This window comes from Gorilla gorilla, chromosome 18 (assembly GCF_029281585.2).
Source record: "Gorilla gorilla gorilla isolate KB3781 chromosome 18, NHGRI_mGorGor1-v2.1_pri, whole genome shotgun sequence".
Classification (NCBI taxonomy): Eukaryota; Metazoa; Chordata; class Mammalia; order Primates; family Hominidae; genus Gorilla; species Gorilla gorilla.
This window is the reverse complement of record NC_073242.2, coordinates 118,418,249-118,470,345: the sequence shown is the minus strand read 5'-3', so window position 1 is coordinate 118,470,345 and position 52,097 is coordinate 118,418,249. Positions and strand designations below refer to the sequence as shown.

The 52,097-nt window shown below is 57.3% G+C and overlaps 1 protein-coding gene across 1 annotated transcript; it reads left to right on the top strand.

Moving 5' to 3' along the window:
• Positions 1 to 11,249: 11,249 nt before the first annotated feature.
• On the top strand, positions 11,250 to 51,045 carry SLC7A5 (solute carrier family 7 member 5). The gene is made up of 10 exons (XM_004058117.5): positions 11,250 to 11,908; positions 28,936 to 29,061; positions 39,834 to 39,939; positions 40,484 to 40,528; positions 41,132 to 41,255; positions 42,142 to 42,245; positions 43,017 to 43,113; positions 44,291 to 44,440; positions 46,479 to 46,656; positions 48,043 to 51,045. Exons 1-10 carry the CDS (start codon positions 11,371 to 11,373, stop codon positions 48,096 to 48,098), a joined length of 1,524 nt encoding a protein of 507 aa, XP_004058165.1. The 5' UTR covers positions 11,250 to 11,370; the 3' UTR covers positions 48,099 to 51,045.
• Positions 51,046 to 52,097: the final 1,052 nt, after the last annotated feature.

Here is a 52,097-nt window from a genome sequence, read left to right as displayed (position 1 = left end):
ACCCGCCCCATACCACCTGCTCAACACCTGCTCCTCCTGTTCCCTCAGCCTGAGCTGAGCCCCCAGATGGCACCTGGCACACAGAGGTGCCCAGCAGTAACGGAGTGTCTGCTCCGTTACTCCGTTAATAGAGCAGTAAGTGTCATTTTTTGACACTTGTCCCTCCTGCTGAAAGGTGGGCTGTCCGTGCACTGCTGCGTCCCCAACTCTGTGCCCACCAACCGCGTCTTGATAAATGGTTCCTCCATCCACCCGATGCCACAGGCAATCTCGGTAGCCCCCTTGGGCCCTCCTCTCCCCTCACTCCTTGCACCCAGGGCAGCAGCAGGCTCTGCTGGAGGACCCTCAAACTGCCGCCTATTCCAAGTCCGTCCACTTTTCTCTGTCCCTTCTGCTGCAGCCTGAGTGACAAGCTGGCCTTCCAGTTTAGCCACTTTCTTTCCAGCCTCTTCCCCTCTTCCCCCAAATCCATTTTTCTTTTAACAGTGGGTTTTTTGAGAAACTGACACTTGGCCATTCTGCTGCCCTGTTCAAAACTGAGGCTTTCCACTAGGCTTGGGAATGAGCACGAGCTTCTCCCGGCAAGATTCGCAGCCTGGCCCTCTTCCACGTCACCTTGTGTGTGTGGGCCTCTGGCTGGGGTTGCTGTCCCCACGGCTGCTTCACAGTCACTCCTTTCCATCCTCAACCAGCTCTCAGACACCTGCCCCAACCACGGTCTCCCTGTGTCCCCTCCCCAGCTGTTGGCATCAGGCATGTGTTGCTGCATGATGCTTGCATCCCCGTCTGGAATGTGAGCCCCCAGGGGCGGGATCCTCAACCGTTCTGCTTGCCCATGGCACAGAATAAACGCGGTCAGGCGCCATGGGCTGCAGTGCTCCCACTTGTAAGCTCAGGGACTGCTGTGCGCTGCCCCAGGGCCTCCGGGCGCTGCTCCCTCTCCTGGGCTCGTCCTCCCTGGTCTGCTAGGTGCACTTTCTCCTCTCTGCCAAGGCCCAGCCCAGCCCCTCCTCTCCACCACACCTTCCTCAGTGCCAGCCCCAGGCAGCAGCATCCCCTCCCCCCGCACCTGGGCTCCTGCACATCCCATGTTATCACAGGGGTGCACATGAAAGGGTCACCCGCAGGCTGGGGTGTCATACGGACACACATTCTCACAAAGCCAGGCGTATGTCTAGCTATCGTGAAATGTTTGCTGAGTCAATGAATGAATTGCAGGATACTAGATGGATCTGGCTACAAATATTTAGAAACTACCTTAAATCCGGGTAACTGGGGGCTGTCATCATTGAGAAGTCTAGACAAAATGAATGACAGGGAGCAGGTGTGATCAGACATGGAGCAGACATGGATCACACATGGAACAGACATGGCTCACACATGGAACATAACGGTTCACACATGGAACAGACACAGTTCACACATGGAGCAGCATGGATCTCACATGGAATAGACACAGTTCACATATGGAAGAGCATGGATCACACATGGAGCAGACATGGTTCACACATGGAAAAGACATGGTTCACATGTGGAGCAGCATGGATCACACATGGAATAGACATGGTTCACACATGGAACAGACATGGTTCCCACATGGAGCAGCATGGATCACACATGGAGCAGCATGAATCACACATGGAACAGACACGGTTCACACATGGAACAGATACAGTTCACACATGGAACAGACATGGTTCACACATGGAACAGCATGGAACACATATGGAGCAGCATGGATCACACATGGAAAAGACACAGTTCACACATGGAACAGACACAGTTCACACGTGGAGCAGCATGGTTCACACATGGAGCAGGCACCACTCACGCATGGTGTACCATACATCAGCCTGGTTTTCGGGCTCACACGATAGAAGTCATTGTTTTGGTGGTAAACAATATCCACCTGGATATTTTCCAAAATAGAGAATTGAATTATAACCTACAAATTTCCATCCTCACATGGAAATTTGACCTGGTTGAATGGCATCTGCCCTGCAGCCACTGTGCCCAAAACTGAGAGGCAGGACAAAGTAGCCGAAGAGAGCAGCGCTGAAGCTGGCAGCTGCAAAGAGTGCAGGGCCCTCCAGGCTCTACAAAATTCAACAGCTGCTTCCAGCCTCATGCTGGGACATGGGCTGAGCAATGAATTCTTCTTGTAATCCAGGGAAGAGTGGAAGACAGTTCAAGGTGAGTGTCAACTCATTCAATCACTTAACAATAGGCAGGTTTGGCTCATGGTGCAGAGGCCAAGCAGGAGAACCTGGCTCCCGTGTCTCTGGAAATGTTAAAATGCCTGTCAACAGGAAAAAAAAGATCTGTCTTTGCCATCCTGAAGGTAAGTTTGCCACCTACAGCACTAAAGATTAAGGCCATATTTTTTCAATGTTGAGATTATTCCCTTTGTCCGCAAACAGGGGCTTAAGACAACAGCCCTTTGTTCTCTCACAGTCCTGGAGGCCAGAGGCCAACATCAAGGTGGTGGCAGGGCCAGGCTCCCTCGGGAGGCTCCAGGACCCCTCCTGCCTCTTCCAGCTTCTGGGGGCTACAGGTGTCCCTTGACTCAGGGCCGCCCACTCCCATCCCTGCCTCCATCTTCACGCTCCAGCCACTGAGACCACGCCCGACACAGCAAGTGTGGGCTGCTGCGACCGCTGTCCCTCTGTGTTCCCTTCGCCCACATTGGAAAGAAAGTCTGAGGGTGGAAGCCAGGCATTTGGCCGGCCCTGGGAGCACAGTTCTGCAGTGACGGCAACACCAGCAGCTCAGGGTCCTCCACCTGCTGGCCCTGGGAGCACAGTTCTGCAGTGAGGATGACACCAGCGGCTCAGGGTCCTCCACCCGCCAGCCCTGGGAACACAGTTCTGCAGTGACGGGGACACAGCAGTAGCTCAGGGTCCTCCACCAGCTGGCCCTGGGAGCACAGTTCTGCAGTGATGGCAATGCCAGCGGCTCAGGGTCTTCTACCTGCTGGTCCCCAGGAGGCAGGCACAGGTGTCTCCCTGCTTCACAGAAGAGGAAACTGAGACTTCGAAAGCTGAGCCGAGTCACTCACCTGGTGCCACCAAGTGGTAGAGGTGAGATCTGAACCCAGGACCGTTCGATCCCAGGCCTGAACTGCTTTTATCTTTTGGATGTATAGTTCACATGTAACATAACATTAACCGTTAGCCATTTAAACACGTACAAATCCGTGGTGTTTAAGTCACTCCCAGTGTTGGGCAACCATCCCCATCATCTAGTTCCAAGACATTTTATCTTGGGGTCCCCAAAGAGAGACCCCATCCACTCAGCCCTCACTCTCCATCGCCCCTTCCCCCCGCCCTAAGCAGCCACGAATCTCGTCCATCTCTCTGGATCCGCCTGTCCTGGACATTCGTGCACTCGGAATCATACAACCCGTGGTCACTGACCCTTTCACGCAGCCCAGTGTTTTCAGGGGTCCTGCACGTTGCAGCGTGTCTTCCTGTGTGCGGCTGAATGACGCTCCAAGGGATGGCGGCCTACACTGGGTTTATCCATCATCCATGGATGGATGGCCCTGAACTCTGACCCCGTCTCCTACTGTTGCTTCCATGTCATCTTTTTTTTTTTTTTTTTTTCAAGACGAGTCTCGCCGGGAGTGGTGGCTCACGCCTGTAATCCCAGCACTTTGGGAGGCCGAGGCGGGTGGATCACGAGGTCAGGAGATCAAGACCATCCTGGCTAACACAGTGAAACCCCGTCTCTACTAAAAATACAAAGAATTAGCCAGGCATGGTGGCAGGCGCCTGTAGTCCCAGCTACTCAGGAGGCTGAGGCAGGAGAATGGCGTGAACCCGGGAGGCGGAGTTTGCAGTGAGCCGAGATCGTGCCACCGCACTCCAGCCTGGGTGATAGAGCGAGACTCCGTCTCGAAAAAAAAAAAAAAAAAAAAAAGACCGGTCTCGCCCTGTCGCCTAGGCTGGAGTGCAGTGGCATGATCTCGGCTCACTGCAGCCTCAACCTTCCCAATCTCAGGTGATCCTTCTACCTCAGCCTCCCCAGCAGCTGGAACTACAGGTGCACCACCACCACGCTGGGCTAGTTTTTGTATTTTTTGTAGAGACAGGGTCTCCCTATGTTGTCCAGGCTGGTCTTGAACTCCTGGGCTCAAGAAATTCTCCCACCTTGGTCTCCCAAAGGGCTGGCATTACAGGCATGAGCCACCGCGCCCAGCCTCCAAGTCATCTTTGACACGCAGAGCACGTCTGAGAGCAGCAACAAGATTAACGTTGGGGCCAAAGCTAAGAAGTGGGGCGGAGCCTCCCTGGTGGCCGGTCATCAGCCCAGTGCCTGAAATGCATGCAAAGTCTATTTTTATTTTACCTACTTGAACCTAAGCAAAAAATCTGGCCCTACAATCTCTAACCTTGCTCCTAGCTGTTACTGAGCAATCGCAGGGCTTCGGATTTCACTTGCAGGCAGGGACGCTGTTTACCGTTCCCCCATACGAACTTCAGGAAACGGGTGGGGGGGCTACCCAAGTGTTCAAAGAGAAGCTAGAAGGATTCGGTGAAGGAAAGTCATGAGTGTCTTTTCTTTAACAAGAATGGTGGATGTTTCCAGTGACAAGGCAATGAGGCTTTCAAGGTGCCACCAGGGGCAGCTGAAATGAAGTTCTTTTTTTTGTTGTTAGACGGATTCTCACTGTGTTGCCCATGCTGGAGTGCAGTGGCACAATCTTGGCTCACTGCAACCTCTGCCTGCTGGGTTCAAGCAATTCTCCTGCCTCAGCCTCCCGAGTAGCTGGGATTACAGGTGCCTGCCACTGTGCCAGGCTAATTTTTGTATTTTTGGTAGAGACAGAGTTTCACCATGTTGGCCAGGCTGGTCTTGAACTCTTGACCTCGTGATCTGCCCACCTCAGCCTCCCAAAGTGCTGGGATTACAGGCATGAGCCACCGCCCCCGGCCAAAATTGTCTTTTAACTGGGAGAATCCGCATGCTTATGAATCTGGTTGCCTGTGTAAGTGGCGCCATCAGCGTGTCTGTCAGCATTGCCACGAGGATTAAAGGCCTGTCCTGGGTCTGAAGCTGGGCTTGGCCACTTACTGAACTGCCCTTTTTCTCCAACCATAAATGAGGAGTAACTATAGTTGCTACAAAAATTAAATGGCATAGAGAGTGTGAAAGGAACATAAATCCTGGGACCCCACACTCGCTAACCAAAGGGAAAAGTGAAGCTGGTGACCGTGTCATGGGAACCAGCCTCCTGTTTTGGCTCATGATTATTTAAGAACAAATAGCTACAGAGATGAAAAGTTTGGCTGGGCTTGGTGGCTCAACCCTGTAATCCCAGCACTTTGGGAGGCCGAGGCGGGTGGATCACTTGAGGTTAGGAGTTCCAGACCCACCTGGCCAACATGATGAAACCCCGTCCCTACTAAAACTGCAAAACTTAGCCGGGCATGGTGGCAGGCGCCTGTAATCCCAGCTACTTGGGAGACTGAGGCAGGAGAATCAGTTGAACCCGGGAGGCAGAGGTTGCAGTGAGCTGAGATCGACCCACTACACTCCAGCCTGGTGACAGAGTGAGACTCCGTCTCAAAAAAAAAAAAAAAAAAAGATGAAAAGCGACACACCTCCCTCACATTTTGCCCATAAGGAAATTCCTTGTGGGCTCCAAGATCTTTACCCTAAGCGCTTCTGCTAAAGTTCATCCTGGCAATGTGAACCATTAGCTTATCTTCACAGGTGATGGGAGGAGGGGCAGAACTGAGTCATCCCTCCACCCACCTGAAGCAAATGCATATCTCATTATTTCCGCTGCCCTGTCGTCTACGGTATCTTACGTAAAACGGCAGTCACTAAACCAGACAAAAACTTGAATTTTCCCCTATCCCCTTCACATGAAAATTGTGTATTGCCCAATATCCTGCCCTTCCCCCTTTCAATATTGAAGCCCTCAAAATCATCTTCGGAGAAAGGCATAGACCAGTCTCTCAGGTGCGCGTCCCTAATGTTGGCATTTAAAGCTAAAATGACGGAGACTTGCCTCGGTCATCTTCCTTGACTGGCAAGAGTCTTTAAGGCCGAACACTCACTGAGTGGCTGCCCTACACACCTATCTGCCTGGAAACAGAACGGAATTTCTGATCGTACTCAGGGCAGCCCCACCTTGTCAAGCATGCAGACAGGAAAAGCTCACCTCTGAGCATAATAAAAGCATGGCTTTCAAAAACAACCTCCAGAAGAAGCAAGGAGCCTTGCTATGTTAAAAGATGCAGGCATTTCTCCCCTGTGACTGAGAACCAGCCCAGCAGGGGACTCACAGGGGAGAGGCGGCCCCAGGAAGCCCCACTTCAATTAAGGGTTGTGAAGCCAGCAAATCTGAGACAGGTCTCCTTTAATTTAGAAAGCGTATTTTGCCAAGGTTGAGGGCGCGCCCGTGACACAGCCTCGGGAGGTCCGGACCACATGTGCCCAAGGTGGTTGGGGTGCAGCTTGGTCTTATACATTTTAAGGAGACATGAGACATCAATCAAGTACATTTTAAAAATACATTGGTTTGGTTCAGAAAGGCGGGACAACTCAAAGCGGGAGGGGGGCTTCCAGGCTAGAGGTAAATGTAAACATTTTCTTTTTTTTTTTTTTTTGAGACAGAGTTTCGCCCTTCCACCCAGGCTGGAGTGCAGTGGCACGGTCTTTGTTCACTGCAACCTCTGCCTTCTGGTTTAAGCGATTCTCTTGCCTCAGCCTCCCATCACAGGCGCGCACCAACACGCCCAGCTGATGTTTATTTTATATATATATATATATATTTTTTTTTTTTTTTTTTTTTTTTTTTGAGATGGAGTCTCACTCTGTCGCCCAGGCTGGAGTGCAGTGGCGTGATCTCCCCTCACTGCATCCTCCACCTCCCACGTTCACGCCATTCTCCTGCCTCAGGCTCCCGAGTAGCTGGGACTACAGGTGCCCACCACCACGCCCAGCTAATTTTTTTGTATTTTTAGTAGAGACGGGGTTTCACCATGTTGGCCAGGCTGGTCTTAAACTCCTGACCTCAAGTGATCCGACTGCCTCGGCCTCCCAAAGTGCTGGGATTACAGGCATGAGCCACTGCACTTGCCCAGTGTTTATATTTTTAGTAGAGATGGGGTTTCACCATGTTGGCCAGGCTGGTCTTTAACTCATGACCTCGAGATCCGCCCGCCTTGGCCTCCCAAAGTTCCCAAATCGCTGGGATTACAAGTGTGAGCCACCGCGCCCAACCAATTTAAACATTTTCTGGTAGACAATTGGTTGAGTTTGTTGTCTAAAGACCTGGGATTGTTGCCAAGCGTGGTGGCTCACGCCTGTAATCCCAGCAATTTGGGAGGCCGAGGTGGGCAGATCACCAGGAGTTCGAGACCAGCGTGGTCAACATGGTGGAACCCAGCCTCTACTAAAAATACAAAAATTAGCCAGGTGTGGTGGCAGGCGCCTGTAGTCCCAGCTACTCTGGAGGCTGAGGCAGGAGAATCACTTGATCCCGGGAGGCAGAGGTTGCAGTGAGCCGAGATCATGCCATTGCACTCCAGCCAGGGCGACAGAGTGAGACTCTGTCTCAAAAAAAAAGAAAAACACAAAAGACCTGGGATCAGTAGAAAGCAATGTTTGGAGGCCGGGCACAGTGGCTCACACCTGTAATCCCAGCACTCTGGGAGGCCGAGGCGGGCGGATCACGAGGTCAGGAGATGGAGACCATCCTGACTAACACGGTGAAACCCCATCTCTACTAAAAATACAAAAAAATTAGCCGGGCGTGGTGGCAGGCGCCTGTAGTCCCAGCTACTCTGGAGGCTGAGGCAGGAGAATCACTTGAACCCAGGAGGCGGAGCTTGCAGTGAGCCGAGATCGCGCCACCACACTCTAGCCTGGGCGATAAGTGAGACTCTTGTCTCAAAGAAAGAAAGAAAGAAAGAAAGAAAGAAAGGAATGTTTGGGTTGTGGTGTGGCTGTGGAGATGAAAGCTGTATCATGCAGATGAAGCTTTTAGCTAGGAGGCTTCAAAGAGAACAGGCTGTAAAATGTTAATCTTTAAGTCTGATAGACTGCAAGTCTGTGTTGGTGTTGGTGCTGGAGAGGTCTGAAGAGGCCGTCCAACCCCCGCTTCCCTTCCTGGCCCAAACCAGTCTTTCAGGTTAAATTTTAAGAGCCCTGGCTGAGGAGGAAGTCTGTTTAGATGTCTGGGGTGGCCCTTAGAATTTTATTTTTGGTTTACAGGGTTTACCACGTAAGTCGTTTTCCTGGGAAAAAGAACGAGTTGAAAGGAAGAGCAAGGATCCGCTCAGGACCTCACTCCTGCGTTTGGCTGAGATGAAAACCACAATCCCTGCACTGCGAGACTCAGCTCATAATTAGAAAACAAAGGATTATCCACCGGGTTCTCTCCCCTCGCCCTGCGGCCTTGCTGCTCCCCTGCCGTTGCTCCAAATGACAAAATAATGACGGGTTCGCTTTGTGAGAGGGGTGGCCTGCTCAACTCCACACTGGCGCTCTGAGGGAGGCAGAAGATGCCTCGTCTCATTTATGCTGCAAACGGCCTTAAGAAGGACCTGCAGGGCGCTGGGCGCGGTGGCTCATGCCTGTAATCCCAGCACTTTGGGAGGCTGAGGTGGGCGGATCACGAGAGCAGGAGATTGGGACCACCCTGGCTAACCCCATCTCTACTAAAAATACAAAAAATAAAAAATTAGCCGAGCATGGTGGCGGGCGCCTGTAATCCCAGCTACTCCGGAGGCTGAGGCAGGAGGAGAATCGCTTGAACCCGGGAGGCGGAGGTTGCAGTGAGTCGAGATTGTGCCACTGCACTCCAGCCTGGGTGACAGAGTGAGACTCCGTTAGAAAAAAAAAAAAAGAAAAGAAAGTATTCTCTCAACCAGCTCAAGCGAGAGTGCCACAACTTTTTTTTTCTTTTCTTTCTTTCTTTCTTTTTTTTTAACCTCTGAAAATACACAACATGTGATAAATTACTGACCGGAGCTGAAAAGACCATTGTACTGCCTCTGTAAAAATCAAAACGCTGCCGAATCTTTCCAACAGATGGCACTCTTTGCTAAGATTCTAGAGTCATAGCTTTCAGGCGAAGGCGTTTCAGGACCGGCATCAGGGAAGTCTGAGATGAGTAGATTTGCTGGATAAATCTAGAATGTTGTCATATGAAAACCCAGTAAAAACCGACAGAGGTGGCGTAATAGCTGTGTGACTTGAACACGCTCATGGCTTGTTGTCACCCTTCCTGCTTAAGGGCTCCAGCACTTGCCAGGAGCCTGGCTCTGGGGGCACCAACCATGACTTGCACCAACTGTGCAGGGCCCCCTCTGTGCCCGTGGGGGCCCCTACACCTCCCTTATTAATTCTCACTCACCCTGGGCTCTCAGCTCCAGGTACCACCTCAGAAAAGTCTATCTGGACCTGCCTGGTCCCTGTCGCTGTCGCTGGCTCACCCTGTCATGTCCTTGGCTGTAATTTTATGCTTTGGGGTATGACTGTTGGTTGCCTTTCTTGTTACTCAGAGAAGAATGGCGGAATGATTAAAAGTACCATATAAGTTCAGAGTCAAAAGGACAGCTCCCAGGCTACTTGCTGGCCGGACAAGCGAGGTAACCCTACCAAGCCTCAGCTTCCTTATTTGCAAAATGACTCTAACTGGCACCTACCCTATTGCATAAGAAGCTGTCTAGGGGAGGACTCAGTGAGCACTCGGTGAGTTTGCCCAGCCATGGTGGTACTGTCTCCTTCCCTCTGCAGGCACAGCGGGAAGAATAGGGCAGATGGAGGGGTCTCTGCACCTTCCACAGCCAGCAATGTGGACGGCAGATTACAAGTTAGTATCTGTGTGACCTCCGCACTCCCCCGCCTGCGGCTGCCTAGGCTGCTGAGATTTCGCTTGGTTTTATCACTGCAGAGGAATGCCCGCCATACCGGGGGGCGAGCAAGGTCCAGAATGACAAGCCCTGGCATTCCTCAGCCGCCCCCTCCCTGGGGTGGGGCCTGGACATTCCTGGCTGTAGCTAGAGGTCCCAGCACGACAGGGACTCTGACCCCCCTCCACCACGGCTATTGTTCAGAATTCTGTGGATTCCAGAGGCATCTGCCCAGCAGACTGTCTTGCTGTGAACACCCAGCTCTGCAACCGGTGTTTGCGTGTTTGCCCTGGGAGGCTGAACGCTCACCCAGAACAAAGGCCTCCCCACATGCCTGCTGTGAGCTTCCAAGGACTCGTTTGGACACACGCCAAGGAACCCCGGGTTGGGGTGATACCGAGGAGCTTCCTCCCTGACCCACACACACCCTTTGAACAGGTCTTTGGCCGCTCACCAGTCTGGTCAATCTCGGGGCAGTATTTATATTCCTTCCCATTTCCAGGCCTAGGAGCCTTGGCATCCTGCTCTTGCCTCTAACTGAAATTACCTCTCAACCCTTTTTAGCTAAGATGTCTCTCGCATTCCCCAGGAATAACAAGCTTTAAAGCCCCTTCACACTGAAGCCTGCCTTTGAATTCCCCAGGTAGATTTGGGGGTGGGGGTCTTATGGCTCCCGGTGAACCCCCGGTTCTGTTGATTAAATTGAGCTCAGGCAGATTGCTGGCTTCCCAAAGTCTGTGTTATTACTGCTTCTCAAAGCTATGGGCACCGGATCGCCGTCTTTGGCAAGATTCTTTTGGGATACAATGGGAATTACTGGGTGGCCTCGGTTCGGTTCTTCCCTCGTCCCAGTTCGCGGCTCACCAGCCCCACTGATGCAGCCCCCAGGCTGGAAGGAGGCTGCAGGAGCTTCCCCTCAGGTCATCCTCTCATCCCTCCCCCGTGCCCCAGGAGCTGGTTGTGGGGGCGGTTCCATCGCCTCGGCCCATCCGGGACAGGAGCCTAGGTTCCCTTCGGGGGGTACCCCAAACTCCATCCTTGGCCTCAGGCCAGCCCTGGTGCACTGCCCGCTCCCAGGCTTGACGAGAGGCTGCGGGCCAGCGGGTGAAGGGGCGCGCCGTGACTGCCAGGCCCCGCCCAGGCGCACCCGGGAGGACGGGCTGGGATGACGCGGGCGCCGGTGGGGGAGGTCGCGAGGCCGGGGTCTCCATGGCGCAGGAGGACTGGGGCCTTCAAGGACCACGCGGGCCTGGGAATCGCCCGCCAGGCTGGGCCGGACGACGCACGTGCTCCGAGCTGGGTCGAGGGGGCGGGGCTGAGGGACGGGGCCGGGCCACGGGGCGGGGAGGAGCCGCGGACGGTGGGCGGGGCCGGCGGGCCGGGGCCTAAAAGGCGGCGCGGGCGGAGTTCCCGACGCAGCTGCGGGCGGCGGGCGGCGCGCACACTCCTCGCTGGGCTGCGGCTCCCGGGTGTCCCAGGCCCGGCCGGTGCGCAGAGCATGGCGGGTGCGGGCCCGAAGCGGCGCGCGCTAGCGGCGCCGGCGGCCGAGGAGAAGGAAGAGGCGCGGGAGAAGATGCTGGCTGCCAAGAGCGCGGACGGCTCGGCGTCGGCAGGCGAGGGCGAGGGCGTGACCCTGCAGCGGAACATCACGCTGCTCAACGGCGTGGCCATCATCGTGGGGACCATTATCGGCTCGGGCATCTTCGTGACGCCCACGGGCGTGCTCAAGGAGGCAGGCTCGCCGGGGCTGGCGCTGGTGGTGTGGGCCGCGTGCGGCGTCTTCTCCATCGTGGGCGCGCTCTGCTACGCGGAGCTCGGCACCACCATCTCCAAATCGGGCGGCGACTACGCCTACATGCTGGAGGTCTACGGCTCGCTGCCCGCCTTCCTCAAGCTCTGGATCGAGCTGCTCATCATCCGGCCTTCATCGCAGTACATCGTGGCCCTGGTCTTCGCCACCTACCTGCTCAAGCCGCTCTTCCCCACCTGCCCGGTGCCCGAGGAGGCAGCCAAGCTCGTGGCCTGCCTCTGCGTGCGTGAGTACGGGGCGCGGGCCGGGGGTTGGGAGGTCGTAGTCTCTGAGTCCCTGCCTCCTTGCATCACTACGCCCCTGACTCCCACATCTCTACATGTTTACGTTCCTGGACCATCCCGGCAGTTCTAGGCTAAGGTCATTGGTCCCAGAAACCACGTGCGTTTCTTTCATTCATTCTTTTACACTTCTCCCCACAGGCTGGGAATATCTTCAGTGACGGGACAGCAGGGTCCCTGCCCTGCCCTTCGGTGGGCATTCCATTCCCCCACTTAAGCGGTTCAGGCAAGTACCAGCCTCCCGTTGGCCCCGCTGAGCAATACTCCCAGCCTCTTGCGTGGCACCCACGTGGAGTAACTGAGCAATCGGTTTACTGTTAGAGCTCCGATTGCTGACTGGTTGGTGAGAAGGAAATTGCAGTTAAAAAAAAAAAATCATTCATTTCTGCTCTCCACACCAGCTCGTCAGGAATCAGTGACACGGGCTGACTCATAAGAAAACAGTAGTAATAAAATCGCGTGCGGGTAGTGACTGGTGCTGGTTTAGGCTAAGGGATCCCCCCTGAGGGTTCCCAGTAGTGAGAGAGCGGAGCTTGGCTGCAGATTCCAGTCTGTGTTGCAGTGAATGGACGTGCGGGTCCCAGGTTTCTCTGGGAAACAGCCATGGGGCTCCTGTTTTGGTGGGCATGGTGCTGGTGTGTTCTTCACCAGGCCAGAGATAACTGCTTTTCAAAATAGTTTTCTTTTTTTTTTTTTTTGACACGGAGTCTCGCTCAGTCGCCCAGGCTGGAGTACAGTGGCGCGATCTCGGCTCACTGAAAGCCCGCCTCCCGGGTTCATGCCATTCTCCTGCCTCAGCCTCCCGAGCAGCTGGGACTGACTACAGGCGCCCGCCACTAGGCCCGGCTAATTTTTTTTGTATTTTTAGTAGAGACGGGGTTTCACCGTGTTAGCCAGGATGGTCTCGATCTCCTGACCTTGTGATCTGCCCGCCTCGGCCTCCCAAAGTGCTGGGATTACAGGCGTGAGCCACCGTGCCCGGCCTCAAAATAGTTTTCTTGTGGGATTTCAGGGGGAAAATCCCTTGTACCAGATGCCACATGATTTGGTTGGGTGGCGTGGGAAGGTGGGTCTTGGCAATTCTCAGGTTCATCCCATGGCATGGATCGGCCTGGATCTCTATAGTGTGTGTACACATTCAAGGTGGGAAGGGCTAATTTATAGTTGGGGTGTTGAGCCATGAAATCAGGGGAGTGGCTGCTGACTGGCCGGACCTGTTGGCGCTGTTTTCTGCCACACCGTACTTTGGGGAGGAGGGGGAGGGGGAGGCATTTCTTCATAAATGTGAGAATGCCCCGAGGGCAAGACCCAGCAGGGCTCTGTGTGGTTTCTCTGAGGCTCTGAGCGGAGCAGCCGCACCACCATGCAGGTCAAAGCCGGGAAAAATCGTAGCAGGACAGCAGTGGGGAGAGCCTGTGCCTTCCAGCTGGGCGTTGGAGATGTGAATGTAGGGGATGACTCTGATTTCTTTTTTTGTCATTAGAATTTCACTGGTTCAGTCTCCCTCCCGCCTAGGTACATGTCGGCCCGGTATGTAACAACATGGATAATAGCTTACGCAGCCTGCACTCTTATCTTTAAAAAGTGAACCCCCGGTTGGCTGGGTGTGATGGCCCACACCTATAATCCCAGCACTTTGGAAGGCTGAGACGGGCGGATCTACCGAGGTCAGTAGTTCGAGACCAGCCTGACCAACATGGTGAAACCCCATCTCTACTAAAAATACAAAAATTAGCCGGGCAGAGTGGCTCACGCCTGTAATCCCAGCTACTTATGAGTCTGAGGCATGCTCCGGGACGTGGAGGTTGCAGTGAGTTGAGATCCCGCCACTGCACTCCAGCCTGGGTGACAGAGCAAGCCTGTCTCAAAAACAAAAAAGCAGCCCCTGGGTGCTGAGTCTCTGACTTCCTGCTGGTGCCAGGAGTGAGTCGTGGGAAATGCTTCATTGGCCACCAGTAAGGAGACATAGGATGAGGCGCTGCCAAGTTTTCTCTTTCTAATAAAAATCACATCAGTCATACGTGAATTCATCATCATTTAAAAATTCAAACCAGCCAGGCACTGTGGCTCACACCTGTAATCCCAGCACTTGGGAGGCCGAGGCAGGCGGATCACCTGAAGTCAGGAGTTCGAGACCAGCCTGGCCAACATGGTGAAACCCCCATTTCTACTAAAAATACAAAAAATTAGCTGGGTGTGGTGGCAGATGCCTGTAATGCCAGCTACTCGGGAGGCTGAGGCAGGAGAATCACTAGAACCCAGGAGGTGGAGGTTGCAGTGAGCTGAGATCGCACCACTGCACTCCAGCCTGGGCAACAAGGCAAAACTCCGTCTCAAAAAAAAAGCAAAAATCAGCTGGGCGTCATGACGCACACCTGTAGTCCCAGCTACTCGGAGGCTGAGGCAGGAGAACTGCTTGAACTTGGGAGCCAAGATGGTGCCACTGAGCTCCTGCCTGGGTGACACATTTCTCTTCCTTTACCACCCCCCAGCCCCAGAGTTTCTGCGGCTGACAGTGTATGCTTCCAGAGCTTCTTCTGTTACAAATATATCGCTGGCCTATTTATTTAAAAGATCATAATGTACAACTTGTTCTCCACCTTTTTTTTAAAGCCTAAAATGGTTTTGCCATGTTCCCAGGCAGTACACAGAGGCTGCCCTCTTTAGCTGCCAAGAAGACTTCCCTGTGTCGGCAGGAACAAGTGTACTCACCGCCCCCCCCGCCCCCCCATAGACCCCTGTGGAGGGCATTTGGGGTTTCCCAGCTTTGTGCAAATGGGAAAAGGGTATGTGGTTTTTTGCTTTTTGTTTTTGATTTTGTTTTGAAACAGAGTCTGTGTCTGTCGCCCAGGCTTGTTGCTCACTGCAACCTCTGCTTCCTGGGTTTAAGCGATTCTCCTGCCTCAACCTCCCAAGCTTAGATTACAGGCATGTGCCTCAGCCTCCCAATTTGCTAGGATTACAGGCATGAGCCATCGCACCCAGTGGGGTGTGGATTCTAATGTAATAGCTAATGTGCCTTCCAAAGAGGCTGTACCAAGTCACACATTCCTGGATTTATTTTGTGGTAATAGGGCTTTAAAAAGTATTTTTTAATTTATTTTTATTTTATTTTATGTTTGAGATGGAGTTTTGCTCTTACCCAGGCTGGAGTGCAATGGCGCGATCTCGGCTCACTGCAACCTCCGCCTCCCGGGTTCAAGCGACTGTCCTGCCTCAGCCTCCCGAGTAGCTGGGACTACAGGCGCCCACCATGCCCAGCTAATTTTTTGTATTTTTAGCAGAGACGGGGCTTCACCATGTTGGCCAGGCTTGTCTTGAACTCCTGACCTCAGGTGATCCACCCGCCTCTGCCTCCCAAAGTGCTGGGATTATAGGCTTGAGCCACTGCGCCTGGCCTAAAATAGCTTTCCAGCAGTCCTTTTGGTCCCAGTAGGTAAAGCCTCAAGGCAGGCCCTAGAGTGCCAACCCTCTCTGACCCAGAGGTGGGGGTTAATGTTTCAGCGAAAGTTAGGGCCACACTTCTCATGTCCCTAAGCCATTTGTACTTGTTTTTTTTCTCTGACCCACCTGTGTGTGTGGTGAGTATGTGTGTATGTGTTGCTTTTTTTTTTGGAAAGTGATTTTCAGTAACAGAAAGGGATGTGCTCTCTGCAAGAGTGAATCTATTCTTGCCCCTGTGTGTAAGGCAAGAAAGAGAAGCTGTGTTCTCTGAACAGGCAGACCCTGCTGAGAGAGGGAGGTGTGTTGGGGTTCAATCATTCTGGTGGGAAAGATATTAGAGATAGTTATAGAAATAGACACAAATCTTGGAAGGCCGAGAAGTTGGCATAACTTCGGTAATTAGCTCTGGCTGAAGGCGGCCTGATCCCTTTACCTTTAATTAAACAAATAAAAATAGTGATAAAAGAAAGGCAGCGTAGTTTACCTAGCTAGCTTGTTTACTCGTATAATCTTAAGACCGTGGGTGTTTAAGTGCTTTTTACTCGGGAAGTCCACAATGTCTGTTACATTCTAATGGTGTTGACTCAAGCTTTTGTTAATTAATCATACTGAATAAATGCACGTCTGACTAGCTGATCAGGGCCAAGTAGCAACTGTTTACAGGACTCAGCAGGGAGCCTATAAGTGGCTGGGACCCTCAGCTGGACTGGCAGAGCAGAATATCTGTGCGTCTGTACTTTATTCATCTGTCACTGGGTCAGGGGTCTGCAAGCAGTGCTGTCGCAGAGGTGGGCTTGGCTGAGGCTGGTAGAACTCCAAGCTGATTCTCAGGTCATTCTGACTTCAGCTCGGAGAAGGGCAGTGGATGTCCCAGGAAGGGAGACCCTGCCCTTATAGGGGGGCTTCTGACAGGTGCAGGGGGCAGCCTGGAGCCCGGACCAGTGGGCAGGATGGGCGCTCCAGGGTGTGAAGGAGAGGCTGGGCGTTTGATCTGTGGACATTGCTCCTGGAGCAGTGAAAAGCCATAGAAAATGATTTTATTTATTTATTTATTTATTTATTTATTTATTTATTTATTTATTTTGAGGTGGAGTTTTGCTCTTTTTGCCCAGGCTGGAGTGCAATGGCACGATCTTGGCTCACTGCAACCTCTGCCTCCCGGGTTCAAGCGACTGTCCTGCCTCAGCCTCCCGAGTAGCTGGGATTACAGGCATGCACCACCATGCCTGGCTGATTTTGTATTTTTTAGTAGAGACAGGGTTTCTCCACGTTGGCCAGGCTGGTCTCGAACTCCTGACCTCAGGTGATCCGCCCACCTCGGCCTCCCAAAGTGCTGGGATTACAGGCGTGAGCCAGCGTACTCGGCTGATATATATATATATATATATATATATATATATATATATATATGTGTGTATTTTTTTTTTTTTTTTTTTTTTTTAATGATCACACATAAGGTTGGGTTCCAGAATTTTCTGCTTAGGAAGGGAAAGGGCACCTTTTACCCCCTTGTTCCTTGAGCCTGATCCTACAGAAGGTACAGTGGCTTTCGGGTCTGGGTCCTCAGCCCTCGGGCCTCTGAGGCTGCCTTGGAAGAGGGTACGGATTTGAGAACAAGGTTCTCAGTTTTGCTGGCTGTCTTTTCAGTCGCCCAGGCACGTCCCACAGAAGGTTTCTTTTTGTGAAATAATCGTGTGAAATGGGTTGGCCTCGGTGCTTAGAACCATCCCACTGACGGTGAGTGAAAAAAATCCCTTGCTTGTCAGTCTGGTTAGGAGATGAGGTCCTTTCACGCGCGTCTTCGTGTTGGTGCGCTTTTCACTGCTCATAAAGGTGAGAGGAACCAGCTCCATGTGTCTCTTTCTGGATGGCCATATGGAACTTGGCATGACAGTAGGGTTGTGTGGGTTATTTATTGCTTAACGAAGACTTGGCAGCATGTACTGGAAATTCAAGCGATGCTGGCTTTTATCAGAAGGTGCAAAGGCTGGAGTTGAGATTCTGGCTGGGCCTAGATTTGGTTTGGGCAGTTTATCTGACCTCCCTGGGCCCCAGCTGGCTCTGCATAGCGAGTAGGGTAGCATCTACTCAATGTCCCGGCCACAGCCGTGGACCGGCACTGACCCAGGCGAGTTCTCAGTAAGTGGGAACTCACAGGTTCAGAAGATGCTGTGGGCCTCCGGGGCTTCCACCTCCAGGGAGGTGCTCTCAGAACAAGGGCCCGATGGGCTCACCGCTTCATGGAGAAGATACCCCAGCTCAGTCTCAGTCAGTTCCCCAAGCGCATAGGTGTTTGGGAAGTGGCCTGCAGACAGCTCCTCCATGCCTTGAAAGCAGAAGTAGCCTCCTCCTGTTTCCCTGTTCCAGTTAGGTGAAGCATGGGGGGCTGCTGAGACAGTCCCAGGCGTGCCGTCACGCAGGGGCAGGCCGTCCGTCGGTCTCGCGGGACTCTGGCTGTGGGTGGCTGAGGACACCTGGCCTCATGGGAGATGGTGCCAGGGTCCCTGGAGTGAGGTGGCTCTCCTCCCCATGGCTGTCACTCCTCAGCAGATTGGTGTGGGCGGGTGTGCGTTTAGGAACCTGTGAGCTGAGACATTGTCCAGCTAGCATCAGGCCAAAAGCAACCAAGGCTTTGAGAAATCCACCTGGCCCCGCCGAGCCTGTTTCTGGCTGTGGAATGGGATTTGCCCCAGCGCCAGGTGTCTGGGAATCCCAGGCCTCCGCGTGTGAAGGTGCCAGTTGCACGGGCTGTGACCGTCCCTCCACGTGCCTGTATCTCCTGCTCACTGTGCACATGGAGCAGCCCTCAGCCTCACTGTCTTCTCCTCTGGCAAAAAGAAGGAAGGAGCAAGGGAACAAAGAGAGGGAGGGAAGAGCCAGAGACAGGAGCCAGGGTTTCCTTTAGTCTGGAGCTCTGGGTGCGAGATGATGTCACCCACCCACGCTCGGCACAGGCCCAGGGTCGGGGGGCTGTGGGTGGAAGTAGGAATCACCACAACTGTCTCTGAGCCCCTCCCTAAAGGGTGAAGGGTGTAAGGGGTGGGTTTTGATGGCTGTGGGCTTAGCTGTGGTCAGTGGACTCAAAGGCCAGTTGGCCATTTAGCAGTGACCAGAGAGCAGAGGGAGCCTGTGTGTGTTTTGCCCCAGGGTCTTCAGGCTGCCTGGCTGCCTCTATCTGCCCCCTGGGTGTCCAGCACTACCCCCCCCCCCCCGGGGTATCCAGAGCCTGTAACCTGTAGCCCCGCTTCTCAGTCCAGGCCTGTTCCAGGGCCCCCCTGGGGTATCAAGCACCTGTAGCCTGTAGCCCCACTTCTCAGTTCAGGCCTGTGTAAAACCTGGCCCCGGGTTGGGTTTTGGGATCCCTGCACCCCTCCACCCCCAACCCCCCACAGCTGGGACCCTGGCTCAGCTAGCAAAGGTTCTGCGTGTTTAAGGAGCTGGGTGGGCCCCAGAGCTCAAGCCGTGGGCTCATTGCAGGCGGCAGCCAGTGATTACTGCTGAAATCCGACTTTCCCAGCCACACATGAAAGTGCCGCTGGCGCCTGGGCAGGTCACGCTGCATCACGGGATTCGGGGCAAGGCCGTAGGGGGAGCTCACAGAAGCACATGACCTGAGCCACACAGGAGAGCCTAACGGGCACTTGTGACCCTTTTTTCTTGGGTCACGGACCTCTTTCATAATCCAGCAGAATGTGCAGAATCTTGCCCAGAAATGTGTACCAGCCACCTTCACACAGAAGGGTGGGTTGCGCAGACCCCCTAGGCCCAGGCCAGGTTGAGAGCCACCCCCTGGAGAGGGGTGTCCAAGGTAGGGCACACTCTTGGACCACCTCTTGGCACCTCTTGGCCACCACTTTGCACTCCAGCCTTTGAAGCCAGTGATAATCCCCAATTTACAGCTGGGGAAACTGAGGCAGGAGTGAGCCAGGAGCCAGGGGCCACAGTGCCCACCTCTACACTGAGGCCACCATTTGTCATCAGGCATAGGGGAGCACAAAGCCACGCCTGGGGAGTCTGGTGGGTGCCAGGGGTCTGGGGAGGTGTCAGTCAGCAAGACTGGGTGGCCCAGTCGGCCCAGGTAAGGACACAGGTGGGTCAGAGGCTCATCTGTGTTCCCCAGCAACCCCTAGGGGCCCTTTGCGCTCCTCCACCCTTCTCCATCCTTCCCAGACTCACATCCAGGTACCCTGGACAGCCACAGGGTTCTGCCCCCCAGTAGGCCTGGCCCTCCCTGGAGCATCACCTGGATGGCTGGCCATGGGCAGGCCTTGCCTGGCCCGTCTGCAGGGACAGGACACGTGTATGCATGCAGATTGGTACTGTGTGCCCGCACGCTCCCCAGAGGCCCTGTGGCAGCACCCCCTTCCCGCCGCTGCCCTTTTCCGACAGGAGGGCCCCCCACTAGCGTCTCCTTCCCTGATACTGGCCGAATCCTGAATTCTCCCTCTGGAAGGCGGACCTTCCAGGGTGGCCATAGCAGGTGCGTGCCTCTGGGAGTGTGGGAGGCATCTCTTTCCCTGCATCCCTGGCCATCAGACTACCCCAGGTGGGGACCGTTCTCTGGCATTGCCCGCCCCTCCCCTGCCCTAGGATTTGCCCACTATGTGAGGAATGAGCACCGACCTCCTATTCTGGGCCTTGGAGCGTGACGCCCGCAAACTCGATCCCTGCTGAGTCATCCTGACCTCGGGGTGGGCCAGCATCTGTCACTGCTGAGACAATGTATGTGTGAGCTGCTTGTTAACGAGAAAGCCAGACTCTGTAAAATATTTGAAGAGATTTATCCGGAGTCAAATGTGAGGACCAAGGCCTGGAGGCCCTGAGGACATGTGCCCCATGGGGTGGGCCACAGCTGGAGTTCATACCTCGTACAAGGACAGAAGTTACAGGCAGACATCAGTCAGTACATGAAAGGTATTTGTTGGTTCTGCCGAGAAAGGCGGGACAACTCCAAGGTGGGGATGGGCTTCCTGGTCACAAGTGGGTTCAAAGATTTCCTTTTTCTTTATATATATATATGTGTGTGTGTGTATATATATATATATATATATTTTTTTTTTTTTTTTGAGATGCTTTTGTTACTCAGGCTGGAGTGCAATGGTATGATCTCAGCTCACTGTAACCTCCGCCTCCTGGGTTCAAGTGATTCTCCTGCCTTAGCTTCCCGGGTAGCTGGGACTACAGGCATGCACCACCATGCCCAGCTAATTTTGTGTTTTTAGTAGAGACGGGGGTTTCACCATGTTGGTCAGGCTGGTTTCGAACTCCTGATCTCAGGTGATCCGCCCACCTTGGCTTCCCAAAGTGCTGGGATTACAGGTGTGAGCCACCGTGCCTGGCAAAAGATTTTCTGATTCACAATTGGTTGAAAGAGTTATTAGCTAAAGACCTGGAATCAATAGAAAGGAGTATCTGGGTAAGACAGGAGGTTGTGGAGACCAATATTATGTTTTGTTTTGTTGTTTTTGTCACCCAGGCTGGAGTGCGGTGGCCTGATCTCGGCTCACTGCAACCGGGTTCAAGCGATTCTCCTGCCTCAGCCTCCCAAGTAGCTGGGATTGCAGGCGCCTGCCACCACCATGCCTGGCTAATTTTGTATTTTTAGTAGAGATGGGGTTTCTCCATGTTGGTCGGGCTGGTCTCGAACTCCTGACCTCGTGATCTGCCCACCTCAGCCTTCCAAAGTGCTGGGATTACAGGCATGAGCCACTGAGCCAGGCCAAGATCTGTGTTTGAATGTTAGTGCTGGTCAGCTGTACCTGAATTCCAGAGGGAGGGGGTATAACAAGGCCTGTGTGACCCCCTCTTCCCATCGTGACCTGAGCTCGTTTTTCAGGTTAACTTTGGAATATCCCTTTGGCAATAGGAGGGGTCCCTTCAGTCAGTTACGGGGCTTAGAATTTTATTTTTGGTGTACGTGCTCAAACTGCAGCTGCTACAAAACCAAGGCCATGGTGACCCCGGGGCCAGTCCAGCTTTGTCCCTGTGCTCTCGAGCTGCTGGAGGCCAATGCAGGATTCTGCCCACGGCTCACATGTGTGGCTTCAGAGCCTGAGGGTTCTTGGGGCCCTGTCTTCACCTGTTACCGTGTAGGGCCTTGTGAGCTGAGTCAACTGGAAGAGCCCAGGGCCTCTGCAGAAGGCCTGAGCAGGGCCCGGGCACTGTCCCTGGAGCTCTGAGTCCCTCAAGCTGTGTGGCCCGGAGCCAGGCACTTGACTTCTCTGGTCGTTTGCTTCAGAGCTGGGAGCCTGGGGTGGCGTGGGTCTTTGGCAGGGGTCAGGTAGGGGAGGGGCCAGCCAGGAATCAAACATCCCTGACAGGTGAGGGGGAGGTGAGGAGGCAGGTGAGGAGGGCAGGGCAGGAGCCCCTGGAGCACTTGTGCAGCAGCATCTGGGCCGGTGCAAGCCCTGAGATGGCTTCAGGTCCTGCTCAGAGCTAAGGGCTCCCCGTCACCAGGGATTCTTCCATCACTGCACCTGCAGAGCCCATCGGGATTGGGGAGATGCCCTGGCCTTTGTTTGGAACAGCTGCATCCGCCTGTCGGGTGTACAGGCTGTGCACTGGTTAAGCCTGAGCGCAGAGTCTGTTCAACGAGTTCATTGTGTGGTATTTGCTTCCGCTTGCTGTTGAGTTGGACTGGCCTGGACGCTGGCCAGGAGCCCAAGTGGACTTGGTGCTTCTCTTTGACAGCCGGGATTGAAAATCCCAGTCAAGTGGCCAGAGCGCGAGGGTGAGATTTAGGAGACCTGGATGTCCTCACTTTGCCGCCCAGGAACTGCTGTGTGACTTTCACCAAGTGGGACAACCTCTCTGAACTACGTTTACCCCAGCTATAAAATGGAGGTGTTGGATTGGCTGCCACAAGTGTCCTTCCACCTCCACAATACCGTGACTGGAGCGGGTTTTCACTCCTTTTTCTTGTTAGCATAACTGTTGGAGCTGTAGAGGGTTTGGAGTGGGGCGTGGGTTTCTGGGCCACAGATGTGTGAGGCTCCGCACTTAGCCAGCAGTGGCAACTCCTTATCACTGGTGCCCACGGCTTCATCTGTGCCCTGAAGATACTCATGCTGCGGTGACTGGTCAGATTAATGGTGATGCTTTCATGGGGCGCCGTAAGACATGTCCACGAGGTATTTCGCCCATGCAGCAGGAGGCAGTTGTTCCAGTCTGTTGGAAACAGGAAAGGGAGGCTCAGTCCCCGCAAAGGAACTTGCCCGAGTTCACACAGCATTTCAGCACCGGGTGGCCTGGTTTCAGAGTTTCAGAGGGAGGGGTGGCCCTTCCTGTCGGCCGTGGGGGTCTCCTGGAGTCAGGACCCTTGGGAAACCCAAATCCACCAGGACGCCTGCGTCAGGAGAACCTGACCACACGAGAAGCTGCCCTTTTCCAGTTCTCCTGCTTACCCTGGACTTGGGGTGTTGGCAAATTTCAGAGCTTGCCAAATCTGCATCTTCCTGGCCTGTTTAAAATGAATGTGTCAGCCCCATTCTGGACAGCAGCTGACACCTCCTCCCCCGTGCCAGCCAGGACAGTGTGGTTGGGCGTAACTCAGCCCCGGTTAAAAATGGAAAAAAGTACAAAGACATGTGTTCAAGGGCTGGTGACAGAATTTGAAAATGTGACACCAGCCTGTTAGTAATTTGTTTTCACAGAAATCTGATTCAACACTGAGCAGACAGGTGGGGCCAGGGCCTTGGGATCATCTCTCTGCTTGCCCAGGGACATCTGTATGTCTGGCCCAAAGGTGGGGCCTTGTTCTCTGCAGAGACTGGGCATCAAAATTGAGCCATTATAAGCAGACCATCCCGGCCAGGCACGGTGGCTCACGCCTGTAATCCCAACACTTTGGGAGGCCAAGGTGGGCGGATCGCCTGAGGTCAGGAGTTCGAGACCAGCCCGGCCAACATGGTGAACGCTTGTCTCTACTAAAAATACAAAAATTAGGCCGGTGTGGTGGCAGGTGTCGGTAATCCCAGCTACTGAGGCAGGAGGCTGAGGCAGGAGAATCACTTGATCCCTGGAGGCAGAGGCTGCAGCTACTCGGGAGGCAGATGTGAGAGAATGGCTTGAACTCAGGAGGCGGAGGTTGCAGTGAGCCAAGATCGTACCATTGCACTCCAGCCTGGGCGACAAGAGCGAGACTTCGTCTCAAAAAAAAAAAAAATGTGAACGCTGCCTTTGCTTCCCTGCCCCGGAACTGCTTCATTTTCCTTGGGGTTTCCGGACCACTTTGACCTCTCTCTCTGGCCAGCAGTGGCAGGGAGGCGGGTGGATCTGGAGCCGGCATGCGCAGGCTTGGCATTCCAGCCCATTCTGGGGTGAGGTTGGCCTTGGGTGAGGACAGGGGTCACTGGGTCAGACACATTCATTTTCTGGAGCCCAGGGGCGGTGACGTGTCCGTCATGGAGGCACGTGCCTGTGCTGGGGGCGCTCCCCAGGCCGGCAGCACCAGCCTCCCTGGGACCTTGTTCTGTGCAGATGTGTTGTCTCCCTCTCCCCGACCTGCCTGATCAGAAGCTCTGGGTTTCCATCCCCCTCCCCCACCACTGCTTTTACAAGTCCTGCCAGGGGATGACACGGGAGATGGTGGGGGCTGTCTATCAGTGGAGAAGGTGGAGGCTTGTACTCAGAGCAGGGGATATTTAGACTTGAAGGGGCCAGGGAGGAAGGTACTGGTTCTACTAAAGCCGCATGTTCACTGGGCAGCCACTAAGTTCGGGGCCCTGTGCGTACCGAGTGGATTCTGACAACGAAGCTGTCTCAGGAGCCCCAGCCAGCTGCAGAGGGGGGCCCAAGCTCCAAGGCTGGGTGTCAGGTTTGCCAGGTGCTGGCTCAGCTAGGGGCCGCAGGCTGCGCTGGGCGGGACTGGGCTGGGCTGGTACCTGTGCCCGGTGTCGGGCCAGCTGTTGTTGCTGTGGTCAGCTGCCGCTCTCCGGCCCCGTGCAAACTGCTGTGCCAGGTGCACCCTGGGGGACCAGGCTGCCTGGGCTTCCTGGAACTGGTGAAGCTGCCGGCCACTTCCTCTGCGCTGTCTCCAGCAGGCAGTTCTGGGTAAACGATCTTCATTTGCCTATAAAGCTGCACAGCTCACAGGCCTTGGACCATCTCTGCCCCAGCCCCAGCATTGGCCCTTTGGACAGACTCTGAAACCGTGCGCAGAACACACCCTGTCATTACAGATGACTCCTGGAGGCAGTCCTCGGGGGCCTGGCAGGAGCACTTCTGTTTCTGTTGGGTCTGAAAATGACAGAAGGGACTGCAGGATGCCTGCCTGGGCTGGACGCCTGCCTGGGGCACTCACAGTGGCTGTGTTTGGGCTCGAAGGGGCCCTGGAGTATCATGTTCATTGGGTACTCCCACTTACAGACAGGCCAAGGTGCTGAGCCCTGCAGGACTCACTGCTGTGCCTGGCTCGGGGGCAGGTGAGGACTGGCGGCCCGGGGAGCAGCCTCTGTGGCCAACAGAGAGGATTTTCATTGTGGCTGACCCTGAACCCTATCCACGGATGCTCCTGTACCTGGTACATGTTTATTACCTGAAAGAATCAGGCATTAGTCCGTGTGGGGTGGGTTCATGGGGCCTGCGGGGTCCCCACCCAGCCGGGGCCTACAGGTCCCACCTGCTCTCCATATTGAACACACCTGTTACTGGCCCTTCCCCCACCCCTCTCCTCCAACACTGGACCCTGGGGGATCGTCCCTTTGCCTGTAGCGGGATTTTATCAGGAGCTGGACAGAGTTGGGGCCAGGAGACCAAGATGCCAGCATCAGGGGAGGTGAGCAGAGCCGGCTGCCGCAGAGGTGAGCGTTCACGGGCATCAGGCAGGGAGGCACCTCAGAGAATCATCCCCCTGAGGGGAGAGGGGTAAGGCCAGGGGCCAGGAGAAGGCAGCCTCCTGGTTTACAAGTTGTGGGGGCGCTGTGCGTGTGTGTGCATGTGTGTGATTGAGCAGAGTTGGGGGGTCAGCCAGCGGTATGCACCTGTCCCGTCTGTGGGCCCAGCCAGCAGTATGTACCTGTCCCGTCTGTGGGCCCTCCGTGTTCAGGTGCCTTCTTGCATGGTCTGTGAGGTCAGTATCACTGCCGGCCCCACCCCAGAGATGGGGAGGCACAAGGGGGTGGGGGTGTCCCCCACCTCATGCTGGGTGGTGGCAACCTCCCCAGGATGCCCCAGCTCTGAGCAGCAGGGCACGTGGCGAGAGCAGTGGGAGGCCTTGGTGCCCACCCCAGGGTCCTGAGGAGAAATGGGCTGGCCGCGTCCCCAGTCCCTCCTGCGTGAGCCTCAGGGCATCTGAAGTGGCTTTTGAGTCAGGACCAGGACCACAGCTTGGGCCTCACTGTGACAGGTGTCCTGGCCAAGGCCCTGGCGCTGGCTCTGGGTATGGCCAGGGCTGTCCTTCCTTCACCGGGCTGTGGGCCTTGCTGTCAATGCCCACCCGAAGATGAGGATGTTTCTGTGGCTGATGGCCCTAGGGGGTGGTGGAGACACAGGTGAAGGGAGGAGGAGGGCAGGGGTTCCTCCAATGCACTGCCCCCAAGGCACCCCAGCTCCTCTGGAGCCCCTGCCAGCCAGCCAGGTGGGAGGCAGCCAGGTGAGGACGGGGAAGACAGCACCCCAGACTGGGAGGGGCCCCCAGCTCAGCCTGCCCAGCTATCTGCCAATCAAGCCAAGCCACGCCACGGGGCTTGATATCCCTGGACGGGTTTTATCTCCTGGCCCAGCTGTCCCCGCAGGCTGGCGCGGCCACACTTATCTGGGGGTGGCTGGCCCTGTGTGCTCAGCCCCCTCACTCTGACTCGGGGCACAGCCCTGTCGATCTCCCTGCTGTGGGGGCAGCCAGCAGCCCCTCCATGGTGTGGACACTGAGGCTTGGGAGAGGGCAGGTGCCAGCAGGGACTGAGGTTCAAACCCCAGACATCCTGTGACTCCCTCGCCTCCTTAAGGTCGAAAGGTACTGAACCCAGATGAATTCATGTATTTGTTTAAGATTTTATTTCATCTTAAAACGTGAAAAAGGAAACTGTGGAGAATAATGAAACCTTTGTTTACTCATCACCCAAAGTCAGTGAACATGAAAATTTATGTTCTTGTTATAAAAGGAATAAATATAAGGTCCCCTTTGTTCTATGGCCATTTTGCTCCCCACCTGACTTCAAGACCCGGCCCCCGCCTGTCTGCCCTGTGGTTATTTTCAACGTCAGGAGATGATCTGGTGAACCCTCCCGGTGGCACCCGTCAGCCCCTCCAGACTGTTTTTGGTTGGGGAGCAGCTGGGTTGGATCTGAGCAGGCAGGGTCAGGCTGGCGGGGGGGGGGGGGGGGTTGGGGGCGGGGGCGGGGGGGTCCTGGCCTCTGTCCCACCCACAGTGACAGCCCTGATGGCGTCATTACCCAGCACCACGTCAGTGTGGCAGGACAGCCCATGGTTGGGCACTTCTGGGCAACTCGCTGCCTTTCCTGGACCCCCCAACCCCCTAGCAGACGTGACAGCCGCGAGGGCAGTGCTCAGTGTCTTGGCAGTGCCTGTCTGGTTTCTGGAGTTCAGTGGTGGCAGCGTGCCTCTCTCCCTTTTGGGGAGAGGCAGCCTCGAGTGCGGCTTGGCCACACCCACTCCCCGCCTCCCTCCGGGCATGAATGAGCGAGTGATGCAATCAGCCGGCCTCTTGCGAATCCGGAAAGCTCTCCGGAAGCCGGCTAGGTCCCCGAGGCTCAGTTTCTTTTGTGGTCACGCTCCCCCAACCATAAGGAAATGGGACTGGCAAGCCAGGACCTGCCCCTTGCCCTGTGCAGCGGAGAAGGAGCTGCCTAGGCCCACTGACCCGACCCTGCTGAGCCCTGAGGGTTGGACTGGAGGGCTCTGGACTGGTAACATCTCCATGTCCCTGGGAGCCCTGGGAAGAGGTGAAGAATCGCCTCTTCAGTTTGTGTGAGGAGTGGAAGTTCCGGAATTTCAAGTATTTTATTTTAGGAATAGCAGCGAAAACAATGACTTTCAGACATTTTTCAACCAGACTTTCCTGGTGTGTAGTAGCCGTCTCCGCTCTGGCATCCACAGAATTGTAGCGGGGTGGTTAATTTCTGAGAGATAGGCAGGCGGCAGCCCGTCCCGCACCTCAGGAGGTTTCCGGTGTCATAAGTTAATTAGCATGGATGTCTTTCCTCGGGGTCTGTTGCTTACATTGTAAAATTCCATAGGATTTGTTCAGCTGGGGAAAAGCCACTGGAGTCCTCAAGGCCTTGGCTGGCCAGACCTTTCTGAGCGTTACTGCCATGGGGAAAGAGAGAAGAGGAGCCCACGGCCTTTCCGATGCTCTCACCTTCCTGCAGTCTGAGTGGTGCGGTGCCGGGAGGGCTGTGAGATCCGAGCTGTGTGGGTGGCCCGTGCTGGGCCTTTGCCCACTTCTGGGGTGTAGACGTTCCCACTGGCAGATTTCAAGCTCCTGACAGTGACAAATAACCTCGTGAGCAGAGGAGTGAAGGGTAGTGCAGCAGGCAGTGAGGGGTGTCGTGGAGTCAGTGCCTCGGGGTTAATGTGATTTTACTTCATTTTAAGTTGTGGGGGTGGCTGTTTCCCCACCAGCTCACAGGTCCCTGAATAGTGGCTCAGCGTGCCTACATATTGCAACAGAACCCCCCAAAACACACACACACACACACAAACACACACACAGTGGCTCAGCATGCCTACATATTGCAACAGAACCCCCCAAAACACACACACACACACACACACACACACAGGCTCAGAGCTGGGTGCCTTACAGGGCCCAGGAGGACGTGCTGGTGTCTGGAGACCTGTCTGAGCGTGCCTTACCCCACGTCTCAGCGCCTCCTGGGGCAGGGGTTCTGGCCATCTGTGTGGGGTCACTCAGGCTTCTGAAGCACACGGTGCTATTTTGGGTTTCATTGTATGCCCCAAAAGCAGCAGGGCAGTAGGGTTAGCTCTGCTCACCACAGGCCCCTGTGGCCCCTCCCAGGCTGAGGTCCCCAGGTGACTGGCCAGGTAGTTCCGGGAAAGTGGGACACCCCACTTCTGTTGCAGTCCACAGAAGATCCTCTTTGAGGAAAGGGCCCCGCCCTCATGGAGTCCGGCAGCCGGGCTGTGCGTGGGTCTCACGGTCAGGTCAGGGTGCTGAGTAGGTGCAAAAAGGTGTAATGGGCGCCTTCCAAGTAGCAGGGTCACCTTGCTCACCTGGGTCTCTGGAGGCAGTGACCCCACTTGAAGTCCTGACTACAGGTGGGACTCCGTGGCCTGGTGTGGTGGGGGGTGAGGAAAGGTCCCTTGCAGATCTTAAGAGGCACCTGGGATCCAGCCCTTAGACCTGAAAGAACTGCGAAGTTTATCAAAACAGGTCCCAGAAAGTCAGAACCTGCCCTAAGGGCTGGCACGGGACTGGAGCTGTTTAAGGAACTTGTTTTTCTGTTGGACCCAGCCCTGGCCCTGGGGTGGGAGTGGGGTCGTCACCTCCCAGCCTACCCCTGAGCTGGCGTCTGCCCGTGGAACTCACCGCTGCCCTCTGTCTCCACAGTGCTGCTCACGGCCGTGAACTGCTACAGCGTGAAGGCCGCCACCCGGGTCCAGGATGCCTTTGCCGCCGCCAAGCTCCTGGCCCTGGCCCTGATCATCCTGCTGGGCTTCGTCCAGATCGGGAAGGGTGAGTACGTCCCCCAGGCCCCACCGGCAGCCCCTTGAGGCTTTGCCTGTGTGTCCTTCACAGGGCATGAGGTCCCGTCCCCGGGTGCCTCCCGGTCTGCAGCTCTGCAGTGCTGTACAACGTGGAGATTTCCCTCTGGGAAAATCACCCAGCAAGTGAAATCCGACCCAGAGGGGGACACAGGAGTGCTCCCGTGGGACAGCGTGGCCACCACTGGGAGGGGCTCTGGCAGTTTTTCTCGTTTTTTACGCTGCGATGTCTGTGAATCTTGAGAGCCCAGCTGATGCGTTGTAACCTCACCTGGGGGCGATGTGGAACATTCCAGGCCTGGCAGGGGCTATGCCTGCCATGCAGACCTCACCCGCGCCATCTCACCCTGGGTCTGTCAGAGTCCCACGTGCTGTCGCCCCTCACCCACCCCCGACGGGGCCATGCTCCTGGTCATGCTGTGATTCATTCATCATTCCATGGACAGGTGTGGAATTGTCTCTGTGTTTCTGTCTGCTTTTTAAAGAAGATGAGGTAAGCATGGAAAACAAAACAAACCTGGTAACCCCATCACTCAGACGTGTCCACTGTTAGCATTCGGGAACAGGTGAGAGCAGTCTGGCGCACAGGTTTTAAGGCTGGCCGGCCCAGACTTTGGTCTCGTGCTGTGTGATCTTGGGGAAATCACTGATTCTGAGCCTTTTCCCCAGCTGCTTTTTCTCTTGGGGCTGGTAGAAGGAATAAAGAGAGTGAGTGTGAAACAGCCCCCGCCCCATTGCACCTGTGTTCTCTGTCGACGTGGACTGACACAGTTGGTATTTTGCTGGGTGTCTCTGGATCCTTTAACACACACCCCATGGATCTGTGTTCTGTGTCTGCCTGCAGAGCCTCCACCCTTTCCACACTGCCATTCCGCGGTGAGGTCGGGCTGGGGTTTCATAAGCAGTTCCCATTTGTGTGGTCACAGACCCTGGAACACACTGTCCTTGGCACTGGATCCCACCCGTGGTTGGGTACAGTTGAAGTGGGGGGCCCTGTTGCTTGAGTGCAGCAGGGATGCCTCTGTCTGCAGTTCCTTCTGAGTTTGTCTCCATCCATGTTGGAGCCAGCCTAGGAGCAGAGCAGTTAGGAGCTGGCCTCCTTCTCTTCTCTCCCAGAGCCTCAGGTAGAGATGATCCCAGTCCTGGAGCTGTGGAGCTTTCGCTGAGTGCAGGCACCCGGCGGATGCACGCTCTGGTGACTCGCAGTCACTGATGGCTGCAGAGAGGCTTCCTGGTCCCACATGGCTGTAGGGGAGGCAGGTAGGACCCCAGGGCTGCAGAGGACAGGGCAAGGACCTTGCTCCTAGAGGCAGGAAGGTCCTCACCCAGCAAGCTGTGAGCTGCCCCGCCCCCATGCACGGCCAGGCCAAAACATGCAGACACAAGGACGCTGCCTCCTCCTGTGTGGGGCCCTGCCTCAGGGCTGGGAGGCTCTCCTGTGTGCACTGTGCCACTGGTGAGCTGTGAACTGAACGGTGCCCAGCAGCACCCAGCATCCAGCACGCAGCTTTAGCTGAGCCTCCGCCTTGCTCCTGGCGCCCCCTGCTGGCTGTACATGGCACTTCGCCTTAGAGACAAAGGCTGGCTGCAGCTGGGGAGGGGTCTCCACACCAAGCAGGTAACCTGGGCCTGCAGGGTGATGCAGTGCCGGGCTATACTGACCTCACCACAGAGAGGCGAGCTCCAGGTGCTGGGGCCAGACTGTCTTTATCAAATGTATCAATCTGTACAAAGTCTGCAGCAGGTGTTAGTTACCTGCCTCATCGTCGAGGGGAAGTCCCACTTGATTCCCAGGTGGCTCTGGAAGGTTGCCCAGGTCAATCCTTCAGGAGCTCGAGCCCATCCCCCATGCATGTGTCTGACCAGGGATTCTCAGAGTCGCCCGGGGTACCAGAGCCACCCAAGAGCTGGCACGACAGGGCTGGCAGGAAGTCCCAATTCTGAACTTGCCTGGGACCTCAGGTTCCGGCACCTTACTCAAGACGAGCTCATTCCATGGCTCCCAGGCACTCAGAAGTTGCCCAGGGAGGTGGTTGGGCCTGAGTAACATTTTACGGGCAGGAGACAAATCCATCCTGTGCCTCCCAGAAGTGGGCACGGAAGGGGTGCTTTGCTTGTGAAGGCCTTTGCTTGGCTGCGCTCATCAGATAGCCAGGAAAGATTTAGGAGGGGAACGTGATTTTTGTAAAAACAAATTTCGGTAGGGAGAGCAAAGAGCTTTTGTTCGACTTGAATACATAATAGGTTTATAATTCCGTTAGCTGTTGAAAGCGTCCTCCCACCATGCTCCCCCCAGCAATTCCCTTCTGAGCTTTGGGATACAGTGCAGTGTCTGCAGAATTCCTGTCTCCTGTTTGGCTTCAACAGATTTATTTTGTTACCAGATGAATGCCTTGCTTTTAGAAGATACATTGTGTTGACCCCTTTCTCCCAAAGCAGTTGTCCAACTTTATACCCCCAATGGACGCAAAGCCCTTGGGCAGCTGCCCCCTCCCCTCGCTGGCACCTGGCAGCAGCACCCCCAGATACTTCAAGGCAGAGACTCCGGCCTCAATGTTGCAACGACTGGCCAGTGGCCCTTTCCGGGTCTGGAGAATGCAGCGAAAATCTGGCAGAGCAGGCCTGGCCCACGCACCTGTTCCTGCCTGTCCCGCACCCTGGGTACCCTGCTCCATTGGGGCTGAAAAGGCTCCTCCTTGCTGCCCTTGGCCCCCAGGTAGGCCCTGTGCTATGGAAAGGCACTGGCCCTAGGGTCCCGTAGGCCTTGGCTGACCGTACAGCCTCTTGCCTGTTTCCTCCTCGTCAGGGAAGTTTGTAATCACCCCTTCCCAGTTGGCCATCCGCAGAACCATCTTCTGTCCTGTGTGCCGCATCTATGCCAGGTCCCAGCGAGAACATGGCCCCGCATCCAGAGCTCATGGGGGGACCTGAGAGTCATAGGCACGTGAATGGGAGAGTCGCAGTGGGGAATAAGCAGGGCCCTGGTACAGACCAGAAAAGCCCTTCTGAGGGGTTGGGCCTTTCCTGAGATGCGGGCTGGGAGGGGCAGCTGGCTGAGTGACAGGGGTGACTCTGTAGGGGCCTGAGTGGTCGGGAGCCCTCGCCTCCTCCGCGTCTTCGGGGAGCCATGGCTGCCCCTAGGCTGGGGCGTGGGGACACGCAGGCTTAGGTGTCACACGAGGTTCTGCAGTTAGTCCCAGCCTTTTCGAAAGGGAGACAGTACTCATTAGGGTTCAGATCTGACCCACCGTCCCATGAGTCCACGCGCAGGCTGTTGCCTAAGGAGAGGGTGGCTGGGCCTTCGCCTGCAGGGTGGAGGGTAGGAGCGAGGGCACAGGCTCTGCCGTCCCAGCCCAGCAGCAGCAGCACGTCCCTCCTGGAGGACACAATGGGGCGCTTTGTGCTTTGCTTGGGCTGCAGCCGTCAGCGGCAGAACAAACTAATCTCTCCTTGAACAGTTACAGATTGGATAGTTGGGCAGATTAAAAAAAAAGGTTGCATAAAAACTTTCTTTTCCTTCTCCTCCCACATTGTACTGTTGGAAGTCAGTATTCCCCTGGAGCAAGATTTGCCCTTTCACTCTGTCCACAAAAAGGAAAGAAAGCCGCAGCCTGCCAGGGCAGCGTGCCTCTTGCTGTCCTTTGCCCCAGGAGGGGAAAATGCTTCCCCTGGGCAGGGCTCAGACCCCGGCCGAATGGCTTTGCTGAGCTGCTGGGCCCTGGGTCCCGGTGGCTGAGACCCCTGGATGTGACCTGCACCTATGAGTAGGGCACTTCTGCACGGTCCCGTGTCCCAGGCGGTAATACGTGTGTGCCACTGGGCTGTGGGGCAGGGGCCTGCATTTGTGTGTCACGTGACAGTTTTGAAATGATGGTTTTCCTTTGGTTCTTCAGCTAGTAGGGCCCCTTAGACTCAGAGAAGTGGGGTGCCCTGCCCCAGGTCCCACAGCCGTGAGCAGTGGGCAGGTCCCTCCCCACCCCCACTGTGACCCTGGGCGCAGTGTGCAGGGTCATGCGCTGCCGGGGGGAGGCCCACACCTCTGTTCCCAAGGTGCGTTCGGATGGACGGCACTGGGCCCATCTGCTCTTGGGAGGTTCACGTGGGGTGTCATGTGTTACGGGAAAAGCTGTCGGGACAGTTCCTGAGTAACACGTCCATCCTGAGAGGGTGGAGGTCTGGAGGACATCCCTTCTCAGACTGGTCTCTGAGCTTCCTTGAAGGCAGCCCCCCGAGCCCCTCCCGATCTCCCTCCTGAGGAGCTTCCTGGAGGAAGAGGTGCCGCCTCCCTCATCTGGCCCTCATCTGGCTGGGGGTGTGCAGCCCTGTCTTGGTCCCCCCTTCCTGTGGGTGGGGGCGTCCAGCCCCCAGACGATGTTTCTGACAAAGGCCCCCTCAGTGGTCACAGCACATGCCCAGCTGCTGGGCTGTTCTGGTGAGAAAAACGTTTCACCCACACCTTGGCTGTCTGTGGCTCTGGGGTGTGGAGGGGTCACCTCGTGGATTGAGAGGCCCCCCTGGGCTGTGGCTTAGAGCTGTTCCTTCTTCTGGGCCTGGCTTCACCTGAGTGTGTGCGTGGACCCGTAGCTGGGCTTCTAGACGCTCCCAGCAGAGCTCAGCCCAGCCTGCTCTCCGAACCCCAGATCGGGACTGTGGGCTTCTAGGGTGCCCTCCCGGAGAGAGGGCAAGGGCAGGTGCCAGATGTGCAGCTGCCTTGGGATTCTAGTTTTGCCGCCCCCGGGCCAGGGTGTCTGAGCCTCGGGGTCTTCCCCTGGGAAATGGGCTGTCCTCCCTTGCAGGGAGGAGGCCAGGCTCACCGCGTCCCCGGCACGGGAGCCACTGCCATGCAGGGTCCGACAGCCCCTTTTCCACCTCACGCCCTGACTGCCGCTTTCTCCGGGGGTGACAGCAAGAGCGGAGCAGGCCTGGGTGGGTGGGTCTCAGCTTCAGAGGGTCTGGTGCCGGGGCCCTGCTACCTGGATGCCCGGGGGAGAGTCGGTGAGAGGCCCGGCCAGGCCAGGGACCCTGATGCCCTGGGCCGGGTGCTCGGCCTCCTGGCTCCTAGACACTCCCTCGCTGTGTTTCCTTGTGGGAGAGTGAGCTGTCTGGGGCCTCCTCTTGTGTGGACAAGGATCCTGTCAGATCAGGCCCCACCCTGAGGACCCCACTTACCCTTAATCTGTAGAGGCCCCATGTCCACGTACAGCCACACCGGGGTTAGGGCTTCCACGTCTGAGTTTTGGGGGACAGGATGGAGCTTCGGGACCCGCTCTCCTGGTAGGAAATAGGGCAAGCCCCAGGGCCTCAAAGTGAATCCCAGCTGGGTCCAGGCTGTGTTAACCAAGGGAGGAGTCAGCCACAGCTCGGCCTCGAGCTGCCAAAGCTCACTTTCCAGAGAAGCTTCCAGGCTGGCCTGCCTGTGGGGGACTCCAGGGCGTCTCTCTGTGAGGCATCTCAGACAGGCTCAGGGTCATGCAGGGACAGACAGGACATTGCGCTCAGGAGCTCCCAGATTGGTGCCAGGCTCAAGTGCGGCTCCGCTCCAGACAGCCTGGGCCTGGAGCCAGGGCTGCGGCGTTGGCTGCCCCAAGGGTGGGTACTTCGCGACTCAGGGCACCTCTTTTGCGCCTCGAAGGCCTCGCAGTTGATAAAGGATGCTTGACCCGCTGCTTGCTCTGGGAGCTCAGTGCGTCCTGGGCCTGCCATGCTTCTGTGCCGTCGGCCTCGGGAGGATGACAGGCTGGGGAAGCTGGGGCTCTGCCGGTGCCGTGTGCTGGGACAGAATCAAAGGACGGGAGCGGGGCTTGTTTTCCCGCGGCCTTCACCTCCCGGTGCCCTTCGTCAGACGCATGGACAGAGGCCAGGGCAGCCGCAGGAGAAGGTGAGTGTGGGAGGCATCGCAGCCACAGCCCTGTGCTGGGGACAGTTCTCAGGGTCTTTTCCCGCCTGTGGAGTTGGAAAAAGCTTTTACTTCTGGTGTGAGGTTGGCAGCTCTAAGCAAAGGGCCCACTCCTTCATGAGTTTCCAAGACCGACAGACACTGCTGGTGGTCCAAAAGTGCCATCTGGTTGCCGCCAGAACCCCCAAACCCAAATTCCTGCCCCATCACGGTTCCCAGGCATTAGACGGCCAGAACGAAACAGGCATCTGAAAAGCGGTGCAGTGGCCTGGGGTGGGCGTGGACTCTGTGGGGTGGGCGTGGACTCTGCCTGGAGTGGGCGTGGACTCTGTGGGGTGGGCGTGGACTCTGCCTGGAGTGGGCGTGGACTCTGTGGAGTGGGCGTGGACTCTGCCTGGAGTGGGCATGGACTCTGGGGTGGGCGTGGACTCTGGGGTGGGTGTGGACTCTGTGGGGTGGGCGTGGACTCTGCCTGGAGTGGGCGTGGACTCTGTCTGGAGTGGGCGTGGACTCTGTGGGGTGGGCGTGGACTCTGGGGTGGGCGTGGACTCTGTGGGGTGGGCGTGGACTCTGCCTGGAGTGGGCGTGGACTCTGTGGGGTGGGCGTGGACCCTGGCCTGGGCTCTGGACTGAACCCATGTGGCGGTCACTGCACGACCTCCCTGAGCCCACAGGGCAGCTAGCTCCAGGGTGCTGACCACATGGGACTCACAGCCCCCTCTTAGATGAGGTGCCATTGGCTGTGCACCCGGCTGGTGACTGAGAAGTGGGGTGTGAGCTGCAGCTGTCCTGCCCCTGACCATGTCTGATGCACTGAGAAGCCAGGGAGGTCTCCCCTGGGTGGCACGGTTGGCCCCTCATGTGTGGTGACAGATGCCTACAGACTGGCTTTAGCAACAGACATGCAGACCGTCCTGGTCCTGGCAGCCAGAGGTCCAGACCCAAGGTGCCACCTTCCCCTTCCAGCTGCCCGTGGCTCCAGGCATCCTGGGCTGGCTCTGTCTCCCCTGGATCTGTCTCTGTGTCGCTGAGGACGCGTGTCGTCCGCCTTAGTGCCTACTCTAATCCGGGATGATCTCCTCTCAAGGTCCTTCGCTAATTGCACCTGCGGAGACCGCATTTGCAGCTAGGACACATCCCGCAGCTCCACTGGACGTGAATTTTGGGGACACTGTTCAGCACACTCCACCTAGAGCCCCAAGGGGCCAGAGTGGTTGGAAGGCGGAAGGCCCCAGCACAGCGGAAAGTCCGCGATTGAGGAGTGACTCTCTTGTCCCTGAGGTGTTTCCAGGGCTGGGGCAGGGCCCCGTCAGCCCTGAGGTTCCGGGATGCCCTCCCTCTCCACATTCCCATGTTTCCCATGCTGGGCAGGCTTTTCTCTCCAGGGACACTGCGTTCATGGGGAGACATCGTCCTCTGAGTCAGGAGCCAGAGGGTTGGAGGGTTGGCCGCGTCACAGAGGAGGGGGAAGATCCCGTTCCCACGTGCGTTTGACCACTGGGGGTGTCCCTGGGCCCCGTCAGCAGGATGGCTTTAGCCACCGGCGGAGTCTCCCTTCCAGCCTCGGGGTGGATGGTTCCCATGGCCGCATCTGCCTGACTCAGGGATCAAGGCCACTTTTCCCTGAAATCATCTCCCCAGGGCCTTTGGAGCGCTCGTTCCCACCGCAGTTACCCCGCTCTCGAGGGGATCCTGCTGACGGGGCTGCTGTGCCGGGTTCGGGGTTTGCAGTTTGCCTTCCCCCCACCCAGGGTTTGGCTGTGCATTTGCTTTCACGGCAGCCCCACCAGCCCCTGAGGAAGATGCCTCTTAGGGACAAGGAAGGGGCTGGAGGGCCCCACTCAGGCTCTGCGCTGAGTCAGTTCTCACCTCTCTGTGGGCTCTGGCAAATGTCACCGTCTGTCCACGGTGATTCTCTTCCTCACTTCCCTGTCACGCTGTCCCCTCCTTGTGGGTGGAGGCTGACTGGATAGCAGACTGCCAGGTGTGGAGGCTGGGTGGCTGCTGGATGAGTGGGCCGCTCAGCCATTCCTTCCAGTCCTGCCCAGTGCCTGGGGCTTCATGTTGAAGCCAGGACCACGCCCGAGTCTAGGGTCCATGGGAGAGAAAGCTGAGAGGAGCTGGTCCTGTCCTCCCAGCAGGGGTAGAGGCTCGTGGCTGATGCCTTGTCATGGTCTTCTTGCACAGGGTCTCAGCCTGGCACCTCTGCCACCGTGGGCTCTCTGTTGTGTGGGGGTGTCCTGTGCATTGCAGGACATCCAGCAGCATCCCCGGCCTCCTGCTTCATGCCAGTAGCGCCCCACCCCACCGTCGTGACAGCCCAGGTCTCCCGGTGTGCAGAATGCCCCCTGGTCATGCTGAGAGGTGCGGGGGTGCCTCTCAAACCCTGCCCCCAGGGTTTGAACGCTGTCTAACTCCCACCTCTGGTGCGTCTCTCCCCTGTGTGTAGCGTGGAGTCACTGGATGAGTGTGGTGACCTCCCGGTGTCCAGCTGCCCTGGGCTGCAAGCAGGTCCCTCCTGCAGCCCTCCAGGCCACCCTTAAGCAGAGCTGGACCAGCCTGGCCAACATGGTGAAACCCCATCTCTACTAAAAATACAAAAATTAGCCAGGCGTGGTAGAACTCTGTCTCAAAAAAAAAAAAAAAAAAGTTACTCAGGCCTTAGGGCTGCCAATATCTGGCTCCTGACTGAAGACCTCATACCATGTCAAGCCTCAGTATATTGTCCTTAGCAAAAGCAGCCGCCCTCTGTGTAGGATCAGCCGCCTTTCTGTCGTGAGGCTGGAGGTCGGCTGTGAGGATTGATGTGTCTGGCGGGGACCGTGGACTGAGGCCTCCTGTCCATCAGCTCAGGCTGAGTTCGGGGGTGGTCACAGTGAATGGGGCACGTGTTTCTGGCCTCCAGGGCTCACCTTCACCCCCTCCCACCATGAGTGCCAGATGGGGGAGGCAGGACCTTGATTCTCAAGCAGCCTGGCAGGTCTGCATTCCGCCACTTGTAGGACAGATGCTCCCCCCAGCAGAAGTGGGCAAGACACAGTAGGGCTCTGCAGATGTGAAGGGTCTGCACATTCCAGAACATTCCATCAGAGAGCAGATGGGAGAGAGGCCAGAGGGGCTGTGGGCGTCTTGGCCGAGGTGCTGTGCAAAGTGCCCTGTCCTGAGCTGCTCTGAGCTGCCCCCGCTCCAGGCCTGCAGAGTCAAGCTCCGCCTGCTGACCACCCGGTGACCAGAATACATCACACGCAGGCAGTGGGCCCTGGAGCTCCTTCTCAGGAGATCAAGGCCTCAGCAGGGCAGGGTGGCGGGCAGCCCTCAGGGAACCCACCAGCACCCCCAGTGTAGGCTGAAGATCAAAGGCCCCAGCACACCTGGCATCTGGGACAGACAGAGCTGGAGGCAGAGCCGCAGGCATCCAGCACGCCACGGGGAAGCAGGTGCAAAACAGGAACTGGGTCCACCCATCAGGAAGGGACCCCACCGTGGGCTCTGCCGTAGGAAATCTGGTGCCACCTTTGAAGTATGCACTTTGTTTGGGGTAATTGCCAAGGTCTTATGGGAACCTCCCTTCACGGGTCCCCTTTGAAATTTGCTCACCTCGTCACTCTGCGGTGTTCCCTGGACCACCAAGGTGGTTCCCCTTCTTGGGCCCCCACGGTGACCTGTGGTCCAAGGCCACGTGTTGGGACACAGCGGCCCCAGGGCCCGTCCCTGCCTGGCCCTGTGAGACGGGCTGGTGACTTTCCAGCAGGAAGGATACTGTCACACACGGTTCTCAAATAAACTAACAGTCCACAGCCTGACCAGGATTTCCACTGGTGCCTCCAGCTGTGCATGCACCTGGCAGGTAGGCAGGAGGGGACCCGGCTCCTTTGTTCCGGTGGTGTCTTTGGTCTTATTTCCAAGTTCTCCTTCCTGAAGCGCAGTGGTCTGTGAGACTGATGTCTGGGCAATGTATTCCGGGCTCGAACACACCAGGCCCATTTCACAGAGGAGGTAACAGCCACAGAAAGGGCCAGTGCTGTCCCAGCAGCCACGTGACCTTCCGGAGACACCCCTTCCCCCAAAAGACATGTCCTCCTGGGGAACCCGTGAATGCTGGTGGCCTTATTTGGAAAAAAGGTCTTCGCAGATGTGACTGAGGTTCAAGTTTTGAAATGAGGTCCTTCTGGAATACGGTGGAGCAGTCACGAAGTCCAGTGACGTGTGTCCTCAGAGGGCAAAGGAGAGAGCTCTGCACACAGCACGGGGATGGTTCTCGGCCCTGGCAGCCCTGCCCCTGCCCCTGCCCCGGCTGCAGCTGGCCACATGCTCAGCACGGTCCAGGACAAACCTATGTTCTTGCCCAGGCCTGTCCTGCCAGCCCTGGAGGGAGGGCGGTCTGTTCCGAGCTTCTCGCACCCCAAGAAGCAGGGCCCTAGTGGCTCTGGGCCTTCCTTGTTGCCGTAGCCAGGATGCAAACCGAGGTCTCCTGGCTTTATACTGCCTTGACACTCATGTCATGAGGTCTCAGGGAACCTTCTTGAAGGCAACTGGGGCTGGTTGACCCCTCCATCCTGACCTCCTGTAGTCTAGCGTCTGAGGAGCCCTCCGGGGCAGTGGTCAGAGCTGCCTGTCCCCTCTCAGGTGGGCACAGGGCCTCTGGCGGGGCCACATCCCTCTGGTTGTGGTTGGAACCCTGCACCCTCCCTGTGGCTCAGCAGGTACATACCATTTGTCACAGTGAAAAGCCTTCACTCCAGCATTTTTGTTTGCTATGTATTTTGCTCCAGGAACATTCTAGAACTGGTAGCATGACCTCTGTTCAGCGCTCTCTAACCCAGCATTCTTTTCTTTGGCCCTGCCAGGTGATGTGTCCAATCTAGATCCCAAGTTCTCATTTGAAGGCACCAAACTGGATGTGGGGAACATTGTGCTGGCATTATACAGCGGCCTCTTTGCCTATGGAGGATGGTAGGTTCTGGAATGTCTGGGTCCCTTGGTCTGGGGACATACAGTCCCTGACGTGTCCAGGAATCCCAAATCTCCCAGCCATCAAGGGGCAGTTAAAGGGAGTGGACAGTATAGAGTGGCAGGTGACCCTCCAGAGTCACACACATCCCGACGAAGCGCGGGGAGGCCGCCCGCTGCAGCCCTACTCTGGCTCTAGCTCCATGTCTCAGTCTTGGCGAAGGTAGCAGGTGAAGGCAGCTGAGCCCTGCGGCCCCTTTCCTCCAGGTCCCCAGCCTGACTCCTGCGCTCAGGCGGGCCTCACAGGCACCTGAGAATCACCCCAGTAGGGCGAACAGGCAGGGAATGTGCGGGAGGGCCTGGAAGGGGTAGCAGGGACCCCCCGGAACACACAGGAGGCTGAGCTCCCACTCCAGGTCCGCTTTCCAGCCCAGCGAGCAGACCGCCGGGGAGCAGGCTCACCAGCTGCCCTGGGATGCTCTCTCCCCAGTGATTTATTTTCCCTGATGAGGATCATATAATTTGAACGCTGTTCTCTAAATTTTAGGAATTACTTGAATTTCGTCACAGAGGAAATGATCAACCCCTATAGGTACGTGCAAGAATGGATGGAGCCGTCTTTTTTCATTATTTTAATGTGAGGCAGAAAGCAGCCACATTCCACTCGAAGCCTGTTGGTCGGCTCAGGCCAGTTCATAGTAGGGCTGTGATTGGGGCCTCTGGGGCCAGCAGGATGTGGGGCGGGTGGCTTCTGGCCGTGTGTCCTTGAACACGGTTTCTCCAGAGAACGGGTGGCAAGTGAGGGCCCCACTCAGGGCGGGACGGTACAGAGGAGCTGCTTGGGCTCTCGGCTCTGGTCCCCGGCTGTGCAGCTCGTGGGCAGAGCCTTGGAATTCAGACCAGGTGGCCTGACTTAGCTCTCCTGAGCCCTTGAGGTCACCCAGAAGAATCCCCATTTCTCAGGTGGGGAAGCTGAGGCCGCGGCCAAGGCACCAGCCAGGCCTGTGCAGTGTCCCGCTCCAGGCACAGCCTCCTGCCGCCAGCCTGTGCTCTCTTGCTCCTTCCCACCTTCCCCGAGAAGCCCGGCACAGAGGCTGGAGCTACTGCTTGCGAGGAGCCCACCTGGCTCCTGGGCACAGGGTTTGGCCTTCAGCCCGGTCTGCGTTGGGTGACATGTCGTTCCTGTTCTTTCCAGAAACCTGCCCCTGGCCATCATCATCTCCCTGCCCATCGTGACGCTGGTGTACGTGCTGACCAACCTGGCCTACTTCACCACCCTGTCCACAGAGCAGATGCTGTCATCCGAGGCCGTGGCCGTGGTGAGCCGCTACCCGCCAGCTTCCACCAGGGGCCTGAGAGGCTGTGGCCAGCCCGTCCCTTCCAGACCGGAGTGGTGCCCCGCGTCTCTAAGCCTCCCCTACCCAGAGGGGGCCCCGCGTCTCTAAGCCTCCCCTACCCGGAGGGGTGGAGTGGTGGTCTCCCCTCACAATGACTGCAGAGGAAGTGTCTGGGGATCGTCCTCAACCTCAGCTGCTGGGGGAGTCAAAGGGGAGAAGGGTTTAAAATCTGATGCCAAGCCACACCCAGAACCAGCTATAAGCCAGAATGCCTAGGGAGTCCAGGGCAGAGGTCATTTTAAATCTGAGTACAGAAAGATTGGAGTCTGCCACAGACTGGGGTTCGTTAGAAGGCACGGCTGCTGCTGGCTTGGCAGGCGGGAGGCCAGGCCCGGGCGGTGTCACCGGGCAGCTCAGCCAGGCTGGCCTCGCGGTTCCCGAGGCTCCTCCCGCTGCCCTCCCAGGGCTGGGGGAACAGGGAGTGGGTGCTCTGGCCAGCTTCCTACTGAACAAGCTCTGACTCCCAGCCCACTGCCGGCAGGGCACCGTGCTGAGCCTGTGGAGGACCCCATTGGGGAAGGCAAGATCCCCACCTGCAGGCCGTAGCTTGCTCCAGGGAGTCCCAGAGGAGGGGGCAAATCAGGACCAGCAAGGGCTCCCCCACAAGCAGGCTGGGCAGGGGTCGCTGGAAAGCCCTGTCCTGGGAAGTCCCCCCAGAGGCCAGAATCCAGCCTGAGAGGTCCTCTGCAGAGGGCTCCTGTGAGCACAGGGAGGGCGAGGGCCGGCCCGGTGCAGAGGGCTCCTGGTGAGCACAGGGAGGGCGAGGGTCGGCCCGGTGGGGCCCAGCTCACTGGTTGTGCCTGCCTAGGACTTCGGGAACTATCACCTGGGCGTCATGTCCTGGATCATCCCCGTCTTCGTGGGCCTGTCCTGCTTCGGCTCCGTCAATGGGTCCCTGTTCACATCCTCCAGGTGAGCACAGCCCGACCCACCACAGGTGAGGGAGGCCCAGGCCTCATGGCCAGGTTCAACATGTTCCATGTCTGTAAAAGGTTTGTCTCTGTGATACTGGGGATGCATAATTGCTCAAATAGGCCAGGCATGGTGGCTCATACCTGTAATCCCAGCACTTTAGGAGGCCGAGGTGAGCAGATCGCTTGAGCTCAGGAGTTCGAGACCAGCCTGAGCAATATGGCAAAACCCCGTTTCTACAAAAATATACAAAAATTAGCCAGGCGTGGTGGCACGTGCACGTAGTCCCAGCTACTTGGGGGGCTGAGGTAGAAGGATTGCTTGAGACCAGAAGGTTGAGACTGCAGTGAGCCGAGATGGTGCCACTGCACTCCAGCCTGGGTGACAAAGTGAGACCATCTCAAAAAAAAAAAAAAAAAAGGCAGCAGCAAGCTCAAATAATACAGAAATAAAGGAAGCATGAACTTTGGCCCTCGCCTCCCCACTCCTGCCTGGAGGTGACACAGCTGTGGTGTCCTAGATGCCCCGTGGCCGCTGCTCGACCCCCCTGGGCTGGAGTGAGCAGTGGCTCCCAAGTTGCTGTCCTTGCCGGGTTGGTTGGGGGCACTGAGAGGCCCACAGCCAGCGGCTGGAGGGGCCTGGTTCCCACTCTGGACAGAGAGGCCCAGACAAGCCAGGCACAGGCCCTGCCACTCCCCAGCCTGCGTGTCCCCTGTCCATGTGCTGAGTTGTGGGGCAGTGGCTGACTCTGCCACTCTTGTCTGTCCACAGGCTCTTCTTCGTGGGGTCCCGGGAAGGCCACCTGCCCTCCATCCTCTCCATGATCCACCCACAGCTCCTCACCCCCGTGCCGTCCCTCGTGTTCACGGTAAGCCTGCTGCACGGCCCTGTGCCCTACATCCCTGGGGGTTGTCCGGGGTCTCCCAGAGGGAGGCTGCCACAGCTTGCAGCTCTGTCTGGGGTGTGGACTGGGTGACAGCTCAAATGTGGCCTCCTGCCGAACTCCGCTGAATGCCAGAGAGCGCTGGAGGGGCTTTAGATTTTATTCCAAAAACAATATATGGTGGCTGCCACAAACAATTCAGACCGTCGGAAATGCGGGAGGCAGAAGCTGACCCGGGGTGCTGCTCTGCCAGCCGCCTGGCTCACTGCACCTCCGTGGGCGCCCACTCTGTCCATTTCTCAGCGGGGTGCATCACACACAGTTTCTTTCCGCTTCTCCTGCATCTTTCCATGCCAGCCCGTGTGACTGCCTTTGTTCCCTCTGGCTGTGTCACACATCACTCCAAAATGTAGTGTTCTAAAAGGAAAAGCACTTATTATCTCACAGTTTCCGTGAGTCAGGAATTCAGGGAGCTGGTGCCTGAAGCTGTGTTCTCATCCTAGGGTGTGACCAGGGCTGGAGAGGCCACTCCCACAGTGGCTTCCTCCAGGGCTGTGGGCTGCAGGCCCCGCCCCCGAGCACACTGGGCTCCCCCCACAGGCTGCTTCCCCCAAAGCCAGTGAGATACAGCAGAGGAAGCTGGGGTCTGGCAGCTGTGGGATGGCCTCAGAGGTCCTGGCCCTTGCTTACTACTCCTTCCCTGAGTTAGAAGCGAGTCAGAAGGGCAGCAAGTCCTGGACTCTTTGGCAGCTGCACGGTCCTCAGGAGCACGGCTGTGCCGGGGGTTACAGAAACTGTTTTCTTGGTGACCACTGGGTTAGGTCAGGTTGTGGCCCTCACACACAGAGCCACAGTCCAGCAGAGCCCAGCTGTGTATGTACACTGTGCTCTTCACCTGTCCTTAACCCAAATGTGGTCTCCATTTCCTCTTCTCCTCCCTCCTTCCCTCCTCTCCTCCCTCCTTCCCTCCTCCTCTCCTCCCTTCTTCCCTCCTTTCCTCCTTCAAGACCTTGCATGTTGCTCAGATGAGGTTTCTCCTTTAAAACAAAATTCCCTGGTGCTCAGCTGGGCCTAGCCAGGCTGGAAAGTCCCCGGTGGCCACCACGGCCGTCCACAGCCCTGGTCGTGGGCCCCAGGGCTCAGCCAGCTGCCTCTCTTCCAGTGTGTGATGACGCTGCTCTACGCCTTCTCCAAGGACATCTTCTCCGTCATCAACTTCTTCAGCTTCTTCAACTGGCTCTGCGTGGCACTGGCCATCATCGGCATGATCTGGCTGCGCCACAGAAAGCCTGAGCTTGAGCGGCCCATCAAGGTGAGCCTGGGGCCTCCCGCTCACCCAGGCACCCTTCACAGAGGCAGGGTCCGTGAGTCCTAAGGACCCTGAGTCGGGAGCCAGCATCCCAGCTCAGCCTCTGGACCTGTCCCTGCCTGCATGCACCTGGGCCGGGCCACGTCCACATCAAGCCCGTGTCTCCCCTCGGCAAACCAGGGCTCATGCCGCAGGGGGTCCCGGTGGGAGGGGTGCGAGGCCGTGTGTGCCCATGCTTTTACAGCAGACACAGGGGTCAGCTAATTCCGGTGATGACTTGACCACCAGCTACGAGGGTGCCAAGTGTGACTGCAGGAGCTGGGGTTCCTCAAAGGACAGTAGATGGCACAGAGCTTGTGCTCCGTTGGGTGGAGGGAAGCAGATAAGGACACTGCAGTCATAAGTGGGCGGTGGTGAGCCCCGGCAGGGGCGGGGCAGAGCTGGGCCTGGCGCAGCATTCAAAGGGCCGTCGGGGCTGTGCTGGCAGGAGGAATGCAGGGAACCCAGCCCGAGGAGTGCCTGGGCCCAGCTGGACTCTCCTAGACTCTCCCTGTCCCCAGCAGCTCATTCAGAGGGGCAGCTGTTATCCGTGGGCTGCCTTCTCCAAAAACGGGGGCCGTCCAGCAGAGGCCATGCTCTTGCCTGGGGCCCAGCAAGTCCCGCCGCCCTGGCCCTGACATAGAACAAGAGGCCAGAGCCCCTGGTGGCTGCTAGCCAGCAGCTTTTGTCACTCAGCTGGCATATGGCTGTCACAGTAGCCCCTGCTTCCCTGCCCGGACCATCTCTCCCTCTGTGTTCCCGAAGCCTGGGGGCCCCGGGGGTGCCTGTGAATGCTGTTGAATGGGCTTTAGGCTGGGCGCGGTGGCTCACGCCTGTAATCCCAGCACTTCGGGAGGCCGAGGCGGGCAGATCACAAAGTCAGGAGATCGAGACCATCCTGGCTAACACGGTGAAACCCCGTCTCTACTAAAAATACAAAAAAATTAGCTGGGCGTGGTGGCGGGTGCCTGTAGTCGCAGCTACTCGGGAGGCGGAGGCAGGAGAATGGCATGAACCTGGGAGGCCGAGATCGCGCCACTGTACTCCAGCCTGGACGACAGAGTGAGACTCCATCTCAATTAAACAAAAAAAAAACCAGGGGCTTTAAAATACAGTCAGCACAAGAACCCAGATGCTGCCCCAAGAGAAGGCTACAGAGGGCAAGGAGGAGCCGCCCTACATGGGCACCAGCTTGTGCCTGCTGTGCCAGCCTGGGACAGTGCCTAGGGCACAGGGCAGTCACTGGGCACAGCGGGGGCTCAGCCCCCATGGGGACCTGGGCATGGGGTAGGCTCTACCCACTGTTGTGAGCCTGGGCACGGGTTGGCGTCTGTTCCCTGGGGACAGGGCAGTCATGCAGCCTGCACTGATGGGCTGGGACTTGTGTTCAGCCCTGCGTCTCCCAGGGTGCCCTGTCCAAGTATGGATTCAGGACAGCTGAGTCAATCCCCCAGCCATGCCGAGCCGCAGGTCGCGGGCTGGGCCTGCAGGCTCCTTGCAGCCCTGCCTGGCTTCTGTGCCGGGTGGAGCTCATCTGCTGAAGGTGACAGTTTAGGCTGCAGCTTCAGGGATGGGCTTTTGCTCAGCGCTGTCCACAGCGGCGTCTCCAAGAGGGTGGTCTCCTGGCTTATTAGTGGGTGGCCACCGTCTCCTGGAAGCATCAGGCCCCTGTGCGTCCTGGCGGCTCAGGGTTTCCAGGCCTGTGATGTGGGAATGGAGCCGTGACCTTCCCTGCCCGTGGGAGGCCTTGGGAGATGAAGCTCGCTCCTTCCATCCCTCATCATAAGCCGCCTGAGCCCCTGGCAACATGCCCAGCACTGTATGCAGAGTCGAGGGCGGGACAGCTCGGTGTGTGAGGCAGATGGAGTGCAGATCGCATCCTGGTGACCTGGAAGTCAGCAGCCGTGGGTGTGGAGGGCCCAGGAGGGCTGAGGAACCTCGGGGCATGGGGGAGGGAGGCTGGACAGGAGAGGGCTCACCCAGGCCCTGTCCTCTGCCCCAGGTGAACCTGGCCCTGCCTGTGTTCTTCATCCTGGCCTGCCTCTTCCTGATCGCCGTCTCCTTCTGGAAGACACCCGTGGAGTGTGGCATCGGCTTCACCATCATCCTCAGCGGGCTGCCCGTCTACTACTTCGGGGTCTGGTGGAAAAACAAGCCCAAGTGGCTCCTCCAGGGCATCTGTGAGTATCTCGCTGGCCCACAGCCCGTGGTACCCTCTGCCCTGGGCAGCGAAGGGAGTTGAGAGGCGTCGGCCGTCTCCACCCACATGAGGCCAAACGTGTTGGGTGGCAGGAGGGTTCAGGTCACTGCAGTGTCCGCCAGTGACACGCAGCCCACATGGTTCATGGATAAGACACTCAGCGCAGCACCAGCTAATCTCTCAGGACGAGGGATTCCGGAAAACCAGGCTACTGCTGCCAAGTAACAAAATCCTGCTGGCTGCCACCAGCGGACACAGCAGACTTACCCAGAAAGGCAGAAAGAGGCAGAGACAGGCCGATCACTTGAGGTCAGGAGTTCAAGACCAGCCTGGCCAACATGGTGAAACTCTGTCTCTACTAAAAATACACAGATCAGCTGGATGTGGTGGCACACACCTGTAATCCCAGCTACTCAGGAGGCTGAGGCAGGAGAATCACTTGAACCTGGGCGACGGAGGTTGCAGTGAGCCGAGATCGCACCATTGCACTCCAGCCTGGGCGACAGAGCGAGACTCTTCTCAAAAACCAAAAAGGCAGAAGGAGAAACCCGCCCCCCGGCCCTCTGTGCAGCGGCAGCCCCAGGGGTGCTTTGCCACCAAGCTCAGGACCCCGTCCTCAGCGCCTGCAAATGTGGCCAGGCTCGTAGAAAAAGGCCGGGGTGCTTGCGGGCCTAGACGCTGATCCCCATGTCACTGGGTGGCTTGGAGAATTCCCGGGATGGCAGCAACACAGGCAGGGAGACCCCCCACCCCTACCCCACACTCTGATCACCGCCAGGGTCATGGTAGAACATTTGCCTCAAGCTTTGCAGTGGGATCTGCATTAACTGTCATTCAGGACACCAAGAGCTTAAAGCAAACCCCCGTCTCTATCCTGAAAGCAGTCCCCCTCCGCAGAGCGATGTCTCTGTAGACAGTCCCAGGCGCGACAGGTCTTCCGAGGACCCGTTAGCAGATTGGCCCCTCCGGCCCTGCCTGCTGGGAACAGTCCAGGCATGTGTCCAGGTGGTGGCCCGGGTGTGGACCTGCAGGAAGGCCTGTCATCCCCCCGTTGCACTTTGCTGAGACACCAGGGACCTGGTTCGTGTGCCACAGGGGCCGCACTCCGCCTCCCCAGGGTTCTGAAGCAGGCGAGGGGTGGGCCGAGTGGGATGTGGCACTTCTGCATTTCAGTTGAAGACAGCACCTCGGGCACCCGGCATCCACATGCGCAAGTACACAAGGGAAGGGTCCTTAAAATCCCAGCGCTAGGCAGCGGCGCTGGGTTTGGTGACAGCAGGGCTGGGGGAGCCCCAGCTCACCCCCCCGTGTCCCACGGGTGCCTACCCAGCCCCCAGGCTAACACAGCTGTCTTCTCTCTTGACAGTCTCCACGACCGTCCTGTGTCAGAAGCTCATGCAGGTGGTCCCCCAGGAGACATAGCCGGGAGGCCGAGTGGCTGCCGGAGGAGCATGCGCAGAGGCCAGTTAAAGTAGATCACCTACTCGAACCCACTCCGGTTCCCCGCAACCCACAGCTCAACTGCCCATCCCAGTCCCTCGCCGTCCCTCCCAGGTCGGGCAGCGGAGGCTGCTGTGAAAACTCTGGTACGAATCTCATCCCTCAACTGAGGGCCAGGGACCCAGGTGTGCCTGTGCTCCTGCCCAGGAGCAGGTTTTGGTCTCCTTGGGCCCTTTTTCCTTTCCCTCCTTTGTTTACTTATATATATATATTTTTTTTAACTTAAATTTTGGGTTAACTTGACACCACTAAGATGATTTTTTAAGGAGCTGGGGGAGGGCAGGAGCCTTCCTTTCTCCTGCCCTGAGGGACCAGACCCTGGGCGAACAGAGCTACTGAGACTTGGAACCTCATTGCTACCACAGACTTGCACTGAAGCCGGACAGCTGCCCAGACACATGGGCTTGTGATATTTGTGAAAACCAACCCTGTGGGCTTATGTCTCTGCCTTAGGGTTTGCAGAGTGGAAACTCAGCCGTAGGGTGGCACTGGGAGGGTGTGGGGGATCTGGGCAAGGTGGGTGATTCCTCCCAGGAGGTGCTTGAGGCCCCGTTGGACTCCTGACCATAATCCTAGCCCCGAGACACCATCCTGAGCCAGGGAACAGCCCCAGGGTGGGGGGGTGCCGGCATCTCCCCTAGCTCACCAAGCCTGGCCTCTGGGCAGTGCGGCCTCTTGGCTATTTCTGTGTCCAGTTTTGGAGGCTGAGTTCTGGTTCATGCAGACAAAGCCCTGTCCTTCAGTCTTCTAGAAACAGAGACAAGAAAGGCAGACACATCGCGGCCAGGCACCCATGTGGGCGCCCACCCTGGGCTCCACACAGCAGTGTCCCCTGCCCCAGAGGTCGCAGCTACCCTCAGCCTCCAATGCATTGGCCTCTGTACCGCCCAGCAGTCCCTCCTGGCCGGTGCTGGGTTCCCACTCCCGGCCTAGGCACCTCCCCGCTCTCCCTGTCACCCTCATGTCCTGTCCTGGTCCTGATGCCCGTTGTCTAGGAGACAGAGCCAAGCACTGCTCACGTCTCTGCCGCCTGCGTTTGGAGGCCCCTGGGCTCTCACCCAGTCCCCACCCTCCTGCAGAGAGGGAACTAGCGCACCCCTTGTTTCTGTTGTTCCCTTGAATTTTTTTCGCTATGGGAGGCAGCCGAGGCCTGGCCAATGCGGCCCACTTTCCTGAGCTGTCGCTGCCTCCATGGCAGCAGCCAGGGACCCCCCAAACAAGAAGACCCCGCAGGACCCCTCCTGAGCTCGGGGGGCTCTGCCTTCTCAGGCCCCGGGCTTCCCTTCTCCCCAGCCAGAGGCGGAGCCAAGTGGTCCAGCGTCACTCCAGCGCTCAGCTGTGGCGGGAGGAGCTGGCCTGTGGCACAGCCCTGAGTGTCCCAAGCCGGGAGCCACCGGAGCCGGACACGGCTTCACTGACCAGCGGCTGCTCAAGCCGCAAGCTCTCAGCAAGTGCCCTGTGGAGCCTGCCGCCCCCGCCTGGGCACCGGGACCCCCTCACCATCCAATGGGCCCGGAGAAACCTGATGAACAGTTTGGGGACCCAGGACCAGATGTCCATCTCTCTTGCTTGAGGAATGAAGACCTTTATTCACCCCTGCCCCGTTGCTTCCCGCTGCACATGAACAGACTTCACGCGTCTGCTCATAGGACCTGCATCCTTCCTGGGGCCGAATTCCACTCGTCCAAGGGACAGCCCACGGTCTGGAGGCCGAGGACCACCAGCAGGCAGGTGGACTGACTGTGTTGGGCAAGACCTCTTCTCTCTGGGCCTGTTCTCTTGGCTGCAAATAAGGACAGCAGCTGGTGCCCCACCTTCCTGGTGCGTTGCTGTGTGAATCCAGGAGGCAGTGGACATCGTAGGCAGCCACGGCCCCGGGTCCAGGAGAAGTGCTCCCTGGAGGCACGCACCACTGCTTCCCACTGGGGCCGGCAGGGCCCACGCACGACGTCAGCCTCTTACCTTCCCGCCTCGGCTAGGGGTCCTCGGGATGCCGTTCTGTTCCAACCTCCTGCTCTGGGAGGTGGACATGCCTCAAGGATACAGGGAGCCAGCGGCCTCTCGATGGCATGCGCTTGCCTGTTGGCTGCTGCGGCTGTGGGTGAGCATGGGGGCTGCCAGCGTCTGTTGTGGAAAGTAGCTGCTAGTGAAATGGCTGGGGCCGCTGGGGTCCGTCTTCACGCCACGCAGGTCTCTTCTGGGCATCTGAGCTGGGGTGGGAGCTCCTCCGCAGAAGGTTGGTGGGGGGTCCAGTCTGGGATCCTTGGTGCTGTGTGCCCCACTCCCCCCTGGGGACCCCACTTCAGAAGGTAGGGGCCGTGTCCCGCGGTGCTGACTGAGGCCTGCTTCCCCCTCCCCCTCCTGCTGTGCTGGAATTCCACAGGGACCAGGGCCACCGCAGGGGACTGTCTCAGAAGACTTGACTTTTCCGTCCCTTTTTCTCCACACTCCACTGACAAACGTCCCCAACGGTTTCCACTTGTGGGCTTCAGGTGTTTTCAAGCACACCCCACCAAAACAAGCAAGTGCATTTTCAGTCGTTGTGCTTTTTTGTTTTGTGCTAACGTCTTACTAATTTAAAGATGCTGTCGGCACCATGTTTATTTATTTCCAGTGGTCATGCTCAGCCTTGCTGCTCTGCGTGGCGCAGGTGCCATGCCTGCTCCCTGTCTGTGTCCCAGCCACGCAGGGCTATCCACTGTGACGTCGGCCGACCAGGCTGGACACCCTCTGCCGAGTAATGACGTGTGTGGCTGGGACCTTTTTTATTCTGTGTTAATGGCTAACCTGTTACACTGGGCTGGGTTGGGTAGGGTGTTCTGGCTTTTTTGTGGGGTTTTTATTTTTAAAGAAACACTCAGTCATCCTACCGCTGATGTTCTGTGTTCTTTTCTTCTGCACCAGGTTCTGTGTATAGGAACGTTCCTGGCCCCCTCTTGGCCACCTCATTCCTTCCCACCTTCACACATTCATTCATTCATTCACCGACAGCCCACTGAGGCCGCTGGGTGTGGGTGAGCCATGGGCGGGTTGCACACATGTGAGCACGCACCCCTCGAGGGTGGGGGGGCTGAGCCAAGATATCGGATCTGCCTCGGGAGTGGGGGGCAGGCAGCCTGCGCAGGGATGTTCAGGTGGAGACCACCGGGGAGGAGGGGGAAGGTTCCAGTCCCAGGGAGCTGCAGGGGTGAAGTTGGGAGGGGTTTGGGAGTCACCCGCTGAGAGGATGCGGGGCTCCAGCTCCTGGGAGGTCAGGAAGGAAGCCTTTCTCCAGCCTGGGATCAGAGCAGGAGAGGAAGCGGCACCGATTCTGTGTTCCCAGGACACTCCCGAGCCTCTCAGTTAAGGGGGCGAGTCCGGGGCTCAAAGCATGAGCCCCTCATCCACCTCCCAGCACGGGGTGGGAAGGCAACCATAGGGCTCCGTCCTGGATCCAGTGAAGGCTGCTCCTATCTGCAGGACTCATGCAGTCCCAGCTGAACGGGAGGTGGGGGACAGGCCCTGAGTGGGCCCCATAGTCTGAGTCTTATCCTGGAGCCACCGAGTCCCGCGAGGAGCCGGGAGGGCTCCAGAAATACAAAGTCACTGGAGTGAGCAGTCAGCTCCACAGGGTATTAGCAAAGAGGCCTCCTGGCTGCAGGTCTCCTGGGACTGGGGTTGGGCGGCTTTTCCCTAGTAGGCTGGTCCCCCCCTCCCCGCAGCCCTTTCTTTAGGGAGACCTTGCCCAGTGATGGACCAGGGCATTCTGGGGTGCAGCTGGGAACCTTTGCAGCAACCAGAGTCACCTGGAGCCCTGGCTCAGGATCTGTGTGAGCCCCCCACTCTGACCACCCAGGCAGGAAGGGCCCACCCACCTCCCATGGGTTCTGGAAGGATTCGGGTGCATTGTAATAATGTCTTCACTGCTGGGAAGTTGAGGCC

Bases quoted from the DNA above. Each gene is read 5' to 3' on its own strand.
- SLC7A5 (XM_004058117.5), top strand. From the start codon at position 11,371: ATGGCGGGTGCGGGCCCGAAGCGGCGCGCGCTAGCGGCGCCGGCGGCC. The intron at 11,909-28,935 runs GTGAGTACGGGG...CTGTCTCCACAG, and splicing joins CGTGGCCTGCCTCTGCGTGC to TGCTGCTCACGGCCGTGAAC. The intron at 29,062-39,833 runs GTGAGTACGTCC...TGGCCCTGCCAG, and splicing joins CTTCGTCCAGATCGGGAAGG to GTGATGTGTCCAATCTAGAT.